The 72,089-nt window shown below is 35.7% G+C and overlaps 5 protein-coding genes and 1 pseudogene across 12 annotated transcripts; 3 read left to right on the top strand and 3 right to left on the bottom strand.

Annotated features, from left to right (window-relative positions):
• Positions 1-2,366: 2,366 nt before the first annotated feature.
• Positions 2,367-3,862, bottom strand: LOC106455045 (acireductone dioxygenase 4). Its single transcript, XM_013897101.3, has 5 exons — positions 3,664-3,862; positions 3,465-3,552; positions 3,105-3,199; positions 2,747-2,986; positions 2,367-2,629 (listed from the first exon to the last, which is right to left on the bottom strand). The coding sequence occupies exons 1-5, from the start codon at positions 3,742-3,744 to the stop codon at positions 2,501-2,503; spliced, it is 633 nt and encodes a 210-aa protein (XP_013752555.1). The 5' UTR covers positions 3,745-3,862; the 3' UTR covers positions 2,367-2,500.
• An 11,155-nt stretch (positions 3,863-15,017) lies between these two features.
• LOC125581698 lies at positions 15,018-21,052 on the bottom strand (annotated as a pseudogene).
• A 2,514-nt stretch (positions 21,053-23,566) lies between these two features.
• On the top strand, positions 23,567-24,536 carry LOC106451730 (lamin-like protein). The gene is made up of 2 exons (XM_013893708.3): positions 23,567-23,847; positions 24,178-24,536. The coding sequence occupies exons 1-2, from the start codon at positions 23,673-23,675 to the stop codon at positions 24,420-24,422; spliced, it is 420 nt and encodes a 139-aa protein (XP_013749162.1). The 5' UTR covers positions 23,567-23,672; the 3' UTR covers positions 24,423-24,536.
• A 1,151-nt stretch (positions 24,537-25,687) lies between these two features.
• Positions 25,688-35,145, bottom strand: LOC106451727. 8 transcript variants are annotated; one of them, XM_048747595.1, is made up of 12 exons: positions 34,014-35,145; positions 33,381-33,730; positions 32,852-33,307; positions 32,717-32,768; positions 30,893-30,952; positions 30,765-30,812; positions 30,656-30,682; positions 30,512-30,583; positions 30,382-30,438; positions 26,067-30,249; positions 25,911-25,981; positions 25,688-25,831 (listed from the first exon to the last, which is right to left on the bottom strand). In XM_048747595.1, the coding sequence occupies exon 10, from the start codon at positions 29,987-29,989 to the stop codon at positions 28,781-28,783; it is 1,209 nt and encodes a 402-aa protein (XP_048603552.1). In that variant the 5' UTR covers positions 29,990-30,249; positions 30,382-30,438; positions 30,512-30,583; positions 30,656-30,682; positions 30,765-30,812; positions 30,893-30,952; positions 32,717-32,768; positions 32,852-33,307; positions 33,381-33,730; positions 34,014-35,145; the 3' UTR covers positions 25,688-25,831; positions 25,911-25,981; positions 26,067-28,780. The 8 variants fall into 8 exon arrangements, with proteins under 8 accessions (XP_048603552.1, XP_048603555.1, XP_048603553.1 ...); XM_048747598.1 differs by lacking the exon at positions 34,014-35,145 and adding an exon at positions 33,835-34,008; XM_048747596.1 differs by lacking the exon at positions 34,014-35,145 and adding an exon at positions 33,859-34,002.
• Positions 35,146-54,156: 19,011 nt separating this feature from the next.
• Positions 54,157-55,875, top strand: LOC106453819. The gene is made up of 6 exons (XM_022696647.1): positions 54,157-54,265; positions 54,346-54,430; positions 54,525-54,660; positions 55,260-55,436; positions 55,529-55,582; positions 55,699-55,875. Exons 1-6 carry the CDS (start codon positions 54,157-54,159, stop codon positions 55,873-55,875), a joined length of 738 nt encoding a protein of 245 aa, XP_022552368.1.
• Positions 55,876-57,749: 1,874 nt separating this feature from the next.
• On the top strand, positions 57,750-59,817 carry LOC106451729 (chlorophyllase-2). Its single transcript, XM_013893707.3, is given in 3 exon segments — positions 57,750-57,963; positions 57,965-58,126; positions 59,006-59,817. Coding segments are annotated over 3 exon segments (1,059 nt in total). The 5' UTR covers positions 57,750-57,753; the 3' UTR covers positions 59,693-59,817.
• Positions 59,818-72,089: the final 12,272 nt, after the last annotated feature.

The following is a 72,089-nucleotide window of genomic DNA, read 5'->3' on the forward strand; positions in this document are numbered from 1 at the left end:
CCAAGACTCATCTGTCATGCAGATATTACTCAACTTTAAGACTTGAGGTTCTTCAATATTAAGGGCTTGTGGAACTGTTGGTACGATCTCACTTGCGTTAAACCAGGCTTGACACTCACTCTCTGCATAGCGGACTAGCTCCAAAGGATCCCTTTCAATTCCCCTAAAGAATTTAACATTTCTGGCCTCTACAGGTACCAAATTATCCAGTGATATGGATGGGTCTCTGTCTAATCATGGTTCAACAATACTGTTTTTTCTCCAAAAGAGATAATCCATATTAGCATATATGCTCGAAAGAGGAAAGGTCCCTTTACTTGTTGGTGTCGCTGAGAGAGACTGTGGGAACCGAAATTCGCATTGTCGATTTACGTTTAAATTAGGAAACTATGAAAACCCTAATTTCCCAGAGGTCCCGGATCTCTGCGAGAGCCAACGGCAAGTGACCAAATATATGCGGAAATCGTGAAAAGATAACAAACGAGTTTAGAGAAAACAGTAGATCTTATTTCGAGTCCGCGTAAGAGCGTTGCGATCATTACAAGAGATCATAAAAGCTTTGGCCGCAAAGGCTGTCAGCTAGTTACCTAGTTCTAGCGGCCTAAAAGCTCAAACCTAGTTGAGTCGCAGCTCGATTACAAAAGATGAAGAAATAAAGAAAATGTTTTTGATTGATTTCGGACTGAACCTTATGAAAGGCTGCCTACGTACCCCTTTCGAGGATCAAGCCGAACGTAGTTCAAGAGTGAACTAAGAAATTGAACTGCTTGTGCGCGTTCGTCTGGTAATCGGGTGCCAGTCATGGAAGCAGAGCATGTCGAGAATAATGCCTCAGAGTTTCTAAGTGCCGAGAGTTCTGGGTCTAAAAAGTTGTCCCCCCATGCCTCTCGTCTAGAACTCCTTATATACTGGCTCCTAGGTCGGTTTACGCTTTTCCTCTTCTGCCCTTAAGCCGTCATTGCATAAAAATGGAGATATTCCATTTTTTTTTATCTTCGTAATTATCTTCAAAATTTCGTATTTATCCGCGGAAACTTGACATTTATCTTTCCTTGCGAACCAAGCGTAAACCGTCATGCGGCTTACGGGCTGCTGGTTAAGAAATCGTAAATTGGGCCTCGAGTCATGTCTTAGGTCCCTTTTGGTCGTCTTCTGACTCGAAGCGTTTATTACGGCTTCTTTCGATAAAGAACGAACTTTCCGCGGTTGTTACCGTAAAGTTTGATCGATGACTTAGAATGGCGGGAAACATGAAATGGGTTCGCTACGGTCTTCGGAAGATAGCATCGAAGGGTAGGCGAGAGTGCATGGACTAATGTCGTATCGACGTTTCAGAAGAGCCCGGTCGCTACGTAGCGACCAAGCTGAACGGACGCTCGGTCGCTACGTAGCGAACGAGCGTTCGTCCCGCTCGGTCGCTGCGTAGCAACCTTTTTCGAGCTCTTGTCCGATGTCTCGTGAATGTGTTTTCTCCGCAAGATTCTTCGTAAAAATAAATCTTTTTTGAAGATTTATTTTTCGTAAAAACGTTCATGCCGATATTTACGGACTTTCAGACATTGATTCCGTCGTGACCGATTTTGACCCCAACAGAGACCAAGCTTGTAAAGCTGGTGGACATTCAAAAATTGCATGAGTTACAGATTCTTCCGGCTCTCCACATCATGGACAGTAATTATCACATCTCATATTACGCCGTACCAAATTCTTCGTCACTGCCACATAACCGGTTAACAGTTGCCATATAAGATGACAAATCTTTTGAGGAGTTTTTATCTTCCAAGCAAAGGCTTGAAGCTTCGTTATACTAGTTTCCAGAACCTCCTTCTCATCTTCAGCCCTTAGTAAGTTCCGAGTTATCCAATATCCTGATTTGACTGTATACTGTCCATTTTTAGTATGGTTCCAGCAGAAAGTATCCCGTCGATAAGTGGTGCTTATGGCCTGACTTCTTATATAGGGTATATCGGCAGGGTCAACATAGTTCTCCAGTAGACCAATATTTCATTCATTCCTATCCTAGTTAATGAGATCACTGACTCTCATGTTCAGATTCAGCGTTGGGGCCAAGGGCCGTGCTGGTGTAGCTGGTGTTGTCGGGTTACAAAGATCCTCTCACACCTTGACCTCATATCATGAATGTACCTTATGTCTGATTTCCAATAATAATAATTTTGTTGCTGGTGAGATACTGGCCCATACATATGATGGCATGTTTACAGAAACTGCTCATAAAGCGCAATTTTTTTATATTAACAGTTGTATTAAAAATATATTATATACTCTTTAATATATTTGATTTGTAAAAATAGTAAATAAACATTGTTTTGTTTTAGAATGGTTATTCTGTAAAATATTAATAAATATAGTTTTAATACTTTCTATTTTTAGATGTAAAAGCATATATTAAAGTATGTCACAAAACAAGCAGGAAGGAGTCTCTGCTTTTACTGGTAGAGTAAACAATACATACGACACCACAAAGCATATAGTAAACTTCTTAATAAGCTCGGATGGTTTCTCCAAACTTCTTGGTCAAGCTCTTTATATATTCCTTCCTAACCGGATGTTCTTCCTGGGGCCGGTTATATGGTGTCCAAACCGGTTCTCCCACGAACAGCCTCATTAGCTGCAAAACCAACCACTAATTCATCACAATCTAACAAAATTAAATCTTTTTACATAAGATGTAACAGATGTGTCTGCGTTGTTTTAGTTACAAAGACTGAAGCGGGCTTTATAATACCTTGATGTAGTTGCTGGTGTCAAGTGTGAACCGGTGGTAGATTCCGGCAGGAAGGACAATGAGATCGCCCGGTTTCATCAAGATTCGGATCCAACGGTCATCCTTGTCCCTAACATCAAAGTAGCCACTTCCCTTTAGGCAGTAACGAATCTCTTCGTCCTTGTGAATGTGTTCTGTGAAAAAGTTCTTCAGCTTCTCCTCGTAGTTGCTCACTTTCTCAGGACATAGATCCAGCAAATCCTAATATAAAGATTTGATTACAGATAAAACTTGTGAGAATTAGTATCTGTCTCATTGGTTTCAATGCCAAACCACCAGATACATGAGCCATTTATTGTGAGCATGAGCACGTATGTACCATGTAATCGTAACCCCGTTCTTCTCTAATCTTGCTTAGCTTGGAATCATTCTCGTAGTTTTCAGGGTTCAGCTTCCAGTGCACCACTCCCAGATCTGCCAAACAGAGCATAACTATTGTTCTGATAGCTTTGTGAATCTCTTAGATCTTCTCTTATGTATATTTTTGTTCATTTTCCTAATTTAGGTTTCTTTGGTGTTAGCTATAAAATAGCTCATCTGCTTTATATTGTAAATAAAATATAAAACACAAATAAGTTATCCAAACCAGACCTAAACTACAACATATCATATACAAAGTCATTTTTTCATGAAAAAATTGCAAAGCAATCACGTTCAAGCGAGAAATTTGGAAAAAAACCTGCTAAGTAATCCAATGTGACGAACTCTTTCGGGTTGCGATGATGAGGAAGTCTCTGGTCTTCATTGCTATCATCCATAAACCATGCCTGCATCAATGCTTAGCAGATTTTAACGACGAAGTAGGAGAGTATCGATGTAAACTCTAACAATCAAAATATAGAAAACAAATTTAGTGTAGTGAAGAAGAATTAGCTAACCTCGAGAGCCATTACTGATCTTTGTGGTGTGAAATGCTTCGATTTCAGACACATGACGAAGGTCGATATATAAGAGCTCATTTCCTTTGTCGATGATTGCCACGTGTACGTCCTATGCTGAATCCTTTTTTCCTCTACATTGTTTCTATTTTATATTATTTTTGGTTCTAAAAGTTGTTATTAAGAAATAACAACCGATTTTACACAATGGGTGAACGACCCTTTTTGTCAGAAATACAACACTCGTTTGTCAGCCACAATAAGTAATTTTAGTAGTTTTAGTCAATCATATATTTTTGAAGGTTTATATCTTTCCTTCTCACGTGAACTAGAATGATCTATTATCAAATTTCATTCTAGATATGAATTTCATATTTAACATTTTTTCAAAATAATATCAACAGCAAGAGAATATATAAAATCCTGGAAACCAACTGTTGTTTTTATGTTCAGTTTACGAGTTGAGTTTAGGCCGTTCATTCGTGTACTAAAAACACGATATTTTAATCCGTCATCCATATATATATATATATATATTGTTCATTTTTAACTTTTTCTTTTAAATCTAAATATTATATTTAAGTGTAGTTTTTAATTTGTAAAACTTTTTTTTGTAAAATTCATTTATAAAACTTACATGAAAATCAAAATGTATCTCATAACAAATAACTAAAACAATATATTTTCATCTCATTTTATAAACTCTATTTCAACTAGATAGCTGTTAAGAATCAATTTTTTTATTTAATGAAGAGGTATTGGCCAAATATAATCCAAAAATTAATTTGAAATATTAAAGTTGACCACATATTCAATCAAACGCAAGATTAACTTAAATGGTTAGCAAAATTACCATTTACCTTTTATAGTTTAACAAAAAATCGAAAACTTATTTTATGATCATATTATTTAAATTCTAAATTTAACAGAAATAAGTTTATTACATAGAGACTTTCGAAGAAGTCTATTATGTATGCTTCCGAAGAAGTCCACTAAGTATACTTTTGAAAAAGTCTACTAAATATACTTCCAAAAAAGTTTACTAATTAGTTTTCTCAGGAATTTTATTTTGTAATTTGATATATAATTTTATTTTAAAAATGAAATATATTTGTATAAAATTTGTTATAAATTATCAATATATGAACTAATAGGAGCTATATAATTAAAATTTAAGTTATATAGAAAAATTTGAAGAAAATATATTGGTGTTTTAGCCATGTTTGTACAATACTTATGGTTTGGTACAATAGGTTGAAAGATATATTTTACAGTTAGGGTTAGTTGTTAGATTTAGAATTTTTTTGTTTTATTGACTTAAATTTACATATAAATGTTGAGTAGTTTAGATTTTACACAATTTTTCATTTTTGCTACAATGAGTAATCACTAAAAGAAAACATAAGTTTAACGAGAGCGGTTTTCCTCGTGAGTTCGTCGTAAAAGAGGCTTTACGAGGAATTAGCGAGGAAACACGTTTCGTCATTACTCGTTCGTCGTAACACATATTTCCTCGCCAATTAGTCGTAAATTAGCGAGAAAAATATTTCGTCGTAAAGACGAAGTAATCATTTCGTCGTAAAGACCACGTAAATATTCCACGTAAGGAGGTCGCTAGATTTCCTCGTAAATACCTCGAAACGTGTTCTTCGTAAATTACACGTAAATATCTCGAAAGATTTTTCTCGTAAAGTACACGTAATAACCATGAAAGTATTTCCTCGTAAAGTACTCGTTTATCTATCCTCGTCATATCCTCGTAAACGTTTCCTCGTAAAATACTCGTTTATTTTTTCTCGTCATTTCCCCGTAAAGTTTCCACGTAAATAGGTCATAAATTAGCTACGAATTTACTTTGTTATTTTATTTTACAGAATTTTAAAAAATAATTTTAAAAAATAATTAAAATTATTTAATTAATTAATAAAATTAAATTTTTTAAAAAAAATCAATACCAAAATATTTTATATATAAATAAGTTTTGAATTTATAATTCAACAACAGAAAAAAAAACTAAGAGTCATTCATCGCCCGGTAGAATTCATCACTCCTCCTCTCTACATCCATCTCGGGATGTGTGTCGGATGATGACTCGCCTGGAATGGGATTTTTTCGTCGCAAGTTCCTCAATAAGGACTCCCATTCCGGATTTGTGGCCGCTAAAATATCCAAGAAGCCCTCGAGTCCACCCATACGAGCTGTGAACGCAGATCACGTCGAGTCCATCTCATTACGCAGCTGAGCGGATTCTCTACGCAGCTGCTCGGACTCTCTACGCAGCGCAGTGACTTCATCTTCCCGTGTTTGAGCATAAGACGATGTTGCTCTCGGAACATCGTTGACGGAACCAATCCCCAACGTACATCCATTTTTCTTAGGGACAACCTTAAAAACAAAAAAAATAAATATTGTTAGTAAAAATTTAAAGTTAAATTAAATGAATAATAAAAAAATTAAAATTTTAAAAAATTTACGTCATCGTAAATCTTATCCACTTCATGTGTGGATAAGGTGACGGGTAATCCGTCGGTGGACTGCTGGGTCAGCTGGGTCTGGCGGTCGTCAACCTGAGCAACCAAGTCGTTGAAGATTTGCTCGGACTTGCCATCTAGAAATTAGGCCGCCTTATTCTTGTGGGTCATCTCGTAAAGTTGCATAAGAGACGGGAGTTGTCCCGTCTCTTTGGCCTAAAAACATTTAAGAAAGTTAGAATATACATATATATATATTTAAAATTTAATTAAATAAAATATTTAATTACCATTTCCAAACGGACACCGGCGTGGGGTTTTTGGCCTGTAGAGTGAAGCATCGGCCAGTGACCGTGCTCATCTACCGTGTTACGGGAGGCAGAGCAAGACAGGGCGATTCTGATGGACTCAAGATCCCGCCAATAACGGATGAGGTCATCCCACACATCCGTGGTGAGCTCAGCGGGTTTGCCACGCTCATATCCCTTCACGATCCAGTCATCCTTCCAGTTGGAGACCGTGTCCAACAAGCGAACTTTTGCCTTCGCGTAAAACTGTTTCCTCACCCTCTCAGTGATCCCCATCGACCAATGATATTTTTTGCTGCAATAAAAAATTAAATTAATAATTAGTTTAGAAAATATATATAAATCATGAAAAAATAAAAGTACATATAATTAATTAAAAGTAACTTACAGCGTAAATTTTGAACCACGTCTTTCTGACGTAGATCGGCGTCTTTCTACAGTTCGGATGTGGCATGGAAAAGTAACCTTTGATTGTGTCGGTTACGTTTGATGCAAGACAATTGTCAACCCCAAACCTGAAAAAACAAATTTAAAGTATAAATTATTTATTAACGTTATAAAAGAATTGAAAAAGACTTGAAAAAAAATTAATGTAACAAAGTTTCGTCCGGTCGGTCGGGGTCTATGACTGGTAAACCTTCTCTGTCTGGCTGACGGAGAGGGTCCTCGACAGTGTACTGCGAGTAAGGAGCACTCGGAGGCACCATCAAATCGAGATGAATCTCGGCGGGCATCGGAGGAGCCATCGGAGGAGGCATCGTCGGAGGAGCCATCGGAAGAGGCACATGAGGTGCACTAGAAGAAGGCGACCAAGAGACTCTCTGAGAAGACTGAGTCTCGCGGACAGTCTCCGGACCCAAAGAACCGGGAGCTGAAAAAGAACCGGGAGCTGAAGAAGATGGGTCTAAACGACTACCAGGCTCACCAAACATCTCTCTGTAATGGGGAGTAAGTCTGTTCTTTCGAATCGTTTGGAAAAAAAAACTTAATTTTTAAAATTAACATCAACAGTAATTAACAAATTCTGTAAACCTATCTAAATTTCCTACACTAACCACCTAATCAAAATCCGTAAACCTATCTAAATTCCACACACTAACCACCTAATCTATCCTAAACTAATCAAATTAGAGAGGAATTAGAGAGACTTACCATTGCTATGAAATAGAGAGGAAGTGGAGAGGAATTTGAGACGATATAAAGAGTGAGCGCTCGGGAGTATATATAAGAGATTACATGTCCTCGTAATTTTCTCGTAAAGTTATGAGGAATTACAAAGGCCCGCGTTTTACAATACGAGGAAATAGCGAGGCCCGCGTTTTACTATACGAGGAAATAGCGAGGCCCGCGTTTTCAGATTATGAGGCCTTTACGACGATTTTGCCTTACGTGGAATTAACGAGTCCTCCCTTTACGAGGAATTAGAGTGGCCCGCTTTTCTATAAATACCCACAAGTTTCCCTCTCAAATCACACACAAACTCACAAATCACACACTATCACAAATCACACACTATCTCAAATCACACACTATCACAAATCACACACTATCACAAATCACACACTATCTCCACTACAAGAAAACACAAGCTTAACGAGGAAAATTAACGAGAAATATTTTTCCTCATTAATTTTCCTCGACTTTACGAGTAAATTACGCGGAAAAATAAAATTAGCGTTATTTACTCGTAAAGTAATGACGAAACAGTTTCATCGTAAAGGCGATGTAAAGTGACGTGGCTTATACTAGGAAATCGTATTTCCTCGTACATTCCACGTAAATTTAGCGTGGTCTTTACGAGGAAATAATTTATGTCTACTTAGCGACGAATTTTTGAATCCACCAACTTTGTTGTCACACGTTTTTTTTCGGCCACCTAACTAATTTTCGTCGTAAATTCGTAGGAAAATTACAACTACCAGACTCAAAATTTTTCTATAACTAGGGACGTTTGAACATCATTTTAAACACACCAACAAAAAAAAAACGTGAAAGAAAAAAAAATGGCTGGCTCCGGGAATATTTTCGAGTTGCAGAAGTGGATGTATATGCATAGAGATGCTAACGGGAGAGTGACGAAAGAATACCTTGCGGGGCTGGAGAAATTTATGCATCAAGTAGATTCAACACCGCTCGCCCAAGAAAGTGGTAAGATGTTCTGTCCTTGTCGGAAATGCAACAATTCGAAATTGGCAAACCGTGAAAATGCTTGGAAGCATTTAATAAATAGAGGTTTCACGCCAAATTACTATATTTGGTTTCAACATGGAGAATGTTATAATTATGATCAGAATGAAGCTAGTAGTAGTAATAGCAATTTTCAGGAAGAACCGGTTGATCATCATTTGCATAATGAACATAGTTACCATCAGGAGGAGATGGTAGATTATGATAGGGTTCATGATATGGTAGCTGATGCATTCGTAGCTCATGATGAAGACGAAGAACCTAATATAGATGCAAAAAAGTTTTACGAAATGTTAAACGCGGCAAATCAACCACTTTACAGTGGTTGTAGAGAAGGTCTCTCTAATTTGTCGTTGGCTGCTAGAATGATGAATATTAAAACTGATCACAATCTATCTGAAAGTTGCATGAACGAATGGGCAGACTTGTTTAAAGAGTATTTGCCGGAAGACAATGTGTCTGCTGATTCTTATTATGACATTCAGAAATTGGTTTATAGTCTTGGGTTGCCTTCGGAGATGATAAATGTTTGCATCGACAACTGCATGATCTACTGGGGAGATGATGAGAAGTTAGAAGAATGTTGATTCTGCAAGAAGCCACGATTCAAGCCGCAAGGACGGGGACGTAATAGGGTACCATACCAAAGGATGTGGTACCTACAAATTACAGACAGATTGAAAAGATTGAACCAATCAGAGCAGACTGCTGGAAAGATGAGATGGCATGCCGAGCATACTCAGACTGATGGTGAGATGACTCATCCAGCAGATGCAAGAGCCTGAAAGCATTTTAACAAAGTACATCTAGATTTCGCTAGCAATACCCAAAATGTATATCTCGGATTATGCACAGATGGATTTAGTCCGTTCGGAATGTCAGGGAGACAATATTCATTGTGGCCAGTCTTTCTTACGCCATACAACCTGCCACCGGAGATGTACATGCAACGGGAGTTGCTATTCTTGACCATATTAATACCTGGTCTGAACAATCCAAAAAGGTCCCTGGAAGTTTTCCTACAACCACTGATAAAAGAGTTGAAGGATTTGTGGTCAACAGGGGTGAGGACGTATGACTGTTCAACGAAGACGAATTTTACGATGCGAGCGATGCTTTTGTGGACCATAAGTGACTTTCCTGCTTATGGGATGTTGTCTGGATGGACTACACATGGGAGATTAGCTTGTCCATATTGTAATGGAACGACATATGCGTTTCAACTGAAGAATGGTAGGAAGACAAGTTGGTTTGATTGTCACCGTCGATTTCTTCCTATTGGCCATCCGTACCGAAGAAACAAGAATTTGCTTAGGCACAAAAAGGTTGTGAGAGACACTCCTCCTCCATATCTAACTGGAGAACAAATTGAAGCGCAAATCGACTACTACGGAGCTAAAGAAACAGTTCGTTGGGGTGGTAATTGGCATGTCCCTCGTAATATGCCTGATTCTTACGGTGTTCATCACAACTAGCACAAGAAGAGTATATTTTGGGAGTTTCCATATTGGAAGGATCTCTTCTGCGCCACAACCTCGATGTGATGCATATAGAGAAGAATTTCTTTGAGAACATCATGAATACAATATTGAATGTCCCAGGGAAGACAAAAGACAACATAAAATCGAGGTTGGACTTGCCAGATATTTTCTCAAGAAGTGAGTTACATATAATAAGCAATGGACAAGTTCCAGTTCCGATATTCAGATTGTCTTCGGAAAAAAAGTCGGTGTTGTTCAACTGGGTGGCATCAGAAGTGAAGTTCCCCGATGGGTAAGTTTCAAATCTCTCTAGATGTGTTGAAAAGGGTCAAAAGTTCTCTGGGATGAAGAGTCGTGATTGTCATGTCTTTATGCAACGACTACTGCCCTTTGCATTTGCGGAGCTACTTCCAACAAATGTACATGAAGCACTTGCAGGTAGTGTTTTATAGTGCAATAATTTTATAACGGTTTAGTTTGCAAAATAATATATGACTAACAATGTGTTTAATTGTTTTTGGAATATAAAGGCATTGGAGCATTTTTCAGGGATCTGAGTACACGCACTCTTAAAGAAGAAGTTGTGGAACAGCTTCAGGAGAACATTCTCATCTTATTGTGCAACTTGGAGAAGCTATTTCCTCCCGGATTTTTTGACGTCATGGAGCATCTAGCTGTCCACCTCCCATATGAGGTGTTGCTTCGTGGACCTGTACATTACAGATGGATGTATCAGTATGAGCGAGCCATGAAATATTTGAAGGGAAAAGCAAGGAACCTCGCCAAAGTTGAAGGTTCTATAATTGCTGGAAGTTTGACGGAAGAAGTTTCTCACTTCACATCGTACTGCTTTGCGTCAAAAGTACGTACCCGGAGAAGAGCTCCAAGAAGATATGATGATGGTGGTGTTGCGCCAACATATGCAGTTGCTAGTGTTCCAGATCTCTTTAGCCAGATTGGGCGACTCGGAGGGAAGTCAAAAGAGGTTTGGTGGTCGAGTGAACAAGACGCTCATAGTGCACACACCTATTTTCTACTCAATTGCAAGGATCCATTGATGCGTTATTTTGAAAGGGACACTTCTAAACACATATAATTGCGACAGATTCATTCATATAAAATGTGATTTTACAGCCTATTTGTTTCTTAAGTAGAAGAAACATTTCTTGGTATATCCACAAGTGACGTAGACAAAAGGAAAGATCAACACTTTATTAAGTGGTTGAGGAATCAGGTATTAATTAACTCAAACTCTTTTTTCATACATGATCTGTATTTCAACGTTCTCTTTATTTTTGCAGGTTGATTATGACGACGATGCAGATTATCCTAAGTGGTTACATGAAGTAATTCAATCTCTACTTGTAAAGGTCACCACATCACAGATGTATTTCACATGAGGCTATACTTTTCACACATATGAGTATGGTAGACAGCGGACGACCAGTAACTATGGAATATGTGTGAAAGGGGAAAAAGATTTCTACGGGATCTTGACGGAGATTATTGAAGTCGAATTCCCAGGGATATTGAAGCTGAAATGCGTCCTCTTCAAATGTGAATGGTTCGACCCCGTCGTCAACAGAGGTGTTCGGTTTAACAAATTCGGTGTAGTTGTTGCCAACGGTGGACGAAGGTACAACAAATTCGAGCCTTTCATCTTAGCTTCACAAGCAGACCAAGTTATCTTCCTTCCATACCCTCGGATGAGAGATTCGTGTATAAATTGGTTAGTCGTGATCAAAGTTACACCTCGAGGACGAATCATCAGTGGAGAAGAACCACCATTGCAAGAAGAACAGATAAATGAAGTCGAGGAACCTGGACAAGAAATTGATGACATCCTTCTCATTGATCCGCATAATCACGAGTACGAAAATCTTACCGACGATGCCACAGAGGAAGCTGTTGAAGACGAGTTTAATGAAAATGATGATGTTTCTAGTGATGACGAGAATGTCGATGTATCGGATTGATGTATTTGATTTTGTGTAAGGTAATGTGGGAGTTTGTTTTATAAATAAGATATTGAGATAATAAGTTAAGGAATGGAGTTTGGAATGGAAAGAATAGATTGAGGTGAAAGAATATATTGAGTTTAAAGGGTAGATGGGTTTGGGGTTTGGAATATATGAAGTAGAAGATAAGGAAGATGGGGTTTGGGGTTTCGGATTTTAGGGATTTAAACATAATACTCGTTAATTCCTCATAAATAAACGTGGATATTACGACGAAATATAAAAATAAAGAACGTGGGGCTCGTTAATTCCACGTAAGAAGAAATCGTCATAAAGCACTCGTAAGCCAACGAGGAAATAACGACGAAATATAAAAATAAAGAACGCGGGGCTCGTTAATTTCACGTAAGCGCAAATCGTCGTAAATACCTAGTAACCAAAAAAAAGCTGGCCTTGCTAATTCCTCGTAGAATAAAAACTAGAAAAAAAAAGAAGAGAAGAGAAGAAAGATACTGGAATCACATGTGGCGAGACTTACGTAAGTCTAGCCCACATGTGTTCCAATATCTTTCTTCTCTTCCTTTTTTTTTCAAATATTTCTAATTTGAAAAGCATTTTGCTGAGTTGTGTAATTTGAGATAGGGTGTGATTTTTGAGTTCGTGTGTGATTTGTGAGTTTGTGTGTGGTTTTGAGTTCGTGTGTGATTTTTGAGTTCGTGTGTGATCCTCGCTAAGTACACGTAAATTATTCCTCGTAAAGAATACAACTAGATTGGTTCTGATACCAAATCTTATACAATAAAGTAGACTATACTCTCTCTTCCTTGCGCCACGTCATCATGGAGATGAGGCATTTCGCGACACGTGTCGACATTCTGTGATAATGGTGTTTCTCACGCGTTGATATCCCTACCGTTCACGCGCGATCCGTTCTGTTGCGGTGAAATGCTGGTTAGAATTGGGCATCACTTCCTTTTTTAAAAAAATTGAGTCCGTTTCCTATTTGTGGCCCATTTGAATTAGGGATCTTCATCGTTCTTCTTCTTCCGGCTGATTTTTCGTCGAACCCACACACCGACGAAACACCACCCCCTTCTCGAGCCATAACGTCTTCCGGATTCTTTAATCCGTCATTAAATTGGGCTTCACTATCTCACTCTTGAAGGTCATGCTTATAGTCAAAACAGACCTACTTATGGACATTCCTTCCTTGGCAAGGTATCTCTCCCAGGGACCTCTTTTGTTCCTCATTCTGATGTTGTTATTCTTCACTTCCCCATGGAGAAACGTGGGGTACAAAACTCGGTTCTTTTGTTTTCATTCTATGATTACAAAAATTGAAATCAAATCTGTTTATAATTTTCATATTTATTAGTTTTATATAGTTCAGAACATTTATACTAGATTATTGTTTTGTTTGATTTAGAACCGGTTAACTAAATATAATAATTTTTTTTTTGTTTGATTTTGATCGTTTTTACTCTAAGGTGTCAACCATTTGCATTATCTTTATCTATACGTTTAGAACTTAACGATCTGTATTATTTATATTGACTTCTATGTATTATGTGATATTATCAATGTTTAGAACAACACCGGCTCTATCCGCTAAAAAGCGAAAAAGAATTTATATATATATTAAGCGAAATTTGATTTTATGTTCTATTTAAAGCTGTCTTATTCCTTTTCAGTTTTTTTTTTGCAGATCAGTCCACAATTATCTACTAAATGCAATGTATGGATCAGGGCCAAGTAGCTCTTTAATTATAACTACCAACACTCAAAAGTCGGTCCTACAAGAGCTGAACCGACATGGCATGAGGGCTCAGTCCCGCAGGAATATCTCTTTAGTTATAAATATAGGTTGGCCAAGGGAGGAAATGACTTGAAGAAGGTTTGTTTTGCCTTTTACAATGAGTTAATGATGGTACCAATACTCTGGAGTCGTAACCACCTAAGCTACACTAAAATTACTTGATTTTGGGTATAGTAAACTTATTATGTAGTCTACTAAATTTTGAGATTACAAAAGTTAAATTAATTTTAAATTATTTTTAGTTTTTTTGTAGGGATTAAAAAATTATAAAATCATATATTAATACTATTAAGACAATGAAGAAAGAAATTGTTAAATCATATATTAAAACTACTGAAACAGTAAAGAATAAACAACAACAAAAATATCACTGTAGACTTTCAAAAAGTCCACTACACCGGTAACAATTTAACCTATCCGACTTAACCATCCTCTTTGGATCGTGTTAATCGAGTGAATGGCTACAAAATCTGAATCACTATTCTTATGGCTGCAAAACCGTTTTTTAGCCGCACTCAATATTCTAAGAAACGGTGCACTCACTGTGGCGAGAAAGAAACTATAGACGCTATATCACTAATTGCTCCTACACTGTTGGCTACTCACATTGATACGCAGTTCGGGATCGAATAGGCTCATTTAGAGGGAGATGGAGATGGTTTGACCTAGTGGGAAATATTGAATTGGTTTCTTGTTACTTAAAGACGAGCATGGTGGCAACTCGATGAGATAAATGGTAGAACAAGTGCTTGGTGTTGAATGGCAAATCGTAAGAGATACGTCAGAGAAATAGAATTAGGAATGGTGAAGTAAAGGTATCAAGAAGAAGAAATGTTTCCAAAGGTTCTCACATGAAGTACCATTACTGATTTTGGTTTTATCATGTCCAATATTTTGAATTTCTTCTTGCTTATACACCAGACTAAACTAAACCAGAACAAACCCATTGTGGTTTCATTGCAGGAAGAGAAAAGAAAAAAGAAAGAAATATTATAAAGCTACATAAGCGGTCATGTTTCGAAACTTTGACGAATGGCGTGGGTCGGTGGCAGATCACTGTTGGGTTGTTTGGTGCCTAGTCATATGTAGTTAGAATGTGACTGGACAAGCGACTCATATGAAGCAAGTAGATACACAATTCTAAAATAAAAGATGGAAAAAAAAACGATTCAACCTGATGAACACAGGTATCATTAAGTCTTGAGATTGTGATAAAATATCTATATAATAACTATTGACACAATTCATGTTTCTATCACAAAATACTAAATCATGCATAGTAGTTTGTTTACACAACTTATCCAACGTATATAGCTAACTAGGGGTTTGCCCGCCCTACGGGCGGGTGATTTTACATTAAAATTATGTTATGTTAAAAATGTATTTTAATTTTATAAAACATTAAAAAATTAATTTAAATTAAATATAATAAATATAATTTATTTTCTAATTAGGTCATATATATATATATTTATTTTAACATTTGACCTTAGTTTGTAATTTCTTACGTGTTTAGATTTTTATTTGTTATCAACTATATTTTATGACATTGTATTAATTTAATTTCAGTACTTATTTCAGTTATATTTTTAATGGAAATACATTCCTTTTTTGCGTTTGTATGAAATTATATGTACAGTATTTTAATATATTTTTAATTGTGTGTTAAAATTTTATATTTGATTGTGGTATATCTGAATGTATCTTGTCCGTGATTGTGGGTGTCTATAATAATGCTTTTATCAAAAAAATTCTTAACCAAATACTAAAATCACATTTTTTTGGCTAATCACATTGTTTTTGGCTAATCTAGCATTTTTATCTTCTCGAGTTTTGTTTTTGTATAGTGTTAATCGGAAAATCTTTTTTTTTTGTTAGCAGAAGGGAAAAAGTATTGTAGAACATAATTTTTTATATTTCACATAAATAACAAAAATAAGTTTTGCCATTTACTTATAATTATAGCATGTGTCAAAGGGATTATTTATGTTGGACCAGTAACGTATTATTGTTGATCTTTTATATCTATAATTGGTCAGTCAAGTGACTCTCACTCCATGAATAGACCTTGTGCATATATTATTGTTTATATGTTTTCCATTCAAGTGCATCCAATATTTCAAGTATAGAGAGAGCCAGAGAGAATGGGAAATTGTGACTTATTTTGCGAAATCAAAACAGGATTAACACTTGATATTCCAAGTGCAATTGATTTGATAAAGTTATTCTTCTGAGACTGCTCTAGTGGTCTCTCTGTGTGGAATATTACCTACTTGATCTCTGTTAAAATATATTTTCAAAGCGGCGAGGGTATGCATTTCGAAGTATTGATTGTTAGAATATAGTTTACTTTCCAATTGATTTCAAAAGTGTGCTGTAATGGGAAGTTTTAGAAGCCAATTATTTGGAATTCAATTCACTACATGTGAATATATATATGTACAAACACATCTTAAAAAATCAATAATACCTTGATAGATATAAAAATGCAGAGAACTTGCTTCACCATTTAATTCTAATCCAGAGAATCTAATCATAATCCAACTAAGTTTCAATAATATTTTAAAAATAATTAAAAGAATGCTCCTACAAAATTTTGTATTTTAAAAAGTTCAGAAATATTTATGTATTTTAGGAGCAAAAAGAAAGAACGGAGTGTTTACAGCCTTAATTATATATCACTATATCAGTGTTTTGTAATCATGAACTATTGTTCTCTTGGAAAAACCAAATGGCACAACTATGATATGTTATCTATAGAACACAGATACGTATAGATTGCTATGTATTTTTCAGACCATCCATCCAGGGAAGAACCTGTTAATAACATTATGTGATGTTGCAGAGTGGCTTGCATTAGGCACACCAGTGACTGTAATGATCGTTCCATAAAAATCAATTATAAGTCTAGCTGACCATAAAAAAGTCAATTCATTGGGTCTTTACTGTTTCTCTGTGATGAATACCTCATTTGCGGTGTTACATTGCCCAGTAAAGGTCTGAAGAAACCCACTTCTTACTCGGAACGTTTGCTTGATAAGGGCTCATGCCTTATTGTTGTCGTTGATGATGTTCTGCGGAAAAAGAATCTCCACATAGTGATCGATTAAGGTCTGCATCACTTTCCCCCAACTGAGATAGATAGAGAGAGAAAGGCATCAATGTTGTAAAAGATCTCAAATGATTTAATTTCTTGGGCTATAAGATTTTGATGGCACTAACTTTCTCTTAAGATCTATGTTGTTTCCAATGAGGGTTGTATTGAGATTATTGAACTTTGTGAGGATCTTTATGTACCTTTGTTTTGAGGTCAAACAGTTGATCAAACATTGATCGGGCCTGGCAATGAGAAAACAAATCCAAGATTTGGTATTGTTCTAAATTCTCTTTGGACCAAATCAGATATAAGCTTGTAATTTCTTGAAATTGTGTATACCTTTTGTGGATCTTATTTGCCTTATTGATGTATCTACTTGAATTTCTAGATGCTCAAGCTCATCCACTCCCATACCGGCTCACCTAGCAAATGCCTAAAGACAGCAGAGTTAAGTGAAAGATGTCAGACCTGTTACAAAACCAGAAAAAATCAAGAAAAAAAAGTAGAGGAAGTGTAAGAACACAGACAGTTGTCAAACTGCAAGGCGCAGTTGGGGAACAATATCGCTGTAACACATGAGAACTTCTTCAAACCCGTAACAAAATATGTATTATTGGAATTGAAACTAAAGACAGCTTGATCATGTGTTGTAGCTGGAAAGTCAAAACCAAAGAAACTAATTTTTCTGTAACCACAGACCAAATAAAAACTTGGCAGTTAAATGATAAAACACCAGATCTTTGAGGTTATTACGAACTCCGAACCGAATCAATAACATGGGATCAAGTTATATTCAACGAAAACAAATAAAGTCTTTCCAATGATGAAAATAACTTGTTGATAAGGGTTTGGAGTTGTTCCAATGTAATGCAGGCTATTCCTACCAAATAATCTCACCCCTAAATCAAATCACCAGTCACCTTTCATATCGGAGTAGATTACTTTAAATCTAAACTTAAAGATTGGCTATACATAAAGATCATAACTTGTCTAACCTGTCCATTTGTTTCTTTTGGGGACATCAATACCAGATTCGAGGGCTCCAAACCAGCATGTGAAAGAGCAGAAGTAACTTGCCAAAGAAAAAAGAAAATCAAACAAAACACCAATAGACTTTTTATTAAATCAGTTTGAAAAAAAACCAACAAAAACGTTATTTTTTAAAAGAGCCAGTTTTAAAATATTTACTTGCAAAGATCATTCCATTTTTTTTAAGTACAAGTTGCAAAAACAAAACAAATCAAAACTCACCAATTTTATAATTCCTTAATCAACGTAAATTAGACTCCTAATGGGCTAAAAATGCTTATCGTCTCTTCCTAGTCGCTGCCGCAATGCTTGCAAACCACCTTGCACTTAACTACACTGCCATACACATAAAACCCAGGTTGAACCATAGCTCGAACCACACTCTTATACCTGTCCCCACCAGTTTCCTCCTTGTAAACCGGATCAAACCGATCATCTCTCTCTACACGAAAAATCTGCAAACCCGGGTTCAGCGAATTAGCCAAGAGATGAACCAACCAAACACTCTTCGACGCACCAAAGAAAGCCTACAAAAGAAAAAGAAGAACAGTTTAAATGGTTTCCAATAAACCAAATCATAATCCAATAAACTGTTCGGTTAACTACTTTACCTGTAAAAGTGGTTCAGGCCACGCTCGGTTCCAGCAAAGCATGGAAGCGACGTGACACTCATTTTTCCGGTCACAGAACCGGCTAAACTGCTCAGAGAAATGCTTTGTTCCTCTGCTCAACACCTCGTCCCACGTGAGCTCCATCAAGACGTTAAACGAAGCGTAATTGGACTCGCAACGATCACTCGGGTTCAAAATCCGGGTCGACCCATTTTCTGAAAACCCGGAAGCTTCGAAGTTCGAAGTTCGAAGTTCTCGAAGAAGGCTCTGCTCAGGATCGCTTCGAGGTAAAAGATCAGGCTTTTCGGGTTCTTCGCGAAAGAGTTGATCTTGACATCGAAAGACTGGAGGTGGAGAGAGAGCCGCTCGTAGACTTTCCCACCGACGGTACGCAGCTGCGAGTCTACGACGCGAGAGCTCTGCTCAGGGCTCTGATCGAAGAGCACCGAGACGAGGAACTGCTGGATGATCCCATCGTTGAACCGAACAGGGACGCTCTGTTTCTTGTTGTTGCTGCTGCACTCGTCGAGGCCCGATTTGAGGTTGTGGCAGTAGATCTCGAGCTTGTTGAGCTTCTTCTCTAGCTCCGTCATGGACGTTTTCAACCGAGAAGCTTCCGTGACGGCGTCTTCTTTCTTCTTCGTGGCTTGGATCAGTTTATGAGAAAGCTCCGCCACGGCTAACCGCCACTGCTCTTCTCTGGAAGCGTCTGCGACGGAGGCGGAGGAGGAGGAAGACCGCGGCGGAAGAGGGTTTGGGGCTTCTCCGATTGGAAGGTGGATTTGATTATGAGGTTGGGGCTTGAGATGAAGGAAGGGTTGTTGTTGTTGTGGCTTTCTAGAGGCACAACGGAGAATTGTCGCGGTGAGAGTGGTGAGGACGACACTTGTTGCAGGAGACTGCTCCTCCGTATTCGTCGTCGGAGTCATGTCGTTTTCTATTTCCGTTGTGGTGGAGAGGCGTTAGAGTGTGTTGGTAGTTCTCGTTACTGCGGCGGTTGTGGCGGCGACTTGGAGTAGCGGAAGAGCCGCCGTCGCTGCTTGGTGTTGCTCTGTTTTGCTGTCTTTCTTCGTGGAAGTCGTCATCTTCGCATTCTGGAATCGGAATGAACATAGAGAAGTTATAAAAATATATTAAAACCTAATTTTTCTTTCTTTTATTTGCTTTGTAAAAATCATATACCAAAATGAGAAAAATGGAATCTTTTGGATTTGAATAATCCTCCGATGAGACGATATGAAGTTCTAATGGAATCATTGAGATCAAAATGATGATATCTTTTGACGATAAAGTTAACAGAACAGTGGTTTCGTTGGTGAGTTCGCGCCGCGAGAAGAAAATGGGGTAAACCCTAATGCGCTTGTGGGTCGGAAAAAAAAACGCAGATCGACCAGGTGCTGACACGTGTCGGCAAAGCCCCTATCTCCATGGTGACTTGGCGTAAGGAGGAGAGACTAACCTCTACTTTATTGTTATAGATAGATAAGATGTTGTTCAGATTAAATAGTTTTAAATTATTATTCAAAATAAAAAAATAGGAAAATAGATTTCAGAAAAAAGAAAGATACAAAGAACTATACATCATCACACAACAAAGTAGTTAAATTTTACTTACATAAAAATTAATAAAAACATGAAAGAAAAAGAATATATTAAAAAGTATCGTTGTGAAAAGGGTCTAAAGTATATTTTTTTGGACAGATGTAGTTAGGTGCTCAAAAAGGACATATGTAGTTATAAATTGGGTGAATTAGTGAAATACACATAGGCAAATTTTTTTTACCAATTAACCATATATTAAAGTGATCTTGAGATGTGACAATTTCGGGCGAATGTGGACTAATCTCTCTTTTCCTTGCATGATAATAAAATTAACTAATTATATACACTATACTATTATTTACGAAATAAATAATATCGAACGATAGATTCATAGTAATAACATAACAAAAAATATAATACATATTGTATTGCATTTCTATTATGTAGGTTTATAAACAGTGATAACAATGGTGGAAAAGAAAATTGATGACAGCAAGAAAACAACCAATAGTGGTGATGTTTATATGTTTTGAGCCAATTGACTCAAAAAATGTATTATGTTTCTGTTTTATAATTTTATAATAAAATAGAACATATAAAAAGTCAATTATTCATCTTCTCTGATCTTTGTATATGGAGGAGAGGAGGATATTTTAGATTTAATTGGTAGACGCATAGGTTCAATGACATTAGCAATAGCAGTGGTTGGGATAACAAATATGTCTCTATATTGATAAATAAGATAACCATTATCAAAATGATATAGAAGCATATTTTATTATACAGTATTTATTTTATATAGTGTGTTAACTAGGCATGGGACTATTATCCGAAATCCGGATTCGATCCGAGATTCGATTCGGATCTGATCCAAAAATCCGGATATCCAGAGAGGCTGAATCTTGATCTGGATAGTAAAATGTTGGATCCGTCAAAGCCGGATCCGGATCCGGATATCTTAATCTTTAAGTCCGAATATCTGGATCCGTAAGTTTTATTAATAAATATTTCAAAATATTAATATCTATATGTAAAAATTAATTTTATTTAGCATATTTTCATTTTTATAATAGTATATATAAATTGTATGTAAATTCTGTAATATTATACTTAGAAATAATTAAAGAAATTATATATATATATTTTTTAAATTATTATTAATATTTTATATATATATTAATATTTTTTTTTAAGGATCTAAATCCGGATCCGGATATTACAATATTTAGAAAGATATCCGACGTCCGGATATCCGAGAACTCCGAATCCGAATAAAGATAGTAAAATTATGGATCCACCGGATAAGAATCTGGATCGAGATACCTCAAAATTACCCCGATACCCTATCCGTCGGAGGCCCACTGGGTAATAACTCCACAATCTATTGTATACTATATTATAGATTTATCTAGATAAAATAGTATGGCACATTATGTACAATTACATTTCATCTTCTTTACGTTATTTATACTCACCGCCAGAACTACAACTACTTGGTAAAGTCTAATTAGCGACAAAGCAAAATTATTCGTCTTTAAAATCACCATTATTGTTTTCCTTACCATTGGATCTGAGGTACAACTTTACTATCTCTGATCTGACCATATTTAAATCTTCATCACTAGTTTCTTCCTATCGTGCGCGGTTGTACTCTGCCGAGCACCGTTGTACTCTGCCGAGCACCGTTGTACTCTGTCTAGCACCGCTGTACTCTGTCTAGCACCGCTGTAACCTTAATTTCACATTCACACTCGATCGACATGTTCCTCAGCAAAATCAATTGAACCACACCTTCACAATTATCATCGATTTCATTTTTTCTTTATTTTATGAATTAGTTTTTTTTTTTATGTTCAACTACGATCCTAAACACTAAATTTCACCACTGATATTTTTTTTGTCTGTGTTTGTACACACATATCTTATATATTAAAACAGAAATAACAAGCTTAATTCATATGTGATTTTTTTAAAATTGACCTAATATACATATTCTTAGAAAATCATATTACATTTAATATCTACTTTTATCATTTAAATTTTTGGCCTACCAAAAAATTTTATTGGGCTATCATTAATTGAATTTAAATAATAGATGATCCATTGGATTTATAGATAATATAAATTAAATAGATATAATTTAATGTTGTAATACTATACCTTTATATGCTAAATATTTAAATATTTGTCGATGTTAACTTTTAAAATTCTAAAGATTTTTTTTTTAAATAACAAAAATCATATTATCTAACAATGATTAATCTTTACTACCTTAAACCAATGAAAACAAATTTTAAACTATATAATTTATTTAAAAATTAAACAAAAACTAAATTTTTAATTATTTACTCGATAATATAAATCAATGAAGCGAAAAGTTTAATTTTTTAAAAACTTTCTAAATTTGTGAAATGTTACAATATCTTTGAATATGACAATAAAATAATATTTTACTAATCTTTATATATATAGTTACGATTTTAATAATGAAATAATAATCCGAAAATATATATAAGTTTACTGTATATTTTTTAAACATGTTAAAGTTTGAAACAATCTATTCAATGAAAAAAATATACAGTAAACTTATTATGTTTTAAAAATTGATAAACACATATATATTATAATATATACCAATTTAGAATTGAAAACAAAATATTTATATAAAAATAAATGAAAACAAAAATTTGCGCGGTTGCGCGGATCGAGATCTAGTAATATATTGTAGCACATATGTTGATATGGTTAGTTTTTGTAATAATCTCTTAAGGTCATATGCTCTAATTTTCCTAATAAATTTTGAAGGGTAAAAGAAAAATTTAATCAAGCTGAAAAATGTGCGAACACGTCGAAGTGTTTACAAATGTTAAAAGGTTTTTTTAGAACAAAAAAAAAAGAGAAAAAGACAAAAATAGCACTAAATCAAGTTTATGTTCCCAAACTAGCACTCAAGGTAAAAAGTCACAAAAATAGCACTTAATGTTTTATCGAAAGTCACAAACTTAGGGTTTAGAGTTAAAGGGTGGGGTTTAGGATTTAGGGTTTAGGGTTTAGGGTTTAGAGTTTAGGGTTTAGGGTTTAGATTTTAGGGTTTAGGGTTTAGGGTTTAGAGTTTAGGGTTTAGAGTTTAAGGTTTAGGGTTTAGGGTTTAAGGTTTAGGGTTTAGGGTTTAGAGTTGAGAAATGAGGTTTAGGGGATAAGATTTCAAATTTTGAAAAATAAAAAAATTAAAATTTTCAAAGGAGAAACTTAGAAAGATGCTATTTTGGTGATTTTAGTTTTTGGGTGCTATTTTTGTGATATAAACTTAGAAATATGCTATTTTGGATATTTGGGCAAAAAAAAATGTTAAAAGGTTTTTTATCATTTTCACCCAAAAAAAAAAAATTAAAAAAGATGGGTGTCGGTGCAAATAGAAGATCTCGAGACTATTTTTCCTCACTATAAAACCCCACTAGTCCACCTCTTAATCACAAGTCCACTAGAGGAGACAGAGAGAGAGAAAAAGCATGGCGAGATTCACGGTGTTGATTGCGGCAGCAGTACTTGCTTTTCTAGTGGCAGCGCCGGTGCCGGAAGTGACGGCGAAGAAGTATTTAGTTGGCGACAAAAAGTTTTGGAATCCAGACATCAACTATGACACCTGGGTTCAGGGAAAGCATTTCTACCTTGGAGATTGGCTCTGTATGCTCTCTCTCACCCTCTCCTCTTCTCTACATTTTTATACTCTCGGATCTTGTTACATTAGATCTGATTTTGTAATGGTTATCTCTTTAAATCCGGTTATATTTTCAAAAGTTTCAACTTTTACTACTAAAACGTATTTCATGTCCGAGTTTCTACTAATTTTAGTTACTTCTTTTCATAAATGTTTCCTTATTTATTCAGATCTGGTAAGAACACACTATTAAGCTTGTCTGAATACAATCTTTTCAAGGTGAAATCTTGGTTGTCATTACAACAAAAAAACGGAACTTGTGACTAATCAAGAATATTGTTATATGGTCTCGTCAGATTTCGTGTACTACAGAGACCAACACAACATTCTTGAAGTAAACAAGACCGACTACGAAAGATGCATCTCCGACCATCCTATCCGAAACTATACACGTGGAGCTGGGAGAGACATTGTCCCTCTCAATGTCACCAAACAGTACTATCTACTTGACGGAAGGGGTGGTTGTTTTAAAGGCATGAAGCTCACTGTTACAGTCGAGAAGCTTCCCCCTCCACCCAAATCTGCCCCTGTCAAGCATTAGATCTGTTTCCATTACAAGAGTTTCAAAGCATCAGCTGGTTGTTATCCTCTTTTGTTGTGATATTCATTTTCCATGAATGATCTTGTTTCATTATAATGTCATCTTGTTTCGTAAGACCTAAATTTTAAACGCCTAAAAATATGGATATACCATATAACAAAATGATTTCACTGTTAAACACGTATGGGAAGAATGAATATGAAATCAAACCTAGTTGTTGTCCTAGTCTTGGCTAGATCTTTATAAAAGGCTTTGTCATTATATTTTCCAAGGCATGGGGATATATAGTAAAGTGGGATCAATCATTTTGACCTATGAGTATATTCAGTATATGTTTGTTGATGCAAAGATGATGGCTTCATTATCTACAAATTAAAAATTTCTCAATCTTCATTTTGAGGTCGATTTGGTGGGCCGGGATGGTCGAATTATCTTTCTATTTTCAAGCATATGATGATGACATTGATGCTCACAGCACCATAATCCCGAGAAAATGATGAATTGATGATGATACTGTTGCTCACAACTCCATAGTTCTTAGCATATGATGGTATTGTTGCTCACAAGCGACTAGTTTGTAATAATTTATAGCTGTGGTTAAAAGATATGCCCGGATAAATTGTCAATCTGGCTCGCAAGGGAAAAATGCAGAAGTGATGATAATTATAGATTTTACCATTTTAAAAATATACTGTAATTAAATATAAAAAATCTGGTGTTTATAGGTAATTTTCCTATTTTGGTGTTTTAAAAGTTCTTAAAATTTTTTCAGAGTTTTTAAACAAAGTAGAAACAAAAATTAAACATTCAGGAAATTCGATAGCTTTTATGGGTCAGAAGTTTTACATTACATGGAAACCTTCTCATAATGCAATGTTACTCAAATTTGGACACAGGATAGAGAAATATGTTAGATCTATACTATTAAAGCAAAATTTCTAATAAAATTATGTCTTTGGATTTTCAAATTATTTACGAGAGACTGCCACTTTTTTTTTGAATTTTTTGTGTTTTCACGCCACATATATTTCTGGACCAATAACATCCTCCCTTTTTAAAACCATTTGGAAATGACGGGCTTTAGTAAATGTCACCAGATTCTACGAAGACAAAACTAAGGCTCAACAATTATCTTTTAAAATTATCACCGTCTTTACTAAAACTTAATAATACTAGATGGTATGTCTGCACTACGCGCGGAAAATGTTTAAGTCGTAATACGATTGAGATGAAAATTCTTCGTAAATTCTGAAGGTGAGTGTAAATCATGTCTAAAAGCAGAAGATATTATTATCATTATCAAGAGCAGATATTAAGGTTTTAAAGACAAAAAAATATAAATCATAGATAAGTTGGTGGACTTTTGAAAAGTGGACGTGTAGATGTGATGGTCTTTCTTGAGTGAGAGCCTAAAATTTTTTGAAAAATCAGGAATCAAAACTTAGTAATAGGAATCATTTATATTATTCATAGTATATTAAGACGTACCTTTAAGTAGTGATATATCAATCATCAGGAAGACGTTTAGCTCTCATTTATCACAGTTGATCGCTAGAAAACTGAGTAGCAAATAAAGGTGAATTATTAGATAAGTAATCACTGAAAACATATGGAATGAGGTTTTAAATTTGTAATTTTACTTACTTTCATGGGAACGAAGACGGTTGAAAATTTCTTTGTATACTATGTTCTTCACTTTTTGTGGTTGTTGGTCTTCGGCTTTAATGATTTTTAGTCCTGATTTGCTTGTTACACGCGAGAGAGCCACATAGAGTTGCCCATGTGCGAAGACTGGTTTAGGCAGATATAAGATAACCTCTTTTAAACTTTGTCCTTGACTTTTGTTGATTGTCATTGCGTAACATAATCTGATAGGGAATTGCCTACGGCGTAAAGTGAACGGTAGCTTTGTTTCATCATGCAAGAGAACAATCCTTGGGATCAAGACTTCTTGTCCAACGTGTGAGCCAGTGATTATGTCTGCCTTAAGCACTCGTTCGCCTATGTAGGTTAAGATCATACGGGTACCATTGCATAATCATTTTTTTTATGTTCCGCAGGAGCATAACTGAGGCCCCAACTTTGAGAGTGAGTTTATGAGAAGGCAATCGTAAGAATTCCAAAGAATTGAGATACTCAATCGCGTATAGTGTATCATTTTGATCAGATTGAGTATCCGAAATCTCAAAGCTATCGCAGCTGTAGTAGTCTCTTGATTCTCCGTCTGTGTTGGAGATTGTATATGCATTGATTTCATCAACTGTCTCATTATGGGGAGTGAGTATAGCTCTATCGGTGTAAGAGCTTTGAGAGGCCTTTATTTTGTTGATGTCTCCATATGCAGCATTAACAACTTGTCTTAAAGGGTCATCCATAGTCTGCCGAACCAATGAGTTGTCGACAATTATCATTTGTTCATGGTAACCATCATCTTCATCTTCCTCTGATGATTGTGGTTGACCTTCCCCGACTTTGAGAAGCCACTCTGAAAACTTCTTCTCGTCCTGATTGACTCGCATATTTTTTTAAAGAGAACTTGTGGCAGCTATCCCATAGATAAGAATGACTTACTGAAGCTAAGATAGTGTCAGCTATACTACCTTGTGGAATTACCGGTAAAATCTGTCTAAAATCACCACCCAACAAAACTGTCTTGCCGCCAAAAGTCATATCCTTTACGGGTGGGTTTTTCGTGGACATTATATCCTTCAACGTCTTGTCTAGTGCTTCAAAAGCATGCTTGTGAGTCATAGGTGCCTCATCCCAAATTATGAGGTCCATTTTCTCGATTAGTTCAGCCAGCATTGTACCTGGTTTGATGTTGCATAGCTTATCTTCGGAGAGCTTCAAAGGAATATTAAAGCGGGAAAGAGCTGTTCTTACGTTAGGTAGGAGCAATGCGGCTATCTCTGAAGAAGCAACCGGCAGAACGATTTGTTTTCTGGAGCGAAGTCTGGATATAATGGCTTGGTATAGGAATGTTTTTCCCGTGCCACCTGCGCCATATACAAACAATAGTTTTCCATCTTTTTTATCAACGGAGTCTAAGACTGATTCGTAGATCACACGTTGATCAGAATTAAGTAGGATGTGCTGCGTGTTATGTCTTAATGTTTCCTCTGCAACATCATAATCCAGTTCTTGGGTCCACAAACTGTTCCCCAATTCTTTTAGCAAAATAGGTTTGATCTTAGGCATATCTTTAACATCACTTATCGAGCGGTCATGCATCCGCATCAACTTTTCCACTTCTATTAAAGTGTATTTCTCAAGGGTCTCATCATCCAGTTCTAGATTTGAGTGACCTAAGAGTCTTTGTCTCTTGCAAAGTATGTCATCACTCATTGATTTCCATGAGTGTTCCCATAGCTTTTTAGGGCTCGCAACAAAGCAATGATTTAGGAATGTGACAAACATATCACGTAGTTGAAATGGGGTAGCCGATCTAGCACCCTCTGACATACTCTCGATCCATTTGACATCGTTGTCCAAATAGCCTCGTGCGTAGCAAACCGATTTGAAATTAGGGTATTTAACATCGTTAAACGTTTTGAGCTCGTCACAACTTCGAGGACCCTTAATCCTATTTATAAGGATCCTTAAATAGTAACGATCTTCTGCCAATGGGTGGACAACTACGATTCTCCCAATGGTTTTTCCTTTCTTACGTTCAGACCAGACTTTGGTATTGTTGTTCCATACGAAATATTCCAGAATTTGCACGTAAGTTAATGTCCGAGGTTATCAGTTTCCTTAATAGTGATGTTATGTTCACCTTCTAAGTGAATGATAAGCTTCTCAACTGATGGCTTTCTTTTGTGTATGTGGAATGCGAACGTCCGCCACATACCCTCACAAGCTGATAAGTACCGCGCATCGATGTAGTCTTGGATCTCATTCCGTTGCTTGATAACCCTCTCCTTTGGTTCGCCAGAGGCCACCGTGCTAGATGTGGTTCCCGTATTTCTCTGTTCAATAACCGCGGAAGCTCTATCAACACCCTTGGTTATGTACTTGAATAAGTACTTCACGGAACTTGTACGATTACACCATTCAACATTAATATGAGCTTCGTACTTCTTCAAGAGCTTAATGTTATGAGGTACAAGAAAATTGTTGTTTAGGATTGTCCCGTCCTGTAGTACAGACGCATTTTCATTCTGGCGCCGATGATACAATACACACCCTGATTTATCAATTGAAGTATAATCATTATACGGCCTAGAAAACTTTTTTGTGCACACATTATTCTCCATACATGGTGACTTCCGATTAATAACACCACATGGACCATGAATCATGTATTTTGTTACTAAATTGTAACCTTCAGGATCTTCTTCCTTGTTTGGAAGCTCAGCTTAGATAATCTCATCTACTTCCTCTGCACTTGGTGTCCTGGAAGAGTTTCCAAACCACAATAGTATATGTGCATGAGGGAGTCCTCTTTTTTGAAACTCTATCCTGTGGAAAGTAGCTGTGTATGGCTTGAAGCAAGTTCCCTTTTTAAAATCCTTGAGTAGCTGGTCCAACTTCATCTTAAAGACTCGACACTCAATGTCTGGTCTATCATTGGAAGAATCTCCACCATACTTCGCAAGATGCTCTTTAATCTCTCTCCAGTTGGGATTGGCCGTCATTGTGATAAACAAATCTAGATTCTCATATTCTCTGCAAATAGCCATCGCACCATGATATTTTTCAACTAAGTACCGGGGCCCACCAGTGAAACTTGGCGGCAGTATGAACCTCTGTCCAATAATTTTAGCATCAGAATCACCCTTGCAAACAGCGTCGAGTACATTATTGTAGAGCTCGGCTCTTAGAACATCTTGATTATTCCTCGCCCACCTTAGTCGATCTTCTTCAATTGTCGTATAAATGTCCACAATATATTGATGGAGGAGATGGCTGCCTTTAATCCATGTCTGTCCTTGGTTAATACGGGTCTGGAGTTGAGCGGCGTAGAATTGGCGAATGGTCAGGAATTGCCTTGTTCTTGAAGTGCATGTCTCAAGATGTAATGGGATCTCGGGATGAAAACCATACTCACCATATGGAAACAAAAGAGGATATTGTAGACTCATGTACAGAGGATGATCATCACGTATCTGCTGCAAAGTGTCAGATTGAAATTGGACCACTATATCTCGTACTCCAATTGTTGCTGACATATCCCCTACTATAAGGCCTGCGACCTCATTCATACTCGGAAGATCGTACTCTTTCCCTTTCCCTTTATATGGGCGCAGTCTAATATTAAACTCTTTCCCAACACTTTCATAATAGTCTCGTGCCCGTCGGAAAATCTTAGCTAAGCAATTATTCTCGTCAATCATCTCGATGAGGCGCTCTAAGGTTGTCTCATCAAGATTACCTTCTGTTGACGATTTACCCATTGCATTTAGCCTGTTTCTGACTTCGTTCCCCGTATCAAATATATAGAGTTGGAGATACTCTGGGAGACGACCTTGTTGGGGTATAAGGGAGCCAATCATGTGGTGGGTTTGACCCTGTATCCGTATAGTGTAAGGACCATGTGCATGCACCACACTATAATCCATTTTCATTCCAACCGATGTAAAAGCCAGTACGGAGTTATAGACTCGGATAGTATCTCGAAACCACCTAAACCCAAGAAGTTCTTATAATAGGGTTAGGGGTTGATTGATCGGCGGAAGTCTGATTTGGCCATGGTTACAGCAAACTGTGAATGTTGGTTCTCCTGTTTTGAAGTCTGTTCCAGTGCTCTCCGAAGTCCACATAAGAGCACCGCATTTCGTGCATGTAACGATTGGGTTTTCATTGGTTTGTGATGTCGAACCTTTATCTGAATAAATATTTGTTAAGAATTGTTAAATCCTAATTTAATTAGTATTATAGAAATTTGGCAGAGTTTTGAATTTGATAACCCCTATTGTTATTAGAAAATTTTAGAATTATAGGGTTTAAGAGTATGCACCTCTCTTCTTTGTTCGAGTGTGACGTATTATACGTGTTTGTTGTGGAGAAGCTGCATCTATGCATAAACAATGTATATTAGAATAAAATGTATTAAATATAAGTGGAATTTTTTTTGTTACAATGCTTACCTTGTGATCGCGCTGAAATTCGTTTTGATAGCAAGATAGCCTTTCTCATATTGCGTGCATTTTTTTGCTTGACTATTAGGAGAAAAAGTTATTAGTTTAGAAGGATATAACGTAGGAGATACACATTATAGTCTCGTATCTTACTGTAAGAGTCGCAGTCATCACATTCACCTATTTGATTAAATGCGAAAAATCAGTTTGTTTGAAGAATAAGTATTGTATATGTATAGTATTATAATCCATATAAACTTACAGTCATAATATTTTGGTTTGAATGTTGACCGATCATTAATTAGATGAACTGAAAATATACATAGTTTAGTACTATGATGAGAAAATGTTGATCTTAATCTTAAAATATTGTCGAGAGTATGGACACACCTTTTGATTTCATACGTGATCCACGGGGACGGTTTCGTTTCCTTTTTTGCGGATGTCCGCCTGAATTATTTGCATGGTGAAATCAATTAGTTGTAATCTTAATTTGGCAACAAAGTGTAATAATTAACTTATATTGTTATCTTAATGTAGTTTGTGAATTGATATATAGTATTAATTTGATTTGATATTTTTAGTCATTGAGTACATGTATTTTTATACACATCTACGTATATGTATTTCTGTATAGATGTTTATAAATGTTAACAAAACAGGATTTTTGAAATATAGTAACAATTATTTGAAATGGGATTATATTCATGTTCTTATTAAAATATGTTTGAAATAAATATGAGTATTTGATCTGGTTTCAACCATGTTATATATTTTAAAATATTTTATAGCAAATTATTCATTGTAATAAGAGACATATTTTCCGTACGAATTGTTTGAGTACAACGTTTTTGATCACTATTTTGGAAAAGGCAAATACTTTTTTACTAACAATTAGTATATAAAGAAAATGCATGCTACTTAAACCTAAATATATATATATATATATATATAAGATATATTTGTTAAAACTGATATAGCAATTTGAATAGTTATAATAATTTGATTATAATCAATCGTTGTATAAAATTTTACATACGATAGAAAGTGTCTCATCGCCTATATTTAATTTAATAGGGAGCACGTACTCGGTTGCATGATTGCTAAAATAACTAAATTATATATGCATATGAGGGGATCGTCCTCTTTCCTTCTGATAGTTTCCAACGATAACTTTCATAAATACTGATTAAAGAAATGGTTAAAAGTTCATAGCAAACATGTATGAGATACAGTTTTGATATGGCGGTTTCACAGTATGAGTATATTTAATGTGTTAAATATTTACATATATATTTGAGACTAACTAAGGCCATTAAAATCATATGTCGATGTATGTATATATGATGTTGGAATCTAGTTCAAGTATACTTAATCAATAAGGTAATTGTGTGTTATTGTTTGCATGTGCACCAGTGCGAGCTATTAAACCGACTCAAAGAGTTTTGGTTTGATTGGTTAGCATGACTAACCAGATTCAATAGTATAATCTTTTGTTTAGAACTAATAAGATTAGTTCTAAAATTAAAAAAAATATCTAATTAATCTATGTATATATAAATACGTGATTTGTTTGAAAATAACAAAACTGCTTGCTCAGTCATTGTACTATTAAAACAGATCATTTCAAATATAGTAGTATAAGTATATGTAAATTACAATATATAATTGATAATGCATATCTGCTTTATTTTTTGTATCCCCTTATATCTAAATGTTTAATTTATAAATTTGGTATCTTATTTTTTGATTGTATAGAAATGTAGTCTAAAATATAGAACATTTTTTTTTCTAATAGTATTATGGATCACAAATATTTAAAAACATAATTTTTTTGTGTCTGACCAACTTGATGCCTACGTAAAACATATGGAACAGAGCAATCGCATTTGAACTTATCTTTACTGAATATAGACTATACTAACCGAGTAAAACACAACGGTTCGGTTCGTAGCTTTATACACAATAGCTAATGAGTCTATTTTTATTCATTTGGTTGATTCTCTCTCATTACAGTTGATGTTGTGACAGAGTAGACTAAATGGAACACACATATGTTTTGTACTCAATCTAAACCAAACTATTTTATTGCTTGTATATTGCAATAACTTAACCAAAAAGAATCGGAAACCCATCGAAAGATTAAAAAAAAATTACACGCATCAAATACGTTCTTCTTGTTGCGGGGAAAGATGCAGGAGATTACATATTTACCTGTGTTTTCTTGGGGTTGATCATAGGGCGGTGTATCCATTCCGGCAGTACGCTGAAGGTTGCAAACAATCTATTATCACTTTGGTAAATGCATTAGCTTTTATAATTGTTGAGATACGAATGTATTAAACTTACACAATTTGTGGATGATAGTCTTGAGAAGATGGATATAATGTTTCTTCAGCTTATGCAAGATAAGGATGAGTTTTGGAGAGAGTTGAATTTTTTTCCCCTTTGAAGGAAGATACTCGTTGATTTATATGGCTGGTTTACAAAATTATCTTACATTCCTTTTATTATGTAGGATTGCCGCAGATATGGTAATTCATAAAGGTAACGTATAAAATTAGTAATCAAGTATCCTAAGTTGATTTGGAGATTAGATTTACTTTGGTGAGTATAAGCAGTAGCTTCCGCATGCCGATTAATATGTAATATGTTGGACATAGAATTTTCAAAATGTGACTTTACTCTAGTGGTAGAACAGCCTTCGTATGTGTTCCTGAACCAAGGTTAGAACTTCTTACCGACATATTTCTAATTCTCGGCCAATTTCCTTTTTGGCTTCTACTATCTAGACTTGCGTCGTATCTGTTGAAACACAGATAGGATGAAGATATTATTGAGTAGTAAATAAAACATAGAGAATCAAATTAAAACATACCAAGCAAACAAAGCATACTGAAGCAAATAAAACATTAGTGAAGCAATGGTAATGCCACGACCCTTTCCTCGTGCTGACTGTAGTTGAACTGAGTCGTATGCACCTATTGCTCTCAGATAATGCATGTAATCTGGGTCGATGTCTTCTTCCGGTTTCTCAATGCGTATCAATTCGTAGCTTCTGAGCTCGGCTCTGGTTAGCTCGTCTACATTAGTTACTCCTGAGGTTGAGCTTTCTTGAGTGCTTATTGATGTGGCTGGTTGAGCTGTGTTGACCGCTACTTGTTGTGGCGGTTGTTGTGGCTGGTTGGGCTGTGTTGACTGCTTCGTTGCTTCCATTAGAGTTGCTAGCTGGAAAAGTTATCCAAATTTAGAACTTTACAATAAGAAAAAAAAATGAAAATAAGAACATGCAATCTAAGTTAATGAACAAAGTTATCTGAAGAAAAAATTACTGAAGACTTAATTGATAAATTTACAAAAGTTAGATCTTTGACTATCTCAACAAATTGAGTCTATTGGTTATCTTTGAGCTACGTAAGGCTTCAAATCTTTGTGGATCTGTGAGGCTTGTGGTGTATTTGAAAGATTTGTAAGATGGATGAATAAGATTAAGGGTTTAGATGTCGATAACCTGTGAAAGATAACTTTGTAATCTAAATTGTGGCGGTTGAAGACAGATTGGAGATAGGATTGTGGAGGCTCTGAGAGTTTGTGGTGACTTGAGATGGATTACGACATAAGAGAGAGACTTGTGATGGTTTGAGGGAAGGGAGAAATCGATAAGGGTAATAAAAAATTTAGGTTGGCTCCCTATATTAGGAAATTCCGGCTTTACTTCCAAAAAGTTCGACCAATGAGAGCCAATGGTGAAGATAACTTCAACTATTAATCTCAACCGTTGAATCATGTCAACCAATGGTATAAGTAGTTGTTTCTTTTTTAGTTTCTCCTCAATTAAATACGAAAATATGGTTCTAATTAGTAGTTTTTTTTTTATAAAATATATTTTCAAGATTTTTAACGTATCAAATCTAGAATTCTATAACTCAAGCGTAACTGTCAATAGTTATTTAGAAATCAAATATTGAGACCGTACATGAAAGGATCCAAATTATTATATATGGAATCGCATATCTAATTAGTTTGATACCACAGAAATACTAAATATTATTTTCATGATATGAATAAAAATAATTTAAAAGTTATGATAAATGTGTAGATATTTATATCAAATAATGATACCTAATACAGTTTCTCGTATTTATCATAAACATAAGTTATAAAAATACTTGAAAGTTATGAATAACATATGTTAATTTTTAACGATTCTTATGATCTGATTGTGTTATAAGTATTTTTGTTACATAGGTGTGTAATCATTTTGATGACCAATAAAATTGATCCAATAAAACTCTTAATATTTAAGCTATACTTTGTATTACTTTTCAGCATTATAAAAATGAGAAATATGTTGTAGTTTTAAATATCCAATATTTAAAAAGTTCGGACATGTTAGAAGTTCCGAAAATGAAAACAAAAAAAACATTTATTGGTAGAAATTGAGCTATTGTTCTTTGAGTATTGAAGAATATTGTTGTAGAACATTTTCATGTCTCCGAAACGACGCTCTAACCCATTCCTCATATACGTCACTAATCCTTATTCTGCCTTTGAAGCCACTAATGTGCACAATATTGTTATCAAAGAAAAACTGAGTAGCCGATGACGAAGCTAGGAATAGAGTGGGCTTGGCCAATGGTTAGTTTTTTGCGTTGTATATCAATCAGTATAGTTAAACAACAAACCTCTAAGTTAAAGCATAGGAAGGCAGTGCCGAGCATGTCCGTTTGTCTGATTTATGATCGGCCAAACCTTAGTAATACGAACTGCAATTGGTGTTTGTGAGTTTTTTTCTTCATGTCTGTTGGCAAACTCATTAATGTGCAAAGGTCGTCGGTTCCATAGATCTCTGTGGAGACGCACATGTATGTATAATCTCAATTCTATGTATTATGTTTTTTAGTATGTGCGTAAATATGGTGAGTGCTTATGAGAGAGATGATATTACCTCTTCAATGGTGTATTACGATTCAAGGATGCCATGATGGGAACAAATGTTTTCCTCACATCTTGCGTAAACGTGATGCTGTCTATTGGCAAGAAGCTAATATATTGGGTTTTGATAATTAAATGAGAAGATCCCGTGGTTGACATATGGTAAGTTATTTATTCTAATTCTTAATAGTATATACAATTAAGATAAGTAATGGAAACAAATGTTTAAAAAAACAATCCAAAGCACTCGTATAACCTATGCAAGAAGCTTACATGAAGAAAAAGTCAGAGTTACATATTAATGTGTGAAAAATTGGTACCGCTTGAAGAGAATTCAGCACCTATATAAACATAGTATAAAGTAAACTATGATAATCTTCACATCAAACAAATAAAAAGATCATAATAGAATAAGCAAATTGCTCAAAGGATATGTAAAACCCATAGAACGAAAATTGTATTCAACAAAAACTTAGACATGAAAGGATAAAATTCTGAAAATGCAAATGTCAAGAACGCAAAATTATTAGGGAAACATAAAAACACACACATAAACTGCAGCAAACACAATCACGCGTAGAAGGAAGAGTTTAAGCTATATTAGCCACTCTTCGAACGCTTGGCTCCATCCGACTCAAGACTCTCAGCTGCTTTTCTAGCCCTATCACCTGCAGAATCTCCAGCCCCTCCGGAAGGTCCAGAGTCATCACCTCCAGTCTTCAAAATACCATCAGACGTTGATGGAAGAGGAGCTTATGCTGCGAGAATCTTTGTGACAGTTATGGTCTGAGTCTTGCCTGTCAAATTATGATCCGAGACTTTCACAATGAACTTGCGTGTCTGACCTATTGTTTCAAGCAAAGCCTCCGGAACCGGCACACAATGATCAGCTCCAACTCCAGCATTAGACTGACATTAAAGCACAAATTACATGAGTTCATCTAATACTGCCTTCTCAGGATTCACAAATCAATGATGTTCTAACTAATTCGATATTACACAAAGTTATTAGATATGTATAAATATGTCTGAAAGTACCTCAAAGTAATTTGCAACTAATTCTGCTGCATGCTTGCCAGTCAACTCCTTCTGAGCATCACCAAGAATGACAAAAAGTGCTTGCTCACTCTTATCATAAACAGAAATCATCGTCAGGTACCTACAATGAAATAATATTAGATATGAATGCTGACAAAACATAGATGAAACTAAGACTACAACACTTACTGAGGAACGCCTGTGACTTCACTTTTCCCACACTTCTTATTGTTGCAAATCAGAGAGGTAGGCCCTTTGACTGCCTTACTATTGCAGCCACCACAGGAAATGTAGTACCAAGCAGAACCCTGGACAATATCATCTATAGTTGCGGTGCATTCTAACCAAACAACCTTCATTGTGGAAAACAAATAGACTTCATAAATACCCAAGTATATAGAAAGAATATACAAACAGGACAATTTTTATACCTTAGAAGTTTCCTGCTTGATGTAAGAGAATAGTTACTCAAGAGTCACTGCCTCAGGCTTAGTGACAACCTCAGCAGCAACTCTATTAGCAATTTCTGAGTTCGAGACCAACCTGAGACAAAGACGGAAGCCCAAATATTTTAGAAATGATACCGCATTAAAATATAAACAAAAGTTGCTGGAAAAAGTAATTGAATACATAAATACATACCATTCGAGATAATCCTTGCTTGGCTGAACATCGGCATCCATAAACACTCGGGATGATGACATCGAAGTGAGAGCAAGGGTTCCTGTTAATAACAAATGAAAGGATGTGATTATCAGTTACATGCTTTATCACTGTCTCTTTTAACAATAAAGAATGACCTCATGCAGTTCAATTTGATATGCGACAGCTAAGTTCTGAATATGAGAATGATGTTTTGATAGTGATATGCTAACCTCCAAGATGTTTAGGGTTCACTGTGGTGACCAAAAGAACGCTTGGAATGCTTCCATACGATTTGAATTTCTGGCAGAAGTCGGATGCAGCCTTGTCCCATAGATACAGCTTCATCACTGGTCCACTACATAGGGTACAAATCATGTGTTAAAAATAACACACAAAACAATGAAAGCGACTAACAAAAGGAAAAACTTACTCATGTGTCTGAACATGAACACATAGATGCCGCTTCTCTGCTATGTCAGCTTCGCCAAGAACAATATGGTCAGTCATAGTCTGCCCATTCACCAGCTTCATGTGGCTAACATAATCTGAGACAAAACCAATACAATCCGCAGACATCAAACATATATAATAAACATGTCTATAAGATGTTCATTTGTTGTTCACATACTATATGTACTCTAAAAAGCTCAACTTCGCTTACCATAAAGATCACCCTTGGAGTCACAATTGGCCTTAAACTCCTCATAGGTGTGGAACCTGAACCTATCTTCTGGAATTTGAACCGGAGGGTTCTCAAGAACAGACAAAGAAGAATTTCAGGTGAATGAGACAGTGGCGCTATGATCAGCAACGCGATACTGATCTTTGCTTCTGGATCCGGAAAAATAGATCAGCTTATAGTCAGAACCTACTGTCATTTCATATCTCCCAACTCGACTGGCTGGAACAAAATCTTGAATAACAGTTCCGTGTAGATCATTTGAAAGCATAGATTAATAAAAATATCATCTCAATCGAGCAATACCAAATCAGAAAGAAAAAGTAGAAAACAATCGTAGACAAACCTCTTCGTCGATAAGAAGCATCTCTTGTCCAATGAGCGTCATCGTGTGGATTGCGAGCCTCCCAGAAATGAATCATACGGAACATCAACTCGGCTTCGCGTGGGCCGAGAGAAACCTCTCTGAAGAACATCACTTGCTCGCCAGGCATTGAGGAGAGATCGGTAGCAGCGTTTGGTTCCATCGGATTGGCAGATGAAACAGCAGCCTTTCCGGCAGGTTTCACCACAATCGCAGAGGAAGCAGTGGACTTCCCGGTTGATTTCGCAGTCGCAGAGGAGGCGACAGTCTTCTTGCTGGTCTTGTGGTAGCAGGAAGCTGGAGAGTTGCCGCTGAGATCCATCGGGATAAATATTTGAGAGAATATTCTTAGTTGTGGTGGGGAAATAAGGCAAGAGGAGAAGAGGTTTATAAATAGAAAAATGGAGAGGAAAGCGAAAAGAATTCATCGAGTCAGTTCAAGCGAATGTTTGATTACAGCAGTTATTGGTGAGGCTATAAGTGGCGAAATTAATCGTTGAAACCGATTTGCAGAGAAGACTAATGGAAAGTCGAAAGGGAAGCGAATAACAAAATTAGGGTTACGACCACGACGGGTCGTCAATCACCAATCGCGGGTGAGTGAGTAAAGAACGACGGGCCCAACCGATCATGGGTTATAGACTGAAGAACAAACATGCCAAAAAACTTCCGAAGCCCAAAACAAAGTGAAGTCGACTATGTAAATAAATCTAGACTTCTCGACTATATGAGCTTTTTATGTTTAATTTAATGTAAATTTTTCTTATTAAAATATCAAATTAGAATCAGTGGTCGTGTGAAATCTTATGTGTTATTTATTTGCCTTGATAAGCAAGTTTGTATAATTGTGTATTTAATACACAAATACTTTTGCACCAAGGCTGTGTATTTAATACACGAATACTTTAGAACCAAGGCTTCTATCTTAATTTTTTTTCAGCAATAAAAGGAAAATATAATGTATGGGATCAGTATAAGTAAATATCCATGTGTACGATTCACAATCGGAACTCAGTACGTTTACGTATTAGAGGTATAAAATATTTTCGTGTATTTAGTTGCCTTCATAAGCAATTGTGTATTTTAAAGAAGTTAATTAGATATTTAATGTATAAGAAAACTTATGCACCAAGGCTTAGATTTAAATTTCTTTTGAGTTGGATAAGGAAAATACAATATGTAGCTTCATGATCAGTTAATGTAACTTTTTAGAATACGTAAACCTAAAACTAATCCTATATAAGTGATGTGTAGCACCTATTCAATCCCATCAGCTTACAGAGAAGAAAAACAGCAAGAAAAACACACACCAAAAATAATGTCTATTAATGTTGTTGTCGATGTGAAACCTTTCAAAACCATGTGGAAGATCAAGGTGAAAGTAATTCGGTTGTGGAAACAGTATTCAACCGCTGGAGATGAAACCATTGAGATGGTTTTTTGCAATCTTAAGGTATGGTGTCTTAAACGTGTTTATTTTCATGGTGTGTTGGTTCTGTTTATTAAGACTGACCTTCTTTTGTTGTTATATATTTATACAGGGTGGTGAAATTCATGCCTCGGTGAAAAAGGAATTGGTTGCTCAGTTCGACCCTTTCTTAAGACAAGGATATTCGTTGAAGTTGAGAAATTTTGAAGTGACTCATTCATGTGGTTCCTACAGAACTACTAATCATGCTTACCGGATTAGCTTCCTGTCCACAACCCGTGTTCGATCGTGTGAGCAATTGCCCTAGAATTTAGCAGGATTTGGACCAGTGAAGTACAAAGATGTGCTAGATGGAACTCTTAACCCTGACTACTTGGTTGGTAAGTATTGGTAAATTAGCACTTTCGCAACATTTTCTATCACTACATCTAATATTTATTTTTATTGTGTATAGTATTCAGATATTGTCGGCCAGATTATTGAAATAAGTCATATTGAGCATGTTACTGTTAATGGAAAGGAGACAGAGAAGATCTCCTTAGAGTTCCGAAATTCAGAGTATGTTTTGGTTAAGTTTGTATACATTGAGATTACTATAATCTATGGCATAGCATTTATTTCCTACTCTTAATTGTTAATCTGTTTTTTATATGTTAGTGATGAGAGACTTCCAATGGTTCTTTGGGGTAAATTCGCCTGTGATGTTAGTGAAGCTATGCAGGTTCGAGCTGAGCATTCAACTGTTTTAGGTTTACGCTTTGGGAAAATAAAAGTGTGAAAGGTATATGTATTTGACACTGTAATTTTGTAGATAAGTTTGATGTGATTACCTAACTGACATGTTGAGTTTTCTAACAGAAGAAAGAAGTGTGAACCTACAATGTCATTCAATGATTGAAGTAGGAAAGTTCATTCCAAGGTATTTTATATCTCCTTTTAGGTTAATGTTTACTTATTCATAATATCAGAATTTTATTTTCGGATAGTTCTAATATCTTTTTATATTACTCTGTTTTAGTTTCCTAAGGATGACCTCCCTTTAGCCATTGTGGAGTCTAAGTACTCGGCCATAGTGAATGGTGTTTCGGATAAAGATGATTTCTTTATCCATACACCAAGAAAAACCATTGCTGAGATTCTGGAAACAAAACATATATGTTATCTTTCAACTTGGTTACAAACTATTTCAATATTCTATGTATGATCACCGTGATTATTAATGTTATTTACTAATAGATCTATGTTTTACAAATTTTGTAAGGTTGAGAAGTGTATTCTGATGTGTACTATTGCTGCGATTGATTCAGATATGGGATGGTTTTACCTAAGCTGCAAAGTCTGATCTAAAAAAGTCTTGAGTGTTCCCCAATGACGATGGTAATGAGGATGATGATTTGAAGCATACTTATTATTGTGTAAAGTACAAGACTTACAATCCAGTGACTCTGCCAAGGTATTTTAAGATTTATACACATGGTTTTATATTTGTTACGGACTATGATAATGAAACTAACGGTTTGTAATGTTAATATAGGTATAAATTGCATTTGGTTGTGCTTGATAACACAAGTAACACTAAGTTGCTGGTGTTTGATAATCATGCTATGCTATGCAACTATTCAATCAACCATGCTTGCAGATTACTGGACCATCAAACAAATCCGAGGTAGTAACACCATAATTTTATATAATACTGTTTCGATAAAATTTTAGGCCCTAAATCCTTATCTTATGTGTTATAGATTGAAGAAACTAACCTGCTCCCACCCGTGCTTAACAGCATAATTGGTAAAACGTTTTTATTCAAGATTCAAATTGAAAGGGAGAATTTTGTCTACAAACATGAAACCTAAAAAGTTTTGAAGGTCATCACAAACAAGAATTTGATATCTGATTTTGAAGAAGGCAACTCGCCAAATGTACGTTAAGTTTCTTTCGCGAACCAACTTTCTTTTCGAAGTTAACTATATTTCAGCTTTTGAATTCAATTCTACTTGACGTGTACATGCAAGTGAAGATGGTCAATTTCATGATATGGATACTCAATCAGATGCACCAGAGGTTTGTGGATACAGTATTATACTGAAGCTAAAATAAGCTACCTAAGTTTATATTTACATATATTACTATTGGTCTGCTGTTTATTTATTTAATTTCGCAACCTGCTAAATTTTGCAGGCCTCTCTTGCCATTCAAGGTTCAGCTTCAGAGTAGTCTGAATCGTTTGATCTGACTCCGGCGAAACGAATTATGGCAGTCAACATTGATTTCGAAGAAAGCTTTGATGAGAATTCCGCGACAAGGAATATCAGTTCCGTGAAGATTAAGAAGGAGAAGTTTGCTAAAAGTGGCTGAGGTGTGTTTTGGTAGCACTTGATGAAGAGGCTTTCGTTTTACTTTACAGGATGTTTACGCATGATTTCTCTTCAAGGTTTTTTTATTATTCGAAGCTTTGATGTTTTGATTCTATATTTATGTTTGGTGTTTTTAAATTAATGGAAAGCCTCAATTAGTTTTTTATGTTTTGCTAATTTTTACAGTTTTTCTAACGTGTTTTATTTTTATCTCTATTCAACTACTATTAAACCTCACCTAATTATTTATCAATTGCTCCGTATAGATCAAGATACAATATATAAACAATCAACATCCGGTAATTCGTCTTCTCTACCATTATCAGTTTGATGCCTACGTCTATGATACATTTAAGTTCAGAGAACTTACTTGATCAAGTTTTAATTCCCCTTTTTGTTAAATAAGAACGGTTTGTAGAGTACAACTCCACGGGAAGTCTGTTGCAGCTATGTTCGGAAAGACACCTGCAAGAAAAGATAAATCATAAGGACTAATGTAATATTATACAAGATATTAATTTCCTAATCCTTAAAGCCCCTATGGTTTGAATAGAACCGAATCCTAATCGATGAAAGCATCATACCGGTTTGGAATATTTATTTTCTCCAACGTTAGACAGGGGAAATGACATCTGAATTAGGTAAGTTTGAATTGTATTAATTTAATAAATCGTTCGAGTATAGAACTTTTTGCAGGGTATTAAAGTTTTTAAGATATATTGAATATATTTTCCTTGCTAAACAATTTTTTTTTTGTTTATATGTATATACTGTATTAAATACGATAAAACTTCGGCTACAATGCATTATGTGATGCTTATATAAATGATGTTTATACAAAAAAAATTGGAATCAAATTTACACTGATCGCAAATTGTCTTACAGTTTTTTGTAGCCTATTCTACGAAGTCATCGAAATACACATGACCATCTAATGAAAAGGTACTACATTATTATTATTATTATTATATACTACATTATTATTATTATTATTATTATTATTATATACTACATTATTATTATTATTATTATTATTATTATTATTATTATTATTATTATTGAAATACAATATCAAATTATAAGAACTAAAAAATCATTTTTTTTCTCAAGGATTTAGGCACATGGCATAAGGAGACAGAATCAAAGCAAAAACCTTCAGAATTTGTATGTGTCGATGTTCGTGAATTTTAAATTTTCATATATTATAGTATATTTCTAAAATATCTTCATATCATCTTACCCCTGTTATATATGTTTCAGGGATCCAAAATAATCAATGACTGTTCAAACAACGAAGTGAACAGTTGGTATCAATATAAAGGTATGCATATGAAAGAAGATAAATATGTCAATGTCCTTGCTAATGAAGAAAAATCCAAGTATACGGAATGGATGAAGAGTAACAAATTACATCGTTAACCAGAAACTGCTCCACATCCAGATTGATGTTCTATAAGTCATTTTGTTTGGGGTCCAAATGCTAAAACTTGGCAGCCTAAATATGAAATATGAAGACCTCTGTAGTCTTTAGTTGTTTTTGTTTATCCTATGTTTTGGAAAGAAACTATTATCTTCTACAAGTATTCAGTACTCAAGGAATAATATATTCAGTTTTCTAATTATTAGTTGTCAGATTTTTTTTAATATGTGCGAAGGTTCGATTGAAACTTATTATTTCTTAATGAATAATAATTTTTGCTTTCGTAATATATAAGCATCTGCTGGTTATGTAGTTATTATAATTACAAAAAACATTTCAATCCATTTATTAAAAAACTTTTGCATATTATTATACATGAGTAAAAATACTAATGAAGCTTTCCGTAAAAGTTAAACCATGAAACATAATTAACAGAGGCAAAGAAGTTTTAAACTGATGGTGTATATATTATCAGTTGCTGTGAAAATTGGTTCTGGTCCGTTTAAAATATATGTATTTGTTTCAAACGTGTAGAATGTATCTACTAATTGATTAACCAACGCTGAATTTATATAACAGTTACTGAACATGTTAATGTGTATAATATAAATTAATTCATCTTAGGTAGGGTTCAATATTTGTATTTGTGTGGGCGTGGTAATCTGTAGATATATTTATCGAATTTATTAGCCTTGATACGCAAGGGTGAATAAGTTAAACAAGTAATTTTTGTAATTAGTACACGAAAAACTTTGGCACCAAGGTTTCTAACTTCACTAATTTTTACTAACCTAAGGAAGGAATACACAATATGTCGCTTTAATATCAGTTACCGTAAATGTTATGTCAATATAAGAACGACCGTTTGTATTATCAATCATTTATTATATTCGTATATTTTGTTGCCTCTGTAAACAACTGTGTATATTATTAAAAAAAAAATTGTGTATTAAAAATACTTCAAAACTTTGGGTCCTATTGCTATTGGATGTACCTTTAAAATTTTTGTCGTAGAAAAAAATCTGTAGATTTTTTGTTGTGGTTTTAGATTTTATTGCTGTAGAATTTTATAGAAAGCACTAAAAAATTGCTTTTGATATTTGGCTCTGCAGAGCACTTGTACAGTTGTAGGTTATTTCAAGAGATGTGGTTTCAAAAAAAAAATGTAAAGCTTGATTGCTCTGAATTTGGTGTTGTAGACAGCACCTACAGCAACTACCAATCACCCCCTTTGTGACCAAGGCTCAATCGAAATTGTGACCAAGGCTCAATCGAAATTAATTTCGAGGTAGATTAGGAAAATTTACTTGTGTTTCAAGAAAAATTAAATGTCAATTTTAGAACATGTTAATCTAAAAACAATCCTATATAAATGAAGGCAACCACCAATTCTAATCCACCATCTTACAAAAAGCAAATCAGCAGCCCTTAATTCGAAGCAGAAAAATGATTCGAAGCATAAAAATGATTCGATTCTGTTGTCAATTTGAAACCTTTCAAAACCATGTGGAAGATTAAGGTGAAAGTAATTCGGTTGTGGAAACAGTATTCAGCCGCTGGAGGTGAAACCATTGAGATGGTTCTCTGCGATCTTAAGGTTGAATGTCTTAAACATGTTTATTTGAAGACTCATGTTGTGTTTTTTCTGTTTTATATAGAATGACAGTCTTTTGTGTTTCTATCTTTATACAGGGTGGTAAAATTCATGCCTCGGTGAAAAAGGAATTGGTTGCTCAGTTCAATCATTTCTTAAGACAAGGATATTCGTTGTTGATCAATTTTTCAGTGACTCATTCATGTGGTTCCTACAAAACTACAACTCATGCTTACAGGATTAGCTTCCTGTCCACAACCCGTGTTCGATCATGTGAGCAATTGCCCGAGGATTTATCAGGTTTTGAACCAGTGAAGTACAAAGATGTGCTAGATGGAACTCTTAACCCCGACTACTTGGTTGGTAAGTATTGGTAAATTAGCACTTACGCAACATTTTCTATCACTACATCTAATAACTATTTTCAATCACTACAAGAAAACATCGGCATACCGAGGAAAAAATTCGTCGGTATGTCGTCGGAATAACGTTATTTCGACGACATACCGACGAAACAAGTCCTCGGAAATTCATTTTTCCTCGGAAATCCCTCGGAAATTTACGACGGAATTCTGAGGAAATGAATTTCCGAGGAAACTCCGAGGACCACCAGTTCGTCGGAAAGGTCCTCGGAATATACCGAGGGAGAACTTCCTCGGGATATTTCGATGGACTTTCCGATGGTCCAATCCTCGGAAGTTCCGACGAAATGTTCCTCGGAATTTTCATCGGGAAATTCTGAGGAACGGAGCCCTCGGAAATTTCCGAGGAATGTGCCCGTCGGTATATTCCGAGGAATGTGTCCCTCGGTATATTCCGAGGAAACGTTCGTCGGAAATTTCCGAGGGTTCATTTCCTCGGAATTTCAAAAATAAATAATTTTTTTTAAATAAATAAAAATTTTGAAATTTAAATTCGAAAATATAAAATTAAAATTAAAATAGAAAAAAACATATTAGATAATATTCAAAGTTGTACAAATAAAAATAAAACATTCCGATTTTTTGAAAAAAAAAAAACTACGGGTCTTCCACGTTCGGGAACACCACGTTCGGGTACATCCTCTGCATCATCTCCATCATTTCCTGGTTCAGCCTCTTCTGTGTCTCATAGCCCGCCTGCTGAGCCGCCATCTGGGTCTCCAACAAAGATATGCGATCATCTTTATCTTTCAACTGAGCCGTAAGTACTTCTGGATCAACAAAGGGCGGTGGTGCAGAAGAAGGAGGAACCGACCGGGTGCGACGACCCAAACCGACCAAACGTCCCTTCTTCTTTGGAACCGACTGAAATAGAAAATAACCAAATTTAAATAATATAAAAAGATGATAAAATAAAAATCAAGAAATAAATGAATTGAACTTTGAAAAAAGAACTTACCGATTCAACGATTTCGTTGATTCGAAACCGGGACAAGTTGGTCGAAGCCATCGAATCGTCATCCTCGGTTTGAAGCTGAGACACTTCGTCTTGCACCTGAGTTTGGACCAGGGTGACCACTTCCCTCACAAGACCGTCATCAGTCTGGCCGGTCTTCTTGTTGGTATATGCCCTCTTCATTAGGGCGAGATCATCAACCGGCTCGCCATCATCTTCTTAAAAAAACATAAATTAAACAAACATTAGAAATTAGAAGAAATGCACAAAATAAAATTTCAAAACTTAAATAATTGAAGAAAAAACAGCTGAACTTACCATACGATCCCCCAGAGTGGCAATAGATTGAGCACCCAAGTTATGCATGAAGATGTCATTCCCTTTACGGTCGCTCCTGCGGTTGGTGGAGTTGGTGGAAGAAGTTTCTTTCTTCTCTTCCTTATCCCAATGCGCACACAACTCCGTCCAGACTGTGTTGTTTATCGACTTTGGGACCTTTTAATAAAAAAAAAGAAAATAGTTTAATAAATTAAATTTTTTTTTAATAAATTAAAAACAACTTTGTTGATTTCCCACTTCTTCTTCCACTCGTGGATCTGCTTCCCACTTCTTCTTCCACTCGTGGATCTTCTTCCACTCGTGGATCTGTTTAATAAATTAAAAACAACCTTGTTTTCCCACTTCTTCTTCCACTCGTGGATCTGCTTCCCGTAGTTGTCCATAACTTTATGGACGAAGTGGTGATAAATAAAGAGCGTCTCATCGGAATTCCAGTTGAATTCTTGCTAAAAAAACATAATTAGTAGAAAATTTATATTAAAAATTAAAAATATAAGTAAAAAATTAGAATAGTTACCGCAAACTGACGAAACCACAGATGCTGCTTCTCAGAAGGGAAGTCAGTGAAAGTCGGATGTCCCTTGTCGAGGGCCGAGTACATCATACGGTTGATCCATGCGCTGATCCCGTTCCCGGATCGGTTGAACATAATAAAAAGAACAAATTATTAATAATGAATCAAATTTTAATGAAAAAAATACGTTTAATTACCATGTTTGACCCCGTCCATGTGGATACGGAGTGAGATAGGGAAGATGGTCACGACCGGGCTGTCGAACCAACTCCGCAACACTCATCACTCCCAGAGGACCCGGAGGAGCAGGAGCGGGTGCAGCAGCGGGAGCAGGAGCGAGTGCAGCAGCGGGAGCGAGAGGAGCAGAAGCGGGAAATGGAGAGGGAGATGTATGGTAGGAATCTTTAATCAGGCTGGAATCCCGAGACTGGCTCCCCGTACCACCACGACCACGACGCTGTCGAGGCCGGATCTAATCATCAGTAGACCTGTAAATTAAAAAAACATATTTAAAAATTAGTTCTAATAATTTTAATAAATTAAAAAAAAAATTATTAAAAAGTAGTTTTTAATCACAAATAAATAAATAGTTTAAAAAAAATAGTTTTTAATAAATAACAAAATAGTTTAATAATTACAGAAAATAGTTTTAATAAATAAAAAATAGTTTAATAATTACAAAAAATAGGGTTTAATAAATAAAAAATAGTTTAATAATGACAAAAAATAGTTTTGATATTATTAATGTTTAATAATTAAAAAAATTGTTTTAATAAATAAAAAATAGTTTAATAATTACAAAAAATAGTTTTAATAATATTAAAAATGTATAATAATTACAAAAAATAGTTTTAATAAATAAAAAATAGTTTAATAATTACAAAAAATATTTTTAATAGATAAAAAATAGATTTTATATACAAAAAACGTTTTAATATTATATATACATAATTATCAATTAGATTTTTATAACCACAAAATTAATAAAAACTAAAAAAAAAATTCCAAATCAAGTGAAACCATAATCAAACTCGATTTTACACAATCCTACCATTCACCCTAACAAAAATCTATAAATATCATTCCATAATCATCAAATCTACTTAAAAACCTAACAAATCTAGGGTTTGTGGGATAGGGTTCATACATGTTGTGTGACTGAAATTGAGGAAGGATCGCGAGAGAGAGAGAGAGAGCGGTCGGCGAGAGAGAGAGAGCGGTCGGCGGAGAGAGAGAGCGTTCGGCGGAGAGAGAGAGCGGTCGGCGAGAGAGAGAGAGCGGTCGGCGAGAGAGAGAGAGCGAGAGAGAGGAAGAGAAAAATGGGGAAGAAGATCTGGTTCGACCAAATAAAATGAGGCGTCCGACGGAAAATGTCCGTCGGAATTTCCTCGGACTAATTAAATATTTCCGTCAGAATTTCCTCGGAATTCATTAATTCAATTTTCGCAAAATATTTGGCGGCTTGGTTTACCCGGTGAAAAACCCTTAGTTCCTCGGAATTTCCTCAGAATATTCCGAGGGAATTCCGTGGAAACCCTTTTATTCCTCGGAATTCCGTCGGAATATTCCGAGGAAATTCCGAGGAAAAAGGGTTTGTGGTTTCAAAACATCGATTTTTTTTGCCGTATTTCATTTCTTATACAATTGTAATGCATATCATTGAGGATTTTTTTGTATAGATGATCATAAACCATGAAATAACAAATTTCAAAAATAATTGTAAGTATTCCTTTTACCGTTTATTAAAGTGTATAAGTGCTTCTCTTATGTTGTGTGGTTTTCGTTCATGCAATCGTAAAAGTGTTTGTTATTGGGTAAAACACCAAAGTTTGACTTTATAAACTGGTTAAGACACTTAATGAAGGTTAGGTATGTGTTATTCAATCCGCAAATCGTTGTTTTCGGTTTAAAACATCTAGTTCCTCGGAATTTCCTCGGAATATTCCGAGGGAATTCCAAAGAAACTCTTATCTTCCTCGGAATTCCGTCGGAATATTCTGAGGAAATTCCGAGGAAAAAGCGTTTGTGGTTTGAAAACATCGATTTTTTTTGCCGTATTTCATTTCTTATACAATTGTAATGCATACCATTGAGGATTCTTTGTATAGATGATCATAAACCATGAAATAACAAAATTTCAAAAATAATTGTAAGTATTCCTTTTACTGTTTATTAAAGTGTGTAAGTGTTTCTCTTATGTTGTGTGGTTTTCGTTCATGCAATCGTAAAAGTGTTTGTTATTGGGTAAAACACCAAAGTTTGACTTCATAATCTGGTTAAGACACTTAATGAAGGTTATATACGTGTTATTCAATCCGCAAAACCTTGTTTTCGGTTAAAAACCCCTAGTTCCTCGGAATTTCCTCGGAATTAATTTCCTCGGAATATTCCGAGGGAATTCCGAGGAAACCCTTATATTCCTCGGAATTCCGTCGGAATATTCCGAGGAAATTCTGAGGAAAAAAGGTTTGTGGTTTCAAAACATTGATTTTTTTTGCCGTATTTCATTTCTTATACAATTGTAATGCATACCATTGAGGATTCTTTGTATAGATGATCATAAACCATAAAATAACAAAATTTCAAAAATAATTGTAAGTATTCCTTTTACCGTTTATTAAAGTGTATAAGTGTTTCTCGTATGTTGTGTGGTTTTCGTTCATGCAATCGTAAAAGTGTTTGTTATTAGGTAAAACACCAAAGTTTGACTTCATAATCTGGTTAAGACACTTAATGAAGGTTATATACGTGTTATTCAATCCGCAAAACGTTGTTTTCGGTTAAAAACCCCTAGTTCCTCGGAATTTCCTCGGAATATTCCGAGGGAATTCCGAGGAAACCCTTATCTTCCTCGAAATTCCGTCGGAACTTATCTTCCTCAGAACTTCCCTGAACTCGGCCTCTCGGGTTGAGTCTTGTAACAGTAACCCATGGATCATCTCTGTTCCTTACCTGGGGGTACTTGATATAACAAACCTGTAACATTTAAAAAATTATTAGTAAAATTATAAATTAATACACATGATGATGAATCATTCTGAATAATTAACATTTAATTACCTGATCAGCCTGAGAAGCAAGAATGAAAGGATCATAATATTGCAGCTTTCGCCTCGAATTTACTGATGTAACACCAAATGCATTTGTTCTCACACCTCGATCTAGAGTGTTGTCGTGCCAATCACAATAGAAAACAGTACAACGCAATCCAACCATGCCCAGATACTTGATTTCCAAAATCTCATGTATGTGTCCATAGTATACATCATCTCCTGATGCAGAACAAACGCCAGCATCATAAGTCGTACTCAAACGTCTCCTCTTCTGAGTTGTGAATGCATATCCTCGAGTACAAAATCTCGGATATGACTTCACAACAAACTTTGGTCCAACGACCATCTCGTGTATCCAATCGTCAAATGTTTCACCTCTGGCCAAACCAGCAGACACCTATTAATAGCACATATATATGTTATATCAATAAATGTGAATTAGTATAAATATGTGATAAATGATATTTTAATTTGTTTAAAGCACTCACATAAGTAAACATCCATCCAGCAAATTCTCTCTGCTTCATTTCTTCTAGTTCGTCCTCTGTGGCGTATCTATATTCGAACCGCTTTTCTGCCATGAAAATCATGTCATATGATGACAATAATGTAATTAATTAAGATTTAAATTTCAACTTGTTAAAATAAAAATTTGTAAGCTAATTTATTTACCTCTCATATTGAAGAACATCTTCGCAATTGGTGAGCAAATATGTTTGCAAATGACTGCGCTCCTGCTCAGTAAGTCGACAGTCCTTTGGTTTACCGCTAAGTCGTCCAACATCTGTGAAAATGTCTGGAACCGTAACATGATATGTTGTCCGTTCGCCTCTATCATCATGCCGAGCAGGTCTTCTGTTTTTGGTCTGAACTTCTGCTGGAAAGTAGTACTCGGCAAAGTTTGAAGTTTCTTCATTGATCATCTGTGCGACTATAGAACCTTCCACCCTACTTAAATTTTTCACCATCTTCTTCAAATGGAACATATACCGCTCATACGGATACATCCCTCTATACTGCACAGGACCACCAAGTTCCAATTCTCTTGCCAGGTGAATAACAAGATGCTCCATAATATCAAAAAATGAGGGAGGAAATATCTTCTCAAGGTTGCACTGAATCACAGCTATGTTAGTCTTCAAATTTTCAATACCTTCAAGAGTCACTGATCTCGTGCATAAATCGCGGAAAAAACCACTTATCCCTGCAATTGCTTCATGAACATTTCGTGGTAATAGTTCTTTGAAGGCAAACGGAAGGAGGCATTGCATCATTACATGGCAATCGTGGCTTTTCAAGCCAGTAAACTTTCCTTCTTTTCTGTCGATACAGTTACGCAAATTAGATGCGTAACCGTCTGGAAATTCCACATCCTTTGAAATCCAATCAAAGAACGCATCTTTTCCCTCTGCATCAAGTCGGTATATGGGAAAAGGAGCCCTACCATTCTCATCAACATGAAGTTCTGAACGAGCACATATATCGACTAAATCAAGTCTTGACTTCAAATTATCCTTTGTTTTACCTTGAACATTAAGGATCGTGTTCATGTGATTGTCAAAAAAGTTCTTCTCAATATGCATGACATCTAAATTATGCCTTAGCAGATGATCCTCCTAGTATGGCAGATCCTAGAAAATACTTTTTTTGTGCCAGTTATGTAGGTCTCCAACAGCATCTACCGGAAAACGCTCATGTCCACCGACGTCTGGCGTCCTTTCTGCACCAAAATCTCTTAGTTGTGTCTTCAAATCTTTCCCACAAATTCCCGGAGTGGACTGTCAAACACCCTCTTGTTCTTCGTAAACAAATTCCTACTCCTACAATATGGATGACCAGGTGGTACGAATCTCCTGTGACAGTCAAACCAACACGTTTTCCTTCCGTGTTTTAGTTGTAAAGCATCAGTGTTATCTTGACAATATGGACATGATAGCCTTCCATGCGTTGTCCATCCAGATAACATACCATATGCTGGAAAATCACTTATTGTCCACATTAGTACTGCCCGCATTTGAAAGTTTTCTTTACACGAAACATCGTATGTTTCAGCACCTTGAGCCCATAGTTGTTGCAACACATATATTAGTGGCTGAAGAAACACATCAAGTGATCTCTTAGGATGCTCTGGTCCGGGAACGAGAATCGAGAGAAACAAAAACTCTCGTCGCAAGCACAAGTTTGGGGGTAGGTTGTATGGTGTAAGAATGACTGGCCATAGAGAATATTGTCTTCCACTCTTGCCAAACGGGCTGAAACCATCAGTACATAATCCAAGGTAGACATTTCTTCTCTCATACGCAAAGTCGAGATATTTTGCTTGGAAATGCTTCCACGCTTTTGCATCTGAAGGATGTCTGATCTCACCATCTGTTGAGTGCTCCGCATGCCATCTCATTGGTTGCGCTGTGCGTTCAGACATATACAACCTCTACAACCTTTCCGTCAAAGGCAAATACCACATCCTTTTATATGGCACTGGAACTCTTCCACTCGTATCTTTATAACGAGGCTTCCCACAAAATTTGCATGTAACCCGTTGTTCATCCGCCCTCCAATAAATCATGCAGTTGTCGCTACATACATCTATTACCTGATACGATAAACCAAGACCAGCTACGAGTTTCTGAACCTCGTAGTATGAACCAGAAGCTACATTATCCTCGGGTAGAATACCTTTTACAAAATCAGCAATCGCATCCACACAGTCTTTAGCCAAATTATAATCTGTTTTAATGCCCATCAATCTTGTAGCAGATGATAAAGCTGAATGACCATCTCTGCAACCTTCGTACTGGTTGCTTTCCAGCATCCAACATATCATAAAATCTCCTAGCTTCTGCATTGGGTAAATCTTCCCCTCTAAAATGATCATTTACATCTGCTCAGTACCTACACCATAATCTACATCTGTTCTAATTGGTTATTCTTATCTAACCGCTGGCTGAGGTTCGCTAGTACTACCATGTTCATAATCAGTTTCCCCATGATGATACCAAATTTTGTAACTTCGTGTAAACCCACTCAAATATAGATGAGTCCAAACATCCCACTCTTTAATAACCTTTCTATTTTTACAATTAGAGCAAGGACATCTTAACATACCTGTTTTTGCTTCCGGTTGTCGGTGAACTAACCCCATGAATTCGGTTATACCTCGTTGGTATTCTTCCGTAAGCAATCTCGTGTTCGGATCCAAATGAGGTCGATCGATCCAAGAACGAAAATAATTTGAAGAATACATGTTTTTATGAATAAATTTCGTGTGTAGAGAGAGTAAGAGGGAGGATGAAGATATGGAGTGAATGAAGAGGAAGACGGGTGCTTGTATTTATAATTGAAATCCTGCCGACAGACCGAGGAAATTCCGATGGAATTCCGACGCCAACGGCTTGTTCATCGGAATTTCTTCGGAATTTTTAAAATACCCCAACGGCTCTCTAACGGCTATAATATATCCTCGGAATTCATCGGTTTTTTCCGAGGAATACATTTTTCCTCGGTATTCCATAAGAATATTCCGACGGATTGATATTTCCTCGGAATACCGTCGGTATATTCCGAGGAAATTCCGAGGAACCCAAATTTTGTGTTTCCTCGGAATATCCTCGTAAATTCCTCGGGATATTCCGAGGATTTCATTTTCCGTCGGAATGTCCGTCAGAATAACGCTGCTTTCTTGTAGTGAATGTGTATACTCGTTAGATATTATCGGCCAGATTGTTGAAATCAGTCATATTGACCATATTAATGTCAATGGGAAGGAGACATAGAAGATCTCCTTAGAGTTCCGAAATGAAAAGTAAGTTAATAGGCTGATCCTATACATTGAAATTTCCATAAACTATGGCATATTATCTTTATTATACGATCTTAAGTTTTAATCCTTTTTTTTAGTGATGAAAGACTTCCAATGGTGCTTTGGGGTAAATTCGCCTGTGATGTTTGTGAGGCTATGCAGGTTCGAGATGAGCATTCAATTGTCTTAGTTTTACGCTTTGGGAAAATCAAAGTGTGGAAAGGTAAAATAAATTCCTCATTGTAATTTCAATTTAAGTTTGATTTGATAACCTAACTTTTTATCTTTGGAGTTTTCTAACAGAAGATAGAAGTGTGAGCAATGCCTACAAGATCACCGAAATTGGGTTGAATCCTCCAATGATTGAAGTAGGGAAGTTCATTGCAATGTACTATATATATACTCAAAGGTTAATGTAACATAACTATAATGAAATATTTTTTTCCTGCGATCTAATATCTTTGTATATTCCTCTGTTTTAGTTTGCCTAGGGATGAACTACCTTTAGCCATTGTGGAGTCTAAGAACTCGGCTATAGTGAATGGTGTTTCAGCTAAAGATGATTTCTTTATACTTACACCAAGAAAAACAATTGCTCAGATTCTGGAAACAAAACAGGTTTGTTATCTCTCAACTCGGTTACAAACTTATTTATCATCTTTGTTTGCTCACTGTGATGATTAGGTGTTATTTTCTAATAAATAGCTGTTTTACAAATATTTTAAGGTTTAGAAGTGTATTCTTTTCTGCACCATCACTGCGATTGATTCTGATATGGGATGGTTTTACCTAAGCTTCAAAGTATGTTCTAAAAAAGTCTTGAGTGTTCCAACGTCTCCCAGTGATGATGGTAATGGCGAGGATGATCTGAACCACACTTATTATTGTGTTAAGTGCAAGACTTACAATCCAATGACTCTGCCAAGGTAATTTAATATTTATACACACGGTTTTACATGATTATGACTATGATAATGAAACTAATGGTTTGTATATTTAATATAGGTACACATTGCATTTGGTTGTGCTTGATAACACAAGTAACACTAAGTTGGTGGTGTTTGATAATCATGCTATGCAACTACTCAATCAACCATGCTTACAAATTGCTGGACTATTAATCAAATCCTAACACCATAATTCTATAATGTGGTACTTTGATATATAATACTGTTTTGATAACATAAGTAACTAAATCATTTTCTTATGTGTTGTAGATTGAAGAAACAAATCTGCTCCCACCCGCACTTAACAATATCATTGGTGAAACGTTCTTATTCAAGATTCAAATTGAAAGGGAGAATTTTGTTTACAAACAGGAAACCTACAATGTTCTCAAGGTCATCACAAACAAGGATTTGATATCCGATTTTGAAGAAAGCCACTCTGCAAATGTACGTTCATTTTCTTTCTGGAACTTTTAATTTTTGCTTAGGTAACTGTGTATAATTAAGGATTTGACTCGAATTCTTTTTGACATCTTCAGGAAAGTGAAGATGGCCAATTTCATGATATGGAAACTCAATCAGATGCACCGGAGGTTTGTGGATACAGTTTTGTACTTAAGTTTTGATAATCTAACTAAGTTTTAAATTTACAAATATTACTACTGGTCTGTTGTTTTAAGTTATTCTTAGAAGATGTTTCATTTTGCAGGTCTCTCTTGCTATTCAAGGTTTAGTTTCAAAACAGTCTGAATCTTTTGATCTGACTCCAGCTAAAAGAATTAGGGCAGTGAACATTGATACCAAAGAAATCCTTGACGACAATTCTGTGACAAGGAGTGTCAGTTCCGTGAAGATTAAGAAGGAGAAGTTTGCTAAAAGTGACTGAAGTGTGTTTTCGTAGCACTTGATCAAGAGCCTTTCGTTTTACTTTATGTTTACGCTTGATTTCTATTTAAGGTTTTTATATTTTTCCAAGCTTTGATGTTTTGATTCTATACTTATGTTTGGTGTTTTTAATTTAATGGAAAGCCTCTATGTGTTTTACTCTTTTTTTGCTAATTTTTTCAATTTTTCTAAAGTGTTCTTTTCTTTTACCTCTATTCAGCTATTATTACACCACACCTAATCCAAACTCAATTACTCCGTATAGATCAAGATATAATATATAAACAATCAACCTCCGGAAATTAGTCCTATCTACCATTATCAGTTCGATGCCTACGTCTATGTTTCATTAAGTTTAGAGAACTTACTTGATCAAGTTTAAATTCCCCTTTTGGTTACGAAAAGAACGGTTCGTAGAGTACAACTCCACGGGAAGTCTGTTGCAGCTATGGGAGCCAAGACACCTGCAAGAAAAGATAAATCATTAAGACTACTGAAATATTATACAAGATATTAATTTCCTAATCCTTAAGGCCCCTATGGTTTGAATAGAACCGAATATAATATTTTGTTATGTATATATGAAACCTAATCCATAAAACATCCATGATTTCAGTAGAACCGAATTTAAGTAGTTGATTAAAATATAATTTATATTCTGTGTATACTGAACTTGCAGTATTAGGACTTTATATCAAATTTTTAAAAGGGCGCTAATGTTTGTATCCCCTGTATATTAAAACAGAAACATTATAACTTTTGAGGTACTCATGTGTCATCACAACAATGATTCTTAGAATCTATAGAAAAATAAATTGGTTCATCTAAATTTATAATAAGTTTTTTATTAAACTAACCGTAAATTAATTATTAATGTTCTTCATTCTTTCTATAAATAAAAATTACGGAATTGCCTAATGTGTTTAAACTATATATGATATTTAATGATTTTAAATGATAAAGATTTGATAAAAATTAGTGTAGCCTCTATCATTTTTTTTTCAATTTTAACTTATTAAAATAAATTAAACAACCACATTAATTAACCATAAAATATAAATTTAAATTTTTCTGTATATTTTATATTTTAAAATTTTAAAAGTAAAAAAAAAAGAGGGCCCTGGGGAGCATGCTACCCTCAACCTACAAACAACGGCTATAGATTACCAAAACTATTAAAAATCTCACATTAATTTTTTTTGAACCGTGATTTAAATTTTTTGTTATGACAAGATATAAATCACTACAAAATCATATAAGTATGAAGACTCATTTAATAAATATTAAGATAAATATATATATCTTTTAAATTAACTATATACCATATAAAATATATAAATATTTTTATTTTGAAATTTTCTTTGAACATTTTTTTTTTGAAAAAAGTTTTGAACAAATATTGACAATTTAATAGTTAAATTTTAAACTGTGCATTGAATTTTTTTAAAAAATTATAAATTACAAAAATGATTAATCATCACACAATGAAAATTTTTGTTATCACTGATTCAAAGTTTTTGTTATAAAAAAATAAAAACGATCAAAAAATAATATGATTAGAAAAAAAATATTTAATAGATATCAATATTAAAAATATATTATATATCTATGTTAATATCATTTATATTTAATTATAGACCATACAAATATAAAATGTTTGTTTGGATTAATAAAAAAAATTTGTTTTATGAATTTTTAATAATTAATATATATTTATTGTTTATTATGTAATATATAATACGTAAAAGTAATTTGTATATAATATTCATTTTGGGCAAGGCGTGAGTCTTAATCTAGTTTCTGAATTAAATTTTATACTTCTTAATAATTATTATTTCAAAATTTAGAAAGAAAAATCCATCATAAAGTAAACTTTTTCATGTCTATATATATATCTCATTCATTTCATTCTCATGAACCTACGGAGAAAAAAAGTGAAAAAAATAACAAAGAGAAGAAAAAAAAAATGTCATCTTCTTCATCAAGAAACGCCTTTGTGGATGGCAAATACAAACCAGATCTTTTAACAGTGGATTTAGCATCTCGCTGTCGCTGCTACAAAACGACGCCATCTTCTTCTCTGACTCCGCCGTCTCTACTCTCCTCCCAAGTCGCTTTTGGTGGCAACGCCGGTGGAGGAAGGAGAATATCCGGTGGTGATGCTCCTCCATGGTTACCTTCTCTACAACTCATTTTACTCCCAGCTTATGTTGCATGTCTCTTCCTATGGCTTCATTGTCATCGCTCCGCAGGTTCAATATTATCTCACAAACTAATTTTAGATTAAATACACTGATTCATGAATTAATTAGCCTCTAAAATTTATTTTCTGTTCTCAAATATAGTTTCTCGGAGCAACTTCAATGGAGGTTCTATCCATTGAAATCTCAAAAACACATATATGTGTATGTATATATATGTATATATTATAATATGTAATTATGGGATCCATGACATGACTGTAGAAAACCCAACCCAAAGTTAAAAAACAAAAATTTACACTAATATTAAATAGTGAATCGAAAAACTTTTTTTAAAAACTTTGGATTGAATTTTTCACAAAATTATAGATTCCACAATTATATATGCATATATAATATATATATACATATATGATCTATATATATATTTTTTTTGAGAACTCCAATGGGCAGAGCTAGTTAGCTACGTGTAAATCTGCGTTTGTTGACACATTAGTCTCCGTTCACTATTCAATACTAGTGTGAAAAAACATTGCAAGTAGACCATTTGGTACTTGTGTTAAAAAAAAAAAAAATGGACCATTTGGTCACTCGGTATAAATTTGCACTTACGTAAACTATAAATAGTTATGTTGGATTAATGTAAAACTTAGGTGCAAGTAGACCGTCGTATTTAGGATTTATATGAATGGAGTACATGATGCCACGTTTAGCTGAGTTCTGAGACCTTATTTGTTTTGCTTGGCTCTTATTGGAACCTTAGACAATAAGAAAAGTAAATAGATGGGTCCACTTGATGTAAGAGTCTGTTTTTGTCTCTAATCAAATTGTCCAATTTCATAATAATCTCTCAAATCTTCTAAGAACAATTTCGTTACACGTTTTTATTTTGTTATGAATCAAATTTATTGGTTATGTTATACCCAACAGTTATATAACATTGCCGGACCAGACACGATGGACGAGATAAAATCAACGGCGGAGATTATTGATTGGTTATCAGTCGGACTTAACCACTTTCTTCCACCACAAGTAACACCCAACCTATCTAAATTCGCACTCACCGGCCATAGCCGCGGCGGCAAAACCGCATTCGCCGTGGCCTTAAAGAAATTTGGATACTCATCGGAACTAAAGATCTCAGCAATTATCGGTGTAGATCCGGTGGATGGGACAGGGAAAGGTAAACAAACCCCTCCTCCGGTTTTAACCTATGAACCAAACTCATTTAACCTAGAAAAGATGCCTGTTCTAGTTATTGGTTCGGGACTTGGTGAACTTGCCCGGAACCCATTGTTTCCACCGTGTGCACCTACGGGAGTGAACCACCGAGAGTTTTTCCAGGAATGTCAAGGTCCAGCGTGGCATTTTGTCGCAAAGGATTACGGACATTTGGACATGCTTGATGATGATACAAAAGGGCTTAGAGGGAAGAGTTCTTATTGTTTGTGTAAGAATGGTGAAGAGAGAAAACCAATGAGGAGATTTATTGGTGGAATTGTTGTGTCGTTTTTGATGGCTTATCTGGAAGATGATGATTGTGAATTGGTGAAGATCAAAGATGGGTGTCATGAAGGTGTTCCTGTTGAAATTCAAGAGTTTGAGGTTAAAAAGTAATTTTCTTTAGAGCTTGTTTTTCCTATTTTCAATATACAATAGTCACACTGCTTATGAAGTTATATTGTGTAGTCTTTACTCAAGTGACATCTTGACTCATCAAAGTAACCCGTTCGCATTCACAATACTAGGAGGGTAAACTTATATATGTTTTTTCTGCAATTTCAATAATCAAAATAAATTTACAAAACAGATATTAAACTGTCTGGCTGGAGCTGGTAGAAAAAAACAATATCACATAATATGGTTTCTAGGTCAAGTGTCGTCAGCGTTAGATTAACCTCATAGATAAGTGCGCATGTGTGGTTGATTCCGAACCAAGAAGAAGTTAAATCTAGATATATGGAAAACATTTTGTCCCATGTCCTCTTGCCTGAATTGAACAACATATCACTTGGTTGGGCCACTTCATCTCGGATGCACACAAATAGTTGTCGAGGTTGCACATGAGATTGTTGAAACGATGTATATTGGCAAAGGGAGCTCCAGACGACTTGAAATGCATTGGTATATATGAAGATCAAAGGATACAACTTTTATTTCTTGGCAATAGGTTAACCAATAAAGTGACCCCTCTACACGCACATGATCAGGTTTACCAATAATCCGATAAGGACAGCATGAGTGACATACCTCCAAGCATTAGTGGTAAAGTCAGAAACCTCGGCTGTAGTAGGGTTTTCTGAACCTATTTCGAAAGAGGTGTATGTACCCCTAAATTTGTCTTTACTGTGAAGTTTGTCGTTAGGTGCTCACTGGCTTCGGTTGGACGTGTTCGGATTGGGCCAAGCCGAGTTTCTATTAGGCCGAAAGGATTACAAAGTCCAAGAATGAGCTCGGCTCTCTACGAGTGCGAGCTAAAGAGTTTGTTACAAAAGCGGGTCCTACCCCATATCAACCATCGCCGACTTCAACATTCAGAAGAGAGTAACGGAGGAAGAGAGTAGAGAGAGAAGTATCACAGAGGAGAGAGAGAGCTTAGCGAGATAGAGAGATCCGATCCTGATCACAGCTCTGGAGTCCACAAAGCTTTCTCTGGTTCCGTTTACGTGTCCTTGTCGTCTTCCAAGGAATCAAAAGCTGAGGGGTCGTCTTCTTCTTTGTAATTGATGTGGTATTCTTCTCCGGTGAGCTCTTTGTGCAATCCCTTGCAGTAGCTGCACAAACAAAACGATATCAGTCAATATTGTATTGATTAGACCAATAGTTTAGGTATGAGAGTTTCGTTCTCTCCTCATACATGTAGGAAACGAAGTTCAGGCCAACAATTGTATGTGTTCTTACTTGCTAAGTTCATTAGATTGATTACAAGTTAAACATATAACTAAAGAACAATCAGATTCAATCTTAACAAGAATTGAGTTGAAGCTAAATTGAAACCTTAACAAGTGCTATCATTCTAGGCTCAGACAATAAGGTTCGATCCGTTCTTGTTCTGAGGATAAGGTTGACCAGTATTTCTTGATGTTACTTGTGTCGTTGATTGTCTCTCGGAAGTTTGATCAAAATGGAACCTATTAATGGAAAGTTTGAAATAAAGAAGTTCGATGGATCAGGTGATTTGGTATGTGGAAGTTTAACATGTTCATGCAACTTAAACTGCAGGGATTGGGATATATCTAAACAACTTCTACTAAAGAAGAAACTGATGTGGATACCAGTACTAAAAAAGAGAGAAAGAAGGATCCTATGGCTAAGGAGAAGACACGAGAGCTAGAAACCTTATTTGTTCGAGTTTGACAAATATGGTGTTGAGGAAGGTGATGAAAGAGACGACTGTTATGGGAGTTTGGAAGGTGATTCTCAGACTAGGACACCTTTTTGAAGCTTGTTTATGGTCTCACAAGTCTGGACATAAATGTTTCAGATGAGGATCAAGCAATATAGATCCTCCCCAATCTTCCACCACAATACAAATCCTTGGTTCATACACTCACTACAAGAATATCGAGTATTCATAGCACACCAGTATATAGCGTTTTTTTTTTTTTGCTATGGTTTACGACACGCGGATTTTTGTATAGCGTTTGGTTTTAATGAAACGCTATCTTTAGATATACGGTTTATATTCACTAAGATTAATCGATTTAGGGTTTTCATCTGTTAGATATATGGTTTATATTCACTAAGATTAATCGATTTAGGGTTCTTCAATTTCGTCATCAAGTTTTGTTCTAACTAATACTCGATGCTTCTTAATCTGCAGATATCTTCTCAAATCAAAGGAGTACACTTATTTTAGGGGTGAGTTTCTCGTTCCTTCGATATTGTTATGAGATTTTAGTTTTCTGTTTCAGTGTAGTGATTTACATATACCGTGTGTGATATACGCAACCTTACTCGTGTATTGTACGTACGCTTGGATCTGGAGCACTGTTTTATTTAACAATGGACAAGAATTGGGTTTGGCTACCAAGGTATGTGTATGCTTTTCTATATATTTTCATTTGTTTGGTTAAGTAAAAAGTGTTTGAGATATGAGTTTCAAAATGTTTGTTACTTACATGGTTAGCCTTGAGTATCAGGAAGGAGCATTTGCTTTTGTGAAAGAAATAGCTTTGAGATTGGGTCATCCGAGTGATTTGTTGTGTCCCTGCATTGACTGCCGCAACTTGTATCATCAGCCAACAGATACAGTGGTGGATCAGTTAATCATCAAGGGTATGGACCAGAAATACAAGAGGAAGGAGAGTTAGTTTGAACATGGAGATGTGAAGGCTGATAAGCCATCAGATATCGGAAGTGAAGAGTATGTAGCTTATGACTTGTTCAGAACTGCTTTCTTTGATGGTGAAGCTCCACAGCCCCATAACGACGATGAAGTTCAGATAGAAGAAGGTGACAGTAAAGAGGAATCTGAGTTTAGGAAGAAACTGGAAGATGCTGAAACTCCACTATATTCTAGATGTCCCAACTACACGAAGGTTTCAGCAATTATGGCGCTTTACCGCATCAAATTTAAGTGTGGTATGTCTGAGAATTACTTCGACCAGATGATTATGCGTTTAAGCACCCACCAATTAACCTAATGTGCCAACAATACCACAATCGAATGGTATGTCATTGTAGCATTTTAGGATCGAATCCACAGAGAACTAGAGACTTATAACACCAAGAATACACAAACCTTCATAATCTAAGCAAACAAGAAGATAGATGATTTGTAACAAACTAATATCCTAGAAATATAAACAAGGTGATCTCAAATCCAATCAAGAAATAAGTGCAAGAATTCAATCAAATACTAAGGATGGATCCATGGTAAGGATAATTGATATAAAGTGATCAAGGTTCAATCTAAAGGTGGCAACATTCAATCAATCTATCAACCTTAGGCTTAGACACAATCCTAAACAAACTCTATCTCTAGATGAATGTTCATTCACTAAGATAACTCAAGCATCAAATCTCTTTGGTTGAATATTATCTAAGCAATCATTAAAATCAAGTCTATTAGCCATTTTAACACCTTTAACAACAAATCTCTTTGGTAAAGAGTGTTAAAAGCTTAGGAGAGTTGGTTCAGACATTTCATCAAACACCTTTCGGGTATGAAATGTCTAGAGCTCAATTTTAGAGAGGCCAATTCTAAAATAGCATTAAGATCACTCAACAAGCAAGAAATAAGAAGGATCTACAATAAAACACCCTAAATCTACACTTAATCACCCTAATCTACCTTAACCCATGAATCCAAGGAGTGTCTACTCTCTAATCTCCATGAGAAACCTCAAACCCATGATGGATTCAAGGCTCATCATGTTTATGAGAAGGAGAAACAAGATATAATATGAAGAACTTCCTTAGATTATGATATAAAGATTCAAGCTTTTTACAAAGGAGGCAATGTTCTTGAGAGAAAAATGAGATTCTCCCCTCAGATTAGGTCTTAAAGGTGTTTATAGATGTCTAAAACTCGAACCGGGTCAACCCGACAAGCCTGGGTTTGACCCAAAAAACAAATGTTTTTCTCCGTAGTGACCAGAAAAGGTCGCTACCAGAGGTCACTACGCCTATAGCGACTTGTCGTGCCCGCTACGTGTGGCCGCTAGGATACTTTAAGAGATTTTTCGAAGTCTTGAACGCATAGCGACCTCGTGAGTTCGCTACGGCTGGCCGCTACAGAAGGCGCTTGCGCTGTAGCGACTTGCCATGCCCGCTACGTGTGGCCGCTAGGATACATAAGAGATTTTTCGAAGTCTTGAACGCATAGCGACCTCGTGAGGTCGCTACGGCTGGCCGCTGTAGAAGGCGCCTCAACTCTAGCGGTCTCTATAACCCGCTACACACTCCCGCTACGGTACTTAGGCGCCTCAGCTCTATCTTTTGTAGCGACCAGCTTTTGCCGCTACGCCTGGCCGCTAGGAGCCTTCAACGACTCATTTTCATTCTTTTGGCATCAAAACACTCCTTGGAACACATAGTTCATCATGAAACTCACTCCAGCACCTGATAAGGACTAATGCATGGAAATGCAACCTAAACATGCGTCAATGTTATTCCGAAAGACCAATATGCACAAGAAAAGATAATTAAAACAATGTAAATATGCAAGATATCAACCCCCCCCCCCAAACTTGTTCTTACTTGTCCTCGAGTAAACATTCAAGATTAATTAAAGAGGTGGGAATTGAAAATGGAAACACATAACCGAAAGAGACACTTTCTAGCCTTCAACCTAACATCCTAAAAGAAACATAGCAAATAGCATGAGCAACTCTCTAGTGCGCTCTAGTTTCTCAAGGCCTATTAAGACTCTTTTATCTCTACACAAGGCTCATTGTCATCCAACCAACAAGTTCCTTAGCCAACTCTCACATTCATTCACACACACACAAGGTGAATTCTTGCAAATGGATATTTGATCTCAATCATTTGGTTTGGTGAGAAAGAGTGGTCTAGTGTGAAGAAAAATGGGTTTCAATTGCATCATTTATAGTGGCTCACACTCAAGAATATGAGCAAGATCATTATGCAAAATTTATCTAAGAAAAGGAGCAATTCATGCATACAATGCTTGTTCTCATCATTCTTTCCTTTTCTTAAGTAGCTTTAAGTTCTACCCTTCTTTTCTTTCTTTCCTTTGATTTAACTAACTAGGGACTTGTTTTTTCTTTTTGAATTTAAACTTTTAGACTTTGCTTTTTTTTTCTTTTCCCCCACTCAACTATTGTTTCTTTGATTCTTTTTTTTTTTTTTTTTTTTTTTGGGAGGGGGTTCTATTGATACCTTAGAGCTTTTCCTTTCTAACTTTCTTTGTCCCTAGGGGTTTCTTACCTTAAACATTCTTTTTGGTTCATCTCTTTCGCTCAATCTCTCTCATTCCCAAGATCAAAAGAATTTAAGCTTACAAACCCAAAAACCATCCTACAGGCTAGCTCACATGAGGTCATAATGCTAGCCAAAGATTAGAACAACCCATTGTCGCTCCTAATACTCTCAAGATTTTGCACATGACATGCTATCAATAAAAGGCCTCACTCAAGCAAATTAATGTTGGCTTCAAAGAATGGTGAGGGTTAATGGGTATGGAGTGCCATTTGGGTTAACAAAGATTGGTACAGTGAGAGAAAGATAACCCAAATGTGTATAATATCCATGATCAAGTATGCAAATGCCCATATGGAAGAGAGATTAAGTTCATTAAACCTTAGTTCATTTGGAGTTGGTTTCAAAAACAATGTCAATCATCAAGCAAGCAACATGTTTCAAGAATAGTTTTCAAGGCTCGAAGCTTACAAGCTTTTTCAAGAGATGCTTAAGCTACTTGATATGTTTAGCTAGGATGCCAAATTGAGTTCTAGACATGTGCTCTTTACAAGGTTTCTCCCAATGCACAAATGCAATCTAAAAGCTTTTAGACTCAATCCTAAAGATGCAAATGGATCAAAATATGAATCTAAATGCTTGTTTTGGTGTTTTTTCGAATTTTTTTTTATCAAATAAATATTCACAATGCAATGCATGAGACCAATGACAATAAGACAAAACAAAACACAATGTGAGATAGTAGACTCTCCCCCAAACTTACTTCACACAGTCTCTTGTGTGGGAGTAAGCTCAAAGAAGAGATCTAAGGGAAAGAGACAAACATGATAACTAAATATTTACAAGGCTGAAGTGACACTTACTTGGAGTATTTGGCTGAATTGGGTGGTAGATGACCCTTGGCCTCAGATTTGTTTCACCAATAAACATGGGCTGAAGCGGAGAAGTGAAGGCTGGTATCTAGACTTACCCTGAAGAAGACCTCAACCATACTTATTAAATAACTTGAAAAGAAAGAAAGGTAAAGAAATATATATACAATGGATAACATGAGATTTTCTCCCAAGCGAGCTTGTTTTAAGTCTCTAGCTTGACTTTGTGTGCTTGTTAATCATAGGTATCAGAAGGTTGAGCCAATGCACCTTTGGTCCTTCTCCTACAAGAACAAGGAACCAAGTATGCAAAGGAGCACACTACTGTCCATAGAAAATAGACAGATTTTTCCTCAAAGAGCTTCACTAAAGATATGGCATGAGTTATGAAATGCTCCTTGAGGTTCAGATGATCATGAGAATCAAAAGCATTAGGTGGAAACGCAAAATCAACTACAGGTTCAAACGAGGTTTTAACAAAGTAGTCAACTCTATCTCCATCAATCAAATAATACACAATGTTCACATTCTCATGATAGTTTTCAGCATGGGGGTTTTCTATCTCAAGCAAGAGCTTATCCACATCATGTTCATCCCCTAAATCAACAAGTTCAAGAGGAGGTCTAGGTTCATTAAGAATGAAAAACTCAGATTCAAGATCAAATGAAGCACATAGATAGCTCTTGTCAAAACAAACTTCAATATGATCTCTAACAAGCTTTTCTATTCTCAACTCATCTAGTTTCTTAGTTTCACATATCAGATCAAGACATTGATTGATGAGCACAAGATAATTAAGATCAGAGACATTATTCTCACCACAAGGCAAGCATATTTCCTCAAGTTGAAGTTTTAAAGTGGAAATTTCTATACCTTCCAGCTGGAGTGGTGGAGCCCAATACATTACCTCATTAAGGACACAAGCAACATCTAACTCATACTGGGTAACCTCCCTTTCTTCAAACTCTGCTCGATCCCTAATGAGGTGTATCCGGATAAGTTGTGTTAGGTTTCTCTTTGTCTTGTCCCGATTCTCTTTCATTCTCTGAAGCCGATGCAACTCATCCCTTTGGTCTGGTGTGAGTATGCGTATATCAAAGGGTGGTGGCTCCACAAACACATAGGGCTCATCTTCAATGTGATCTTCAAATGTGTATTCCTCTTCTTGTGGCTTCTCAAAGTAGCTTGAAGCCATCACTACAAAAGAGAAAATCTAGAATAAAAGGTTAGTAACTTTACAAAAGCAAAACAAAGCAAGCAAATAAAGCTTAGTCTCAAGAAAGATTAAAATCCTAATGATAAATCTACTAGTTCCCCGGCAACGGCGCCAAATTGATTACGCGTTTAAGCACACACCAATTAACCTAATGTGCCAACAATACCACAATCGAATGGTATGTCATTGTAGCATTTTAGGATCGAATCCACAGAGAACTAGAGACTTATAACACCAAGAATACACAAACCTTCATAATCTAAGCAAACAAGAAGATAGATGATTTGTAACAAACTAATATCCTAGAAATATAAACAAGGTGATCTCAAATCCAATCAAGAAATAAGTGCAAGAATTCAATCAAATACTAAGGATGGATCCATTGTAAGGATAATTGATATAAAGTGATCAAGGTTCAATCTAAAGGTGGCAACATTCAATCAATCTATCAACCTTAGGCTTAGACACAATCCTAAACAAACTCTATCTCTAGATGGATGTTCATTCACTAAGATAACTCAAGCATCAAATCTCTTTGGTTGAATATTATCTAAGCAATCATTAAAATCAAGTCTATTAGCCATTTTAACACCTTTAACAACAAATCTCTTTGGTAAAGAGTGTTAAAAGCTTAGGAGAGTTGGTTCAGACATTTCATCAAACACCTTTCGGGTATGAAATGTCTAGAGCTCAATTTTAGAGAGGCCAATTCTAAAATAGCATTAAGATCACTCAACAAGCAAGAAATAAGAAGGATCTACAATAAAACACCCTAAATCTACACTTAATCACCCTAATCTACCTTAACCCATGAATCCAAGGAGTGTCTACTCTCTAATCTCCATGAGAAACCTCAAACCCATGATGGATTCAAGGCTCATCATGTTTATGAGAAGGAGAAACAAGATATAATATGAAGAACTTCCTTAGATTATGATATAAAGATTCAAGCTTTTTACAAAGGAGGCAATGTTCTTGAGAGAAAAATGAGATTCTCCCCTCAGATTAGGTCTTAAAGGTGTTTATAGATGTATAAAACTCGAACCGAGTCAACCCGACAAGCCTGGGTTTGACCCGAAAAACAAATGTTTTTCTCCGTAGTGACCAGAAAAGGTCGCTACCAGAGGTCACTACGCCTATAGCGACTTGTCGTGCTCGCTACGTGTGGCCGCTAGGATACTTAAGAGATTTTTCGAAGTCTTGAACGCATAGCGACCTCGTGAGGTCGCTACGGCTGGCCGCTACAGAAGGCGCTTGCGCTGTAGCGACTTGCCATGCCCGCTACGTGTGGCCGCTAGGATACATAAGAGATTTTTCGAAGTCTTGAACGCATAGCGACCTCGTGAGGTCGCTACGGCTGGCCGCTGTAGAAGGCGCCTCAACTCTAGCGGTCTCTATAACCCGCTACACACTCCCGCTACGGTACTTAGGCGCCTCAGCTCTATCTTTTGTAGCGACCAGCTTTTGCCGCTACGCCTGGCCGCTAGGAGCCTTCAACGACTCATTTTCATTCTTTTGGCATCAAAACACTCCTTGGAACACATAGTTCATCATGAAACTCACTCCAGCACCTGATAAGGACTAATGCATGGAAATGCAACCTAAACATGCGTCAATGCTATTCCGAAAGACCAATATGCACAAGAAAAGATAATTAAAACAATGTAAATATGCAAGATATCAACCCCCCCCCCAAACTTGTTCTTACTTGTCCTCGAGTAAACATTCAAGATTAATTAAAGAGGTGGGAATTGAAAATGGAAACACATAACCGAAAGAGACACTTTCTAGCCTTCAACCTAACATCCTAAAAGAAACATAGCAAATAGCATGAGCAACTCTCTAGTGCGCTCTAGTTTCTCAAGGCCTATTAAGACTCTTTTATCTCTACACAAGGCTCATTGTCATCCAACCAACAAGTTCCTTAGCCAACTCTCACATTTATTCACACACACACAAGGTGAATTCTTGCAAATGGATATTTGATCTCAATCATTTGGTTTGGTGAGAAAGAGTGGTCTAGTGTGAAGAAAAATGGGTTTCAATTGCATCATTTATAGTGGCTCACACTCAAGAATATGAGCAAGATCATTATGCAAAATTTATCTAAGAAAAGGAGCAATTCATGCATACAATGCTTGTTCTCATCATTCTTTCCTTTTCTTAAGTAGCTTTAAGTTCTACCCTTCTTTTCTTTCTTTCCTTTGATTTAACTAACTAGGGACTTGTTTTTTCTTTTTGAATTTAAACTTTTAGACTTTGCTTTTTTTTTTCTTTTCCCCCACTCAACTATTGTTTCTTTGATTTTTTTTTTTTTTTTTTTTTTTTTTTTGGGAAGGGGTTCTATTGATACCTTAGAGCTTTTCCTTTCTAACTTTCTTTGTCCCTAGGGGTTTCTTACCTTAAACATTCTTTTTGGTTCATCTCTTTCGCTCAATCTCTCTCATTCCCAAGATCAAAAGAATTTAAGCTTACAAACCCAAAAACCATCCTACAGGCTAGCTCACATGAGGTCATAATGCTAGCCAAAGATTAGAACAACCCATTGTCGCTCCTAATACTCTCAAGATTTTGCACATGACATGCTATCAATAAAAGGCCTCACTCAAGCAAATTAATGTTGGCTTCAAAGAATGGTGAGGGTTAATGGGTATGGAGTGCCATTTGGGTTAACAAAGATTGGTACAGTGAGAGAAAGATAACCCAAATGTGTATAATATCCATGATCAAGTATGCAAATGCCCATATGGAAGAGAGATTAAGTTCATTAAACCTTAGTTCATTTGGAGTTGGTTTCAAAAACAATGTCAATCATCAAGCAAGCAACATGTTTCAAGAATAGTTTTCAAGGCTCGAAGCTTACAAGCTTTTTCAAGAGATGCTTAAGCTACTTGATATGTTTAGCTAGGATGCCAAATTGAGTTCTAGACATGTGCTCTTTACAAGGTTTCTCCCAATGCACAAATGCAATCTAAAAGCTTTTAGACTCAATCCTAAAGATGCAAATGGATCAAAATATGAATCTAAATGCTTGTTTTGGTGTTTTTTCGAATTTTTTTTTATCAAATAAATATTCACAATGCAATGCATGAGACCAATGACAATAAGACAAAACAAAACACAATGTGAGATAGTAGACTCTCCCCCAAACTTACTTCACACAGTCTCTTGTGTGGGAGTAAGCTCAAAGAAGAGATCTAAGGGAAAGAGACAAACATGATAACTAAATATTTACAAGGCTGAAGTGACACTTACTTGGAGTATTTGGCTGAATTGGGTGGTAGATGACCCTTGGCCTCAGATTTGTTTCACCAATAAACATGGGCTGAAGCGGAGAAGTGAAGGTTGGTATCTAGACTTACCCTGAAGAAGACCTCAACCATACTTATTAAATAACTTGAAAAGAAAGAAAGGTAAAGAAATATATATACAATGGATAACATGAGATTTTCTCCCAAGCGAGCTTGTTTTAAGTCTCTAGCTTGACTTTGTGTGCTTGTTAATCATAGGTATCAGAAGGTTGAGCCAATGCACCTTTGGTCCTTCTCCTACAAGAACAAGGAACCAAGTATGCAAAGGAGCACACTACTGTCCATAGAAAATAGACAGATTTTTCCTCAAAGAGCTTCACTAAATATATGGCATGAGTTATGAAATGCTCCTTGAGGTTCAGATGATCATGAGAATCAAAAGCATTAGGTGGAAACGCAAAATCAACTACAGGTTCAAACGAGGTTTTAACAAAGTAGTCAACTCTATCTCCATCAATCAAATAATACACAATGTTCACATTCTCATGATAGTTTTCAGCATGGGGGTTTTCTATCTCAAGCAAGAGCTTATCCACATCATGTTCATCCCCTAAATCAACAAGTTCAAGAGGAGGTCTAGGTTCATTAAGAATGAAAAACTCAGATTCAAGATCAAATGAAGCACATAGATAGCTCTTGTCAAAACAAACTTCAATATGATCTCTAACAAGCTTTTCTATTCTCAACTCATCTAGTTTCTTAGTTTCACATATCAGATCAAGACATTGATTGATGAGCACAAGATAATTAAGATCAGAGACATTATTCTCACCACAAGGCAAGCATATTTCCTCAAGTTGAAGTTTTAAAGTGGAAATTTCTATACCTTCCAGCTGGAGTGGTGGAGCCCAATACATTACCTCATTAAGGACACAAGCAACATCTAACTCATACTGGGTAACCTCCCTTTCTTCAAACTCTGCTCGATCCCTAATGAGGTGTATCCGGATAAGTTGTGCTAGGTTTCTCTTTGTCTTGTCCCGATTCTCTTTCATTCTCTGAAGCCGATGCAACTCATCCCTTTGGTCTGGTGTGAGTATGCGTATATCAAAGGGTGGTGGCTCCACAAACACATAGGGCTCATCTTCAATGTGATCTTCAAATGTGTATTCCTCTTCTTGTGGCTTCTCAAAGTAGCTTGAAGCCATCACTACAAAAGAGAAAATCTAGAATAAAAGGTTAGTAACTTTACAAAAGCAAAACAAAGCAAGCAAATAAAGCTTAGTCTCAAGAAAGATTAAAATCCTAATGATAAATCTACTAGTTCCCCGGCAATGGCGCCAAATTGATTACGCGTTTAAGCACACACCAATTAACCTAATGTGCCAACAATACCACAATCGAATGGTATGTCATTGTAGCATTTTAGGATCGAATCCACAGAGAACTAGAGACTTATAATACCAAGAATACACAAACCTTCATAATCTAAGCAAACAAGAAGATAGATGATTTGTAACAAACTAATATCCTAGAAATATAAACAAGGTGATCTCAAATCCAATCAAGAAATAAGTGCAAGAATTCAATCAAATACTAAGGATGGATCCATTGTAAGGATAATTGATATAAAGTGATCAAGGTTCAATCTAAAGGTGGCAACATTCAATCAATCTATCAACCTTAGGCTTAGACACAATCCTAAACAAACTCTATATCTAGATGGATGTTCATTCACTAAGATAACTCAAGCATCAAATCTCTTTGGTTGAATATTATCTAAGCAATCA

Source organism: Brassica napus, chromosome C2, assembly GCF_020379485.1.
Source record: "Brassica napus cultivar Da-Ae chromosome C2, Da-Ae, whole genome shotgun sequence".
Lineage (NCBI taxonomy): Eukaryota > Viridiplantae > Streptophyta > Magnoliopsida > Brassicales > Brassicaceae > Brassica > Brassica napus.

What these genes read in the sequence shown, in the direction of transcription:
- LOC106455045 (XM_013897101.3), bottom strand. Translation starts at nt 3,744, where the DNA reads ATGAGCTCTTATATATCGACCTTCGTCATGTGTCTGAAATCGAAGCAT. An exon ending in AACGGGGTTACGATTACATG is followed by an intron (nt 2,987 to 3,104) that starts GTACATACGTGC and finishes TCTTTATATTAG; the next exon opens with GATTTGCTGGATCTATGTCC. An exon ending in ACACCAGCAACTACATCAAG is followed by an intron (nt 2,630 to 2,746) that starts GTATTATAAAGC and finishes TTGGTTTTGCAG; the next exon opens with CTAATGAGGCTGTTCGTGGG.
- LOC106451730 (XM_013893708.3), top strand. Translation starts at nt 23,673, where the DNA reads ATGGCGAGATTCACGGTGTTGATTGCGGCAGCAGTACTTGCTTTTCTA. An exon ending in CTACCTTGGAGATTGGCTCT is followed by an intron (nt 23,848 to 24,177) that starts GTATGCTCTCTC and finishes TGGTCTCGTCAG; the next exon opens with ATTTCGTGTACTACAGAGAC.
- LOC106451727 (XM_048747595.1), bottom strand. Translation starts at nt 29,989, where the DNA reads ATGAAAATGGATTATAGTGTGGTGCATGCACATGGTCCTTACACTATA.
- LOC106453819 (XM_022696647.1), top strand. Translation starts at nt 54,157, where the DNA reads ATGGTGCTTTGGGGTAAATTCGCCTGTGATGTTTGTGAGGCTATGCAG. An exon ending in AGATTCTGGAAACAAAACAG is followed by an intron (nt 54,661 to 55,259) that starts GTTTGTTATCTC and finishes TATGTGTTGTAG; the next exon opens with ATTGAAGAAACAAATCTGCT. An exon ending in AAGAAAGCCACTCTGCAAAT is followed by an intron (nt 55,437 to 55,528) that starts GTACGTTCATTT and finishes TGACATCTTCAG; the next exon opens with GAAAGTGAAGATGGCCAATT.